A 72089-nucleotide genomic window follows, 5' to 3' on the forward strand; every position below is an offset into this window, starting at 1 on the left:
GGCTACCTTATACATGGACTATGGAAGTGCATTATAAAACATGGAGGACTATGTGGTGCAGTATAATATATGGAGAACTATGGGGTGAATTTTAATACATGGAGAACTATGGGAAATGCATTATAATTGAAGGGCTACTTTATACATGGAGGATTATGGGGGTGCATTATAATATATGGAGGGCTATGTATCTGCATTCTAATATATGAAGGGTTATGTGAGACCCTTTATACAATTATTTGGAAGGCTATGTGGGGGCTGTTATAGTATTTTGAGAACTTTATACAGGGGGGACAAAGATACAAGTATGGGATGGAAATGTTTTGTGCTGAGGGAAAAAGGCTCTTTCCCTCAGCAGCCAACTTTCCCATGCTCTGCTATACATCTCTCAGCACCCAGCTTTCCCATGTTCTGATATACATCTCTCAGCACCCAGCTTTCCCATGTTCTGATATACATCTCTCAGCACCCAGCTTTCTCATGCTCTGATATGGGAAAGCTGGGTGCTGAGGACAAGATAAATATCAGAACATAGGAAAGCTGGGTGCTGATAGAGGGATTTCAGGGTGCTGTGGGTGAGAGCCAAGTGTCAGCGTCATTATCCTGTACCCCGAGTGTCAGTGTCATTATCCCTTACCCCATACCTCCCAACCGTCCCGGATACAGCGGGACTTTCACGCTTTACATTGTTTGTCCCGTTGCCACGATCGGGACGGCCGGCTCCCGGGCTCCGCCCACCCACTCTCTCTCCGCCTCCCTGCTTTTCCCTCCTACCATCCCAGTAGACGTGGCATAACAGAGAGGAGCGCTGCCTGTGCTGCTGCTGGTACAGTAAAATCTCCCCAGCGCTGATTTCCCTCCCTCCCCCCCCCCTCACCCCCGGCCGGAGCCTCTCTGTGCGGTCGGCCGGCCGCCTGTCTGTGCGGTCGGCCGGCCGCCTCTCTGTGCGGGCGCCCCCCGGCTGCCTGTCTGTGCGGGCGCCCCCCGGCCGCCTGTCTGTGCGAGCGCCCCCCGGCCGCCTGTCTGTGCGGGCGCCCCCCTGCCGCCTGTCTGTGCGGGCGCCCCCCTGCCGCCTGTCTGTGCGGGCGCCCCCCTGCCACCTGTCTGTGAAGGCGACCGGCCACCTCACTGTGTGGGCGACCGGCCGCCTCACTGTGGCTCCCTGCGTTTCCATGCTGGAGGCCCGCCGGCTGCCTGCGTGTCCATGCTGGAGGCCCGCCGGCTGCCTGCGTGTCCATGCTGGAGGCCCGCCGGCTGCCTGCGTGTCCATGCTGGAGGCCCGCCGGCTGCCTGCGTGTCCATGCTGGAGGCCCGCCGGCTGCCTGCGTGTCCATGCTGGAGGCCCGCCGGCTGCCTGCGTGTCCATGCTGGAGGCCCGCCAGCTGCCTGCGTGTCCATGCTGGAGGCCCGCCGGCTGCCTGCATGTCCATGCTGAATGGGTGTGGATGGGGAGTGGATATGGGCGTGACTGTGAAATGGGTGTGGTTAGGGGGCGTGGCCTAAAACTTTGTCCTTCTTTTCCTTCTTTAAAAGTTGGGAGGTATGCCTTACCCCAAGTGTCTGTGTATGTGGAGGGGGGGCCCAGGTCTAAACTTTGCACCGGGGCCCATCCAACTCTAGTTACGCCACTGGTTGTGAATGTACTCAGTAGTGACCCTGTGAAAACAGGTGATGTAGTGTCTTGTGGATTGGCAGAACAATGTCAGGATAAGCTTAAGGGTAGGGAAGCTACTGATGTTGTGAATGTACTCAGTGGTGCCCCTGTGAAAGCAGGTGATGTAGTATCTTGTGGATTGGCAGAACAATGGCAGGATAAGCTTAAGGGTATGTGCGCACGTTGCTTTTTACCTGCTTTTTACCTGCTTTTTTGCTGCTTTTTCTTCTGCGCTGTTTAATGCCAAAATGGATGTGTTCTTCTATTCAAGCAAAGTCTATGGGAATTTGGGTTTCTTGTTCACACTATGTTGTTCAAAATGCTGCCTTTTTGTGGCAGAACTTTGGTCAAAAACTCAGCTTTGCAGTGCAAAACCCAAATGGCAAAAACAATTGACATGTTGCTTCTTTGAAAAGCTGAGTTTTTGACCAAAGTTCTGCCACAAAAAGGCAGCATTTTGAACAACATAGTGTGAACAAGAAACCCAAATTCCCATAGACTTTGCTTGAATAGAAGAACACATCCATTTTGGCATTAAACAGCGCAGAAGAAAAAGCAGCAAAAAAGCAGGTAAAAAGCAACGTGCGCACATACCCTTAGGGTAGTGAAGCTACTGATGTTGTGAATGTACTCAGTGGTGCCCCTGTGAAAGCAGGTGGTGTAGTGTCTTTAGGACGGCGCATCTGGATTTTGGCAAGTGCATATAGTGTAATGCATGAGCGTAATCTAAAGATACAGAAGAAAAGTTCCCAGATGGAACAAAAGATGATAGAATTAGGTGGCCTGAAAACAGTTCTGGAATGTAATACCAGACTGTTGAAGGATAAATTGGAACATTATCAGAATGTGGCAGAAAAAGCTGCCATAAAAATTGCTCAAAATAAGTATAAGAAAAGAAGAGGAAAGGTAAATAAAACCAAAGTACATAAAAGTATCGTCCCAGCTTCTATAAACTGGGATCCCGATACTTTGAATGGGGATGTGTGGGATTCATCATCTGATGAGGAGGATTACCATAAAGGGAAGATTCAGGCTAATCCAGTAATGAGGCGCCTAGAGAGGGCAGAGAATGAGATCATCCGGGAACATGTCCGGGATGGTCAGGGGAATCTGCAATATGACGAAGATAGTAATGCCATCATAAATGAGAGAACGATTCCTCATGTAAAAAATCGAGTAACCATTGAAGATTACTCTCAGGGAGAAGTTGATAGCATTTTAACACAGTTTAGACCAGGGGTCTCAAACTCGGCTGGGTGTATGGGCCGCACACAGGAAAAAAATAATTTGAGGGGCCGCATTCCTTTCAGGACAAAGTGACATTGGTAGTGGTACCATTTTTTCTTTCTATACACCCTTGAATCACTGTTTTTGAACATTTTTCATTTGTCCATTATAACAAATGTGTAGTGTGTAATATATATATATATATATATATATATATATATATATATATATATACACACATATATATATATATATATATACACATATATATATATATATATATATATATATATATATATATATATATACATACACACTTTTTTTTACATTTTTTCCCCTTTTTATAAGTAATACAGTTTTACAATAACCACCGCATAGTAATTTTGGCCAACATCTTGTAGTAATGTGCCCCATCTTGTTTCCCATTCTGTAAAAATGTGTGCATCCTTGTCCCCTTGTAGTAATGTGCCTCAGCTCACACACACACACACACACACACACACACACACACACACACACCCCCACCCTGTGCAGCCTCATCAGCTCACACACACACACCCCCCCCCCACCCTGTGCAGCCTCATCAGCTCACACACACCCCCCCCCCCCACCCTGTGCAGCTTCATCAGCTCACACACACACCCCCCCCACCCTGTGCAGCCTCATCAGCTCACACACACACCCCCCCCACCCTGTGCAGCCTCATCAGCTCACACACACCCCCCCCCCACCCTGTGCAGCCTCATCAGCTCACACCCCCCCCCCCCTGTGCAGCCTCATCAGCTCACACACACACCCCCCCCCCACCCTGTGCAGCCTCATCAGCTCACACCCCCCCCCCCCACCCTGTGCAGCCTCATCAGCTCACACACACACCCCCCCCACCCTGTGCAGCCTCATCAGCTCACACCACCACCCCCACCCTGTGCAGCCTCATCAGCTCACACCACCACCCCCACCCTGTGCAGCCTCATCAGCTCACACCACCACCCCCACCCTGTGCAGCCTCATCAGCTCACACCACCACCCCCACCCTGTGCAGCCTCAGCTAACACACACACACACACACACTCTGTGCAGCCTCAGCCAGCAACAGAATCACACACACACACACTGCAGCCTCAGCCAGCAACACAGAACCCCACACACACACTGCAGCCTCAGCCAGCAACACAGAACCCCACACACACACTGCAGCCTCAGCCAGCAACACAGAACCCCACACACACAAAAACATTCTTCTCACCTGCTGTCGGCAGCACGCAGGCACGTGGACCCGGTAATGATAACAGCTGCTGTCATCGCTGAACTTTCGGCCGGCGCCTGCAAAGCAGTTCTCACTGCACAACAGCCACTGGCCAATCACAGGCAAGCATCTGAGGTCATATGCAGCAGGTGCTTTCCTCTGATTGGCAGGCGGCTGTTATTGCGTTCTGCAGTGAGAACTTCACTGTGCGCGGCAAAGAAAAAACTGTAGGCTGAAATAAATAACTGGCAGCTGCGGCCCCTGCACCGGTCGCCATCTTTACCAGGTCCACGGGCCTGCGGGCCGCAAGAAGCCACCTGAAGGGCCGCATGCGGCCCGCGGGCCGCGTGTTTGAGACCCCTGGTTTAGACAAAAACCAGGAGAAGGAGAAATTCCCTGGTTGGTCAGAGTGCACGATCTCGGAGGAGGTGGAGTGCACTTTGACGCTGGAGACGTGGCAAAATTTGTCACCATGTCTCGGGACCCAGTAATTCAGAGATCAATAAAAAATTATTTTGTTGATCATAATGAGCATGGTACTCAAAACTTAATCATGATCCTAGCCCATGCTTTTCTGGACAAATACCCATCAGAAGCAGACTTTCCTATCAATGATAAACCTTGGTATACCCTAAAAGATGGTATGGAAAGGCTGAAGGAAGAAGCAATGAGGAATGCTCTTCCTCTTTTGGGAATGGATGATGATTATCTCCAGTACCCATTGACAGCCAGCATAAGAAATAGGCTGGTTAAACATGCTCCTCCAGCATATAAAACAGTTATTTTAACCTTAACTGTAGCGCTGACTGGAGAATCAATTGGTGTAGTTCTAGGGAGGATGAGGGACTTACAGGATATGGGACAGTGGGATAAACCGTCCCCTGGAGGCCATGTTGGTAACAGTAAGCCAAACAATCCTGATTGTAAAGAGAAATCAGTAGGGGAGGCCCCACGGGTGTCTCGCAAAGACATGTTCCAGGCTTTGCTTAAAGCCGGGATCAATAAGGAAAGGATTGATGGAAAGGAGACAGGAGAATTTTGGAAGCTGTACAAACAGAAAGTTCTATCCGCAAAGAAAGTGACCACTACAAATGTGGAAGGGGGTTCAAAAACCCCCAAGGTAAAGAAATCAGAGGGAAAAGGGGAAAAAACCCCAAAGAAAGTGTCTTGGGAAGATTTTCAGTCAGTTTATCCATGGGAAGAACTGGCTGCAGCCGTGGCCACAAAGGTCACGGAAGGAAGGGCTAATACACAGACTGAAGTCTATGTAAATGAAAGTTCAGAAGGAAGTGATTTACCATAGGTAGCCAGCCAAGCCCCCCTATTGATAAAAAGGGACGAACGTCCCTACGTCAATCTTAGCATACATTGGAAAGGGGGAAATGTTCAGAGAGTCCCAGCTTTGATTGACACGGGGGCGGAGGCTACTTTAATTCATGGAAACCCAGAAAAAATAAAAGGACCTCGAGTAAAAATTGCTGGACTAGGTGGTCAAGTGATCACCGGGGTTCAGACACAGGTAGCTTTGAAGATAGGTAATTTACCTATCAAGGAGTATATGGTACTGGTAGTACCTATACCAGAATATATTTTGGGAATTGATATCCTAAAATGGATGACTCTTAATCTAACCGAAGGAAAATTCTCCTTTGGGGTTATGTCTTGTCATAAGCAAATGCAGATTTCACATTATATCAATGATATAATGATACAAGGACAAGATGAGCAAAGTGTGAAAGATCAATTGACAAAACTGGTTGCTCATATGAGGAGTAAAGGATGGGAAATCAATGATGCCAAGGTTCAAGGACCGTCTCAGGTGGTAACATTTCTAGGGAGTCAGTGGAACAAGGGGCACAGAGAGATCTTGCCCAATGCCAGACAGAAAATTATTAATTTTCCGGTCCCTAAATCCAAACAGGAGACTCAGTCTTATATTGGATTGTTTGATTTTTGGAGACAACGTATCCCTCATTTGGGACAAATGTTGGCTCCTTTGTACAAAGTAACGAGGAAAAAATATGAGTTCCACTGGGGAGAGGAACATCAAAATGCGTTTGAGATGGTCAGGGAAGTGTGGCAAGACATTGAAGGGATTATTCAATCTACCAAGACCACTGTATTTCATGTCGATGCTCATGTCCCTACTAACTCACTTGAACGTTTGTTTAATTCAGAAGCAGATAAAGCAGCAGCCATCAGACAAATCAGTCCAACAGTTGACAAGGCAAGGTACAGCTGTTTGGGCACACCAGAAAGAGCGACACCTTATTCAGCAGGTTTAGACCTCAGTACATTGGAAACTGTCGTGGTACCCCCAGGTAAGGTAAAACCAATTTCAACAGGATTGGGTTGCCAGATACCAAAGGATCATTATGGTCAAATAGCCACTCCTAGTTTAGTGTTAAAAGGAGCCATAGTGGTGGGAGGGGTAATAGATGCAGATTATCAGGGAGAAATCAAGGTACTGATGCTACATTTGGGAAATGAACCTTTGATATTGATGAAACACCAGAAGGTGGCTCAGATGTTAATAATTCCAATAAACTTGTCTGAAATAAGAGAAGGAACTGCCCCGGCAGAATTAACAATACGGGGTACTAAAGGTTTTGGATACTCTAATATTAGCAAAAATATGGATTCAAAACCTCCAAGGACCGCCCTCAGAGACAGAGGTAATAGCAGTCGGAAAAGATCTTACTCTCCTGATAACGAGACCAGGAGTGGAGAAGTGGGAATATGTCCCACAAGAAAAATGTTATTTACGAGAATAATAGTGTATCTTTATTTGCAGATGGTGTTGTAAATAAGCGGAATCCATGGTATCGGTTACTGGGAAGAGCTCGATAGTGATGAGATGGAGAAATTCCTGTGTTTGATGTTTGCCTCTTTGGTCGTTGGATGGACAAGTCTACATCAGGAGGAACCTATGGCGAATAAATTTCTGATGCACCATCACATTTTCAACACACAGATTGCTGGATCTGTACACATTCTTCGCTTACAGCCACCAGTATCCCTTATCTGGATGTCCCGGTATCGATGGAGGAAATCTTAAAGTAGAAAAGTTGTTCTGATCATCTTGCTGATAAAGACACTCGAAGTGTTCGTCTATAGAATACTACAGTACCCATTTCCGTAGTGGGATGGATCAATCTTCCATGGTGGCAAGGCAATTTGAATGCAATAGTCACCAATTTGCAATATCTGGCTTTTAAGGGAGGAATTTGGGTACCAAGAAATAAGACTGGACTGACCAACCTGGGATTCATCTCTATGGGGAATATAAAAATAAGTTTTGGGACAGCTATAAATACTGTAGATGCTTTTAAACCCAGCTTAGTGGAAAGGACAATTCATGATATGTTATGGCCTTATGCCAATATGTTCATAAATGGGTCTAGTGAAACTTGTAGTAACATATCGGGAAATGTAATGTGTAATGATTCCTTTGAATATCGAGCAAATGCCAAAACACATGATATTCAAGAGAGCTTTTCAGATAATATTGCTTTTAGTTTTAATATACTGTACAAAAGTAGTGAAAGTGCAACGTTTATCTAAACAAACCAAGAAAACAAAATTTGTGGCAAACAATATTTCTTGGTCATGGTATGGTATATTCCGAGTGATCTTCTTCTAGTGGAATACTGATGATGGAAAATAATCCCTGGGATCAAGGACCGATTGTGATACCAATGTGATATGACTGAAGAATGTATGATTAGATAGGGATCATAATCAAAAGATAGGAGTGATCCCAGATATTATTTGACCTATCAATAATTCAGTATCAAAGAGATGTCCTTTGGATAACCAATTTCACTATGACCAAAGAATAAGATAATGAGGAAGTCACATTTACAGTTCCACTTACCGGAAACTTGTGGTTGGCTTAAAGACAGGTTTAAGGAAGCTTGCATATGAAATTTACGGCTCATTGCAATATTTCACTAACACTATGGTCAACTGTGGTCGGTCAGTTGTCAACTGGCAGGATGTGCAGGAAATGTGCAGGAAGCTGCTGGTGCCCACAGCAGTTTGTGGTCAAGTTACATGAACATGACTCAGCTGTCACATGCTGGTGACCATTTAAACACAACCTACAAAGTTTTCCTATAAAAATACACCGGACTCGCTTAATGTTAGGGGAAACCTTCCAGGACATTGAAGTGTACGCACTGCTCCTGTGATGCAAGATGCCATGTTGTTTCCTTTATCATTAAATTGAGTTCCCTCCGATGTGAAAGGATTGCTACAACAAACGGTAATGTTGATGCATATTTCTGTTATTGTATAAGATTCTATGACTATAGTTCTAAATGCCTATGTACCATTAACTATTCATGTGCTATTAAAATAAATAGTATCTTGCTATAAAGAATATTAGTATCCGTGCCTGATTAGGATATCAGTGAGCACTTCGTAAGTACGGGCTTTCAGCCCCCTTTTTAGTAGAATTTAGAAAGACAGTCTCTTTCACCGTTTTGTCTCTCTCTCTCTGTCTCCCCACCGTCATCTTATTAACTCACATATAAGCTTCTTATACTATGAATGTCTTTTGTTCCTATAGCAACCAATCACAGCTCCTACTAATAACCTGTAGTTCCAGGCTCCATTTACTTTAATGAAGGCATGTTTTTTGGAGAGTAACTGTAAAGCGCAGGGTTAAATTTTCCTGTCAAAGCATAGTCTACGACGTTCCCTGGGTCTCATGAGGCGTCTGTGCAAACTTTTGTGATTGTAAATGCGACGGTGCGGATACACTTTTCGTTTCACTTTTTCCCCCATTATGTAGATAGGGGCAAAATTGATTCGTAAATTGGAACGCGCGGGGTTAAAATTTCACCTCACAACATAGCATATGACGATCTCGGGGTCCAGACGTGTGAGTGTGCAAAATGTTGTCGCTGTAGCTGCGACGGTGCAGATGCCAATCCCGGACATATACACATACATACACACATTCAGCTTTATATATTAGATATGTATATGTAATTATACATACATACACACAGGTTAATGTAAGACATAAACAAATTATACAGACCCACACACACATATACATATATAAAATCTGTACACAAAGTATATAATTTTTTTTTTCTTACTGTTCTTGAGGCTGTGATTGTTTGATCACTTGTACGATACAATAATACAATATTGCAATATGTATGAAATTTTACACTTTCCTATGAATTCCGGACACAGGCAGGACTTTATGGAAATACAAACATGGCAGTAATGTGGGGCATTCAGTAAGCTCCTGCCTGCCATGGTAAACACCCACTCACACAGCGGCACCTGCTATGTATGGATTCATCTCCTCAGCCGGCTCCATATATTGCTTTCTGACAGAACATTCATACTTTGTCACAAAAGAGTACAGCTATATAAGAAATGCTGCTTAAACCGTGGTGCAGTAATAAATATTCACACTTTTCTGCAGCCAAAAATCTGCTCCATTATTGTGAATGCGCTGAGAACAATTCAGTGGGTCTTTTTTGTTTGTTTCAGCTCTAATATAGACAAAATGTTTTTTTTATCTTTGCCTCAATTCCAAAATTATCACTGCTTTGCCCAATTCTAACCGTTGAGCAGACTCTATTGCATGCACTCTCCATTTTGCCCTTTTTTTTTTTAACCATGGGTGCACTTTAGGAATTACGGTAAATGATTAACAAACCTGTAATTTTCTAATATTTTTATTGTTTCAGCTCGCAGGACATCTCCAGATATTTGCAAAATCAGACTGTGGCCAGCAGTAATGCTTTAGGCCACAAACTTCACAAACTAATATATGGAAGCTCCTGTTTCTGAATGTAAACCTGTGGCATGTGATACATCCGGGATGTATAGTTTATAGGCATCAGATCAGGTACTGTACATGTAGAACCATTCACGGGCAGTCTGCGATCACAGGACGGGATGTTGTTGTTCGGCTGGGAATAGAGTACACGTAACACCCAAACTATTTTGTTTTCTCGAGCACAGAACGCACCTCCTCCGGTTTGTAGCCCCAGGGGCCCATGTTGCCCTGTAATTAAATTATATAAATTACTATATGTAAACAGTTACACAATCAGATTCACACATTACATAAGATTGGGTAATACGAATGATTTATCATTTTCCATTATTCTTGTTTTCTCACTTTTAACCAAATGATTACCTGGGTATTTTCTATTTTAGAGGGGATTGTGCTATCAGAATTTATAGGATAGGTCATCAATACCTGACTGATGGGGGTCCAACATCCGCCCCCCCCACGATCAGCTGTTACAAGCACTGCCGGATGGAAACACATCGCTCACAAACGCCATTAAATGTGTAGTTTCTACTTGGTAATGCAGAATAGCTCCTTTTAAAAAGAATAGGCTCTGATCTGCAGTACTATGCAGCCAATGCTACACGTTGCACAGCCATATTCATTGAGAACTAGAAACAGCTGACCAGTTAGGGTGTCACACCACCACCAATTTGATATTATATTCTGATAAAACAACCCCTTTAAGCTCTTATATACATGACCATATAGAAGCTGTATTTTCTATTCTGCATTACAGCTGCAAGTCCTGGCATTGCCATGGTGTCGTAACTGTAATACTATTGTATGAACTGAGGATTTCGATTGCGTTAGGGCAATGACAACTATAGACGGGTTCTTGGTGCAAAGACGTTTATAATATACAACCAACAATATTTACACAGAACAGAAACACAGTAGAACATAAACACAGTAAATACCTGCCAGGTTCGGAGCAAAGGGGAATTCCCGGGGCCACGCACCGGACTCCCCCAGGGAGACCACCAAGAGCGAACCCCTATACAGGGACTGTCTGGCGATCACCCCAGAAGGCCTAAATGTGCAGCAGCCGGGACACAAAAGGGCAACAGGTATAGTCCAAAAAATGTCCGTACGTGATGTGAGTCCTAGGGTGGATATGCAACGGAAGGAACCGGGCAGAAGTGCCGACCAGAGACGGCAGACGGAGTCCAGGCACAGCTTGATGAGACCAGGTGAAGTCCAGAGCCGGTGTCGGGTGTTTCAGCAGGATCCAAATAGCAATCAGGAACCAAGAGCAGCAGGGCAGGAGTAGACAGGAAGCAGTATACTCTGGCAACTAGACTAAGCTTAGGGGCGGGCTTTTAAACAGATGAACAGGAAGTAGGGCAACAGAACAGAAAACTCCATGTTAACAAAGGGCAAGATCCTTCAGAAGAAAACTGGAAATCCCGGAACTCTGACAGTACTCCCTCCCCCAGAAACTGCCTCAGGACGAACCAGGGCCAGGCTTGTCCGGGTACCTCCGATGAAACTGAGCAACCTTCTGGGGCGCTCGGATGTTACCCACAGGTTCCCAGGAATCATCCTCGGGGGAGTACCCCTGCCAACGAACCAGATACTGAAGCCGATGGAGCCGGGAGTCAATAATGTCCTCAACCACATACTGCTCCTGGCCATCAACTATCACCGGTGGAGGAGGAGGCATGATATGACCCTGAAACGAATTAGGGGAAAACCGGTTTCAGCAGGGAAACGTGAATGACCGGGTGTACCTTCAAATTCCGTGGTAGCTTCAGCCGACAGGCCACAGAGCTCACTATCCCGGTGATCTTGAACGGACCAATTAATTTCTGCCCCAGGTTCTGCGAAGGAACACCCAGTTTTAGATTCTTGGTGGATAACCACACCGAGTCCCCTACCGTATACATGGGTGCCTGTTTCCGGTGAGTGTCTGCCGACTTCTTGTAACGCTCCTGAGCCGAAGCCAAAGAGTTCTTCAAAACCTCCAGATTTTGCTGTAGCTCCGTCAATCTGTCCTCCACTGCGGGCACCGAAACTGCTACCGGTGACCTAGGCAAGATACTCGGCTGATAACCCAAGTTAGCGAAAAAGGGCGTTACCTTAGTGGAGCTGCTCTGAGTATTGTTATACGAGAACTCCGCCAAAGGAAGCAGCTTCAACCAATCGTCCTGAAGATGGCTGACATAACATCGCAGGTACTGCTCCACGGTTTGATTAGTCCGTTCTGTTTGCCCATTCGTCTGGGGATGGTATGCAGAAGACAAACAGACATCAATATGGAGTGCCGAACAAAACCCTTTCCAGAACCTAGAAGTGAACTGCACGCCCCGGTCAGAGATGATCTCATCCGGTACCCCATGCAACCGAAATATATTCTGGATAACCAAATCCACTGTCTCTGCAACTGAGGGAAGACCGGTACATGGAATAAAGTGAGCAGCCTTTGTCAACCGATCCACTATCACCAAAATGGTATTGTAACCGCCCGAGATGGGCAACTCCACAATAAAATCCATTGAGATGGATCCCCAAGGGCGAGATGGCACGGGTAATGGTTGAAGGAGTCCCGTAGGAGCCACACGAGGGACCTTGCACCGGGCACAAACCACACATGAGTGAACATAGTCTTTCACATCCTTTAAACAGGTAGGCCACCAGAAAAAAACGACTCAGAAATTCCTGCGTCTTCTGTACCCCCTATGACCTGCCAACACGGAGTCATGGACCAACTTGAGAACCTGAAGTCTTACAGCCTCCGGGACATAAATACGTCGCTCTCTCAACCACACACCATTCCGAAGGACAAGAGTCACATCATTCGGGTGGGCAGCAAGAAATACGTCACCATCATAGCCCAGCTTGATGTCCTTCCACAAGTCCTGGTCCCGGATGACTCCAACAAAATTGGCATCTGATAAAACGGTCTGAGACGGGGTTCCAGGCACGGAGTCCATGGCGTGGATTCGGGATAAGGCATCGGCTTTCCCATTACGTGACCCTGGACGGTATGTGACGATAAAATTGAACTGGTTAAGGAACAGGCTCCAACGGGCTTGCCGTGGAGACAGGCACCTGGCAGATTTAAGGAATTCCAGGTTACGATGGTCTGTGAGAACTACTACTTGTTGCTCTGCTCCCTGTAAGTGGTGTCTCCATTCCTTAAAAGCAGAAATAATCGCCAACAATTCCTTGTCCGCAATGTCATAGTTCTTTTCTGCAGGGGACAACCGGCGAGAAAAGAAGGCACACGGGTGCAAGAGACACTTGTCCCCAGTCCTCTGTGAAAGGATAGCCCCTAATGCATAATCGGAAGCATCGACTTCCACAATAAAAGGGAGTGCAGGATTCGGGTGTATCAGTATTGGCGCTGAGGTAAAACAAACCTTGAGACGATTGAAAGCTTCCTGGGCCTGGGCGGACCACACGAACTTCTGCCCCTTTTTGGTTAACAGGGTGATAGGACGGACGATCTCTGAAAAGTTGCGGATAAAGCGTCTGTAAAAATTAGCAAAACCGACAAAGCGTTGTACCTCCTTGATGTTTCCCGGTTCCGGCCAGTCTAGAATTGCCCGGATCTTGCCAGACTCCATGTTGAGTCCCTGAGGAGAGATGACATATCCTAAAAATTCTATCTTTGAGCAATGGAATTCGCACTTCTCCAGTTTAATATACAGGTGGTTATCCCTCAGACGGGTAAGTACGGTCTTGACGTGCTCCTGGTGTTCCTGTAGGGAATCAGAAAAGATCAAGATATTATCCAGGTAAATCACCATGAACTGGTCCATTATATCCCTAAAAATATCGTTGACTAGGTGTTGGAAAGCCGCAGGAGCGTTACAGAGTCCGAAGGGCATCACTAGATACTCATAATGTCCATACCGACATCTGAACGCTGTTTTCCACTCGTCCCCGGGACGTATGCGGAGTAGATTATATGCCCCACGGAGATCCAATTTAGTAAATATTTTGGCCTGTTGTACTCTCTCCAATAGTTCGGGAATCAACGGCAACGGATACCGGTTCCGGATGGTTATTTTATTTAGTTCCCGGTAGTCGATACAAGGTCTCAGAGTCCCCTCTTTCTTCTTCACGAAAAAGATGGGTGCCCCCGCTGGTGAGGTAGAAGGTCGAATAAATCCCTTGGCTAGGTTTTCATCGATATAATCTTTTAGTGCTTGTAGCTCTGGTGCTGCCAACGGGTAGACATGACCAAACGGGATCTCTGCCCCTGGGAGTAATTCTATGGGACAATCATACGGTCTATGCGGGGGAAGCTGATCTGCTTTTTTTTTGTCGCATATATCTGAGAATTCATTCTAAACCGGGGGTAGAACAGGTACCTGTACAGTGCCCTCCACGTTCTGTTACCGGAACTGGTACAGTTGGACTAATGATCGGACCACTCTGGGGTGGGAAGGATATTTCTTTAGTCTCCCAATTGATGACTGGATTTGTAGACCGCAGCCAAGGAATTCCTAAAATGATCGGAAAATGGGGAGAAGAAAGCAACATGAAAACAAGGGTCTCCTGCTGACCTGGTTTCATCACACATTCAAGGGGTACTGTCTCCCGATCAACTGGTCCAGAAACTAATGGAGAACCGTCTACCGTCTCCATGGTAACCGGTGAGGATCTTTGTTGAGTCTGGCTACCGTGTTTCCTGGCAAAAGAAGAGTCCATGAAATTTCCCCCTGCCCCAGAGTCTATCATAGCAGATGTAGGAATTAACTGTCCCTCCCACCGAATCTGAATGGGAAGCGAGCAATGGGTGTATTTCCCTTCCGGGTGCTTAGGTGAAGTTGACATCACTGTCGAGGGAACTACCGCATCCAGGTGTATACTGGTTTCAGAGACGTCGGACTCTGCGTCAGTGTTGTCACACTCTGCCACTGCTGCTAGTACCTTATTCGGGCGATTGGGACGTTTTGGGCAATCAGAAAATGGTCCGATTGACCACAATAGAAACACAAACGCTCACGGAGCCGATGTTCACGACGTTCGTTGGTCTCTCGCCTTTGCAGAGAGTCCACTTGCATAGGAACATCCTCGGCCTCCCGTGGAGTCTTGTGAGCGGGTTCCCTAGAAGGGAAAGCAAAGTCGGTTACCCGGTTTACAGCTGCCCATTTTTCCTGTCTACGTTCTGTCAAGCGGGTATCGATACGCACACAGTGATGGAGAAACTTCAAAATCCCATGGAGATTCAGCACGAGCTAACTCGTCCTTGATGGTACCGGACAGACCCTTTCTGAAAACTGACAATAGCGCATTGTTTCCCCAGTCGGTGTCTACCACTAACCTCTTGAACTCGGTGGCGTATTCGATGACAGACCGCTTTCCCTGACATAAGGAAAGCAGAGCCGATTCAGCAGTAGCATGGCGATTAGGATCATCAAACATTTGTGCCATGGCTATTAAAAAATCATCCAGGTTATTTAAACGGATATCACGATTCTCAATCATAGGATTAGCCCAAGCCAGTGCTCGTGAGGTTAACAACATGATTATGCATAATACCTTTGACCGGTCAGACCGGTAATAATCAGCATGTACATCAAAAAACAGTATACACTGATTAACAAACCCCCGGAACTGACTTCGATCACCACTGAAACGAAATGGGGGTAACCTAGGCATACCGGCAGCGGATACGGACGTAGTGGGGGCGGCTTCCTGAGCCTCCACTCTGGTTTGCAAATCCTGAATAGCCGGACCAAGTACCTGGTGATCATGGCCCAGCTGTACCTCCACATCTCTAAGTTTTGTTTGCACCGCCTCCATCTCCTGCTGCAAGGAGTTAATCATGGAGAAAAGTTGATCTACTCGTGTCTCAGTCATTGCCCCAGGAAATCCTCTTAGTGGCCAGAGTATAATGTAATACTATTGTATGAACTGAGGATTTCGATTGCGTTAGGGCAATGACAACTAGAGACGGGTTCTTGGTGCAAAGACGTTTATAATATGCAACCAACAATATTTACACAGAACAGAAACACAGTAGAACATAAACACAGTAAATACCTGCCGGGTTCGGAGCAAAGGGGAATTCCCGGGGCCGCGCATCGGACTCCCCCAGGGAGACCACCAAGAGCGAACCCCTATACAGGGACTGTCTGGCGATCACCCCAGAAGGCCTAAATGTGCAGCAGCCGGGACACAAAAGGGCAACAGGTATAGTCCAAAAATGTCCGTATGTGATGTGAGTCCTAGGGTGGATATGTAACGGAAGGAACCGGGCAGAAGTGCCGACCAGAGACAGCAGATGGAGTCCGGGCACAGCTTGATGAGACCAGGTGAAGTCCAGAGCCGGTGTCGGGTGTTTCAGCAGGATCCAAATAGCAATCAGGAACCAAGAGCAGCAGGGCAGGAGTAGACAGGAAGCAGTATACTCTGGCAACTAGACTAAGCTTAGGGGCGGGCTTTTAAACAGATGAACAGGAAGTAGGGCAACAGAACAGAAAACTCCATGTTAACAAAGGGCAAGATCCTTCAGAAGAAAACTGGAAATCCCGGAACTCTGACAGTAACCCAAACTAAAGGGTACTTTACACGCTGCAACATCACTAGCGATTGCTAGTGATGTTGAGCGCGATAGCACCCGCCCCCGTCGTTCGTGCGACATTTGGTGCTCTCTGCCGTAGCGAACATTATCGCTACGGCAGTGTTACACGCACATACCTTGTCAGCGACGTCGCTGTGACCGCCGAACAATCCCTCCTTCAAGGGGGAGGTGCGTTCGGCGTCATAGCGGAGGGGCGGAGATGAGCTGGACGTAACATCCCGCCCACATCCTTCCTTCCGCATTGCCGGTGGAGGCAGGTAAGGAGATGTTCGTCGTTCCTGCGGTGTCACACATAGCGATGTGTGCTGCTACAGGAACGACGAACATCGCACCTGTGGCAGCAGCAGCGATATTAAGGAAAGGAGCGACGTGTCAACGATCACCGGTTTTTAATAACGATTTTGCAATCGTTGTTCCTTGGTGTCACACGCTGCAATGTCGCTACCGGCGCCGGATGTGCGTCACTAACGACGTGACCCCGACGATATATCGGTAGCGATGTCGCAGCGTGTAAAGCACCCTTAAGTCCTCCTTCACACATCCATCTCTCCGGTACGTGTTTGGTCCGTTTCCTCACGTGCCGGAGACACGGGCACACGTAGACCCATTAAAATCAACGGGTTTGCGCACACGTGCGTGTTTTGCCATGGATCGTGTGTCCGTGTGGAGCATACGTGTGCCCCACACATAGACATGTCTGTCTCTCTCCAGCATCACGGGTGTCACACGGACCACATGGATGTGATCCGTGTGACACGCACCGGAGAAAACATACGTGTCTGTGAATTAAAAGGAATTTCTATACTCACCTTCTCCAGCGCTCCTGTCTCTGCCGCTGCTGTCACTTGTTTCCGATCCCCATTCATTATGCTCATTGCATATTCACTCCACTGCGGGCCACAAACAGCAGCAGCAGCGGGGAGTCGGCAGGACCGGAGACCGTAGATCAGCACCATGGACAGCAACGCCAGGGACAGGTAAGCAGAAAGTTCCTCTTTTCTGTGTGTTATCACAGATAACACACGGAGAACACACGTGTGCCATAAACACGGCACAAAAAGGGCAATACTCACCTTTGACACATCAGTGAAAACCGTGCGTGATTTTCACGGACATGTGAAAGAGGCCTAAAAGCATCATACATGTTTATCATGCTGTTAATTCAGGTCATTGGACTCGCTGTCAGCCCAGAACCTGAATTTGTAAATCAGATTGTTAGGGCTCACCTGGTGAAGTGGATTCACAAAGCCATAGGTCAGGGGAAACAGACTGAGGGTAATGACCCTGCGGGTTGGGTTCGCTGGATGGCGCGTGGCAGCAAAAAGATCTGTTAAATGGGCTATGCTGGAAGCCAGGCAAACAAATGGACCAGAAAACCACAGAAGCCACAAGGCCAGGAGAGTAGATGCAGGTAGTATGAGCCTTGAATTTGCAAAGATGATTGCAACGTAATGTTAACAATCTGTAAAAATCTGTCCATAATGCTTACAGCAAATGATGGGTTAAACATCAGGTAGAAATTGGTGGATTATTCAGCTGATTTGTGGAACAGTAGATGCAGGTAGCATAGCAGAAACCACAGGAATTTGCAAAGATGATTGCAATGTAATGCAATTTAAATCTTTAAAAAGCCATTCATAATGCTTACAGCAAATGATGGGATAAACATCCGGTAGAAATTAGTGGATTAATCAGTTGATTTGTGGATTAATAAAAGCAGGTAGGGTAGTAGAAACCACAGGAATTTGCAAAGATGATTGCAAGGTAATGTAATTTAAATCTTTAAAAAGCCATTCATAATGCTTACAGCAAATGATGGGTTAAACATCAGGTTGTAATTAGTGGATTAATCCGCTGATCTGTGGTGCAGTAGATACATCTGCTATCGTGTAAATTGGCTCAAACTCAGTTGATTTTATTTTTTTTTTTGTTCACACTGATTTGACAAATACAATTTATTTTTTGAGCCATGGTCCAAATATTTTTTGCTTTTTTCCCCCTATTTTTTCCATCATATCATTTTATAAATATGTTGGTGTAGTCTGGTGATAATAAAAAAAAAGTATTTTTCTACAACAGAATTACAAGTTTAACAGTATTGTTAATGGTTGCATTTGGATCTTCAGGGGTGAGGTTTCCACTGTGGGAGATGGGATACAATGCAAATGACATGTCTTGCTTCACTTATTGGTGACATCACTTTTCCATAATTACCTTATAAATGACTTTACCCTCTTGCAGGATATAAAGTCTCTCGGGCAGGGCCGCATACTTGGCGCTACACAGATTCTGCATGGTATCTAACACCACAGGGCAAGATGGCAGCTCCTCCAGCAGGCGTTTAGCTGCAGCCAGCCGGTCCTGGATGGTCTTATGCTTCTTTATTGATACATTGTTCTTTAAAGCCCAGCCATCTATAAGTGGAATAAAATGAAGAAGTTCATTTATGCAGTTGTACTGAAGCCAATACACTGCTGGATTTGCGATCAAACTAGTCCATGCATCAGTGTGATGATTGCAATTAAAGAGGTTGTCCCCTACTTTTATATTGATGGCCTATCCTTAAGGGTGCTTTACACGCTGCGACATCGCTAACGATATATCGTCGGGGTCACATCGTTAGTGACGCACATCCAGCGCCATTAGCGACATCGCAGCGTGTGACACCAAGGAGAGACGATCAACGATCGCAAAAGCGTCAAAAATCGTTGATCGTTGACACGTCGCTCCTTTTCATAATGTCGTTGCTGCTGCAGGTACGATGTTGTTCATCGTTCCTGCGGCAGCACACATCGCTGTGTGTGACACCCCGGGAATGACGAACATCTCCTTACCTGCGTCCACTGGCAATGAGGAAGGAAGGAGGTGGGCGGCATGTTCCAGCCGCTCATCTTTGCCCCACCTCTGCTATTTGGCGGCTGCTTAGTGATGCCGCAGTGACGTCGTTATGACACCGAACGCACCTCCCCCTTGAAGGAGGGATTGTTCGGCAGTCACAGCGACGTCAGTGAGAAGGTATGTGCGTGTGACGCTGCCGTAGCGATAATGTTTGCTACGTCAGTGATCACCAAATGTCGCACGAACGACGGGGGCAGGTGCTATCGCGCACGACATCGCTAGTTATCGCTAGCAATGTTGTAGCGTGTAAAGCACCCTTTAGGATAGCTCATCAATGTCTGATCAGCTGAGGTCCCCCCACCAATCAGCTGACATAGATCCCGGCAGCAGGCGGCCAGAAATGCTCAGTTCCGGAGCTGCTCTGTCATCTGATACACACCGCGGCAGGGGACTGAACATCCGCCTAATATTAATTTGAAAGGGAGGTGGATGTGCAGTACCTGGCTGCAACTGATACCAGAAGACGGGGCAGCCCTGGAACTGAGCATTTCCATCCGCTTGCTGCTGGCACCAAGAACAGCTGACCTGCAGGAGTGCAGGGCGTCATACCACGGCCGATCAGACATTGATGACTTAAGGCCCTGTCACACACAGAGATAAATCTGTGGCAGATCTGAGGTTGTAGTGAAATTGTGGACAATCAGTGCCAGGTTTGTGGCTGTGTACAAATGGAACAATATGTTCATGATTTCACTGCAACCACAGATCTGCCAAAGATTTATCTCTGTGTGTGACAGGGCCTTTATCCTAAGGATGGGCCATCAGTGTAAAAGTAGTGGATACATTCTTTAAGTGGCAGCTCTGTTAGTTCCCATAAAGCTACTCCATGGACAGATGTAAGGTCTATTTGGTTGTCAATCATAGTGTGTCGCCCGTGGACCAGGGGTACTCAGATCCGGGCCACGGGGTCACTCCTGTGGGTATCACGGTGGCGTGACCCGGTCTGTGATCCCAGGCTCCACAGTAAAAAGGGGATTGGGTAAGGGAGATTGTCCGTGACGCCACCCACGGTTGTGGTGATTGTGTGGACACCACTGCTGCTCTTTATGGGGATCCCGGGAGCGGTGACAGGGAGCAGCTGAGTTGGTGATTCTCCCCTCCGTGGGTAGGGGGTTGGTTGTCCCGGGGCCCGGTGATGGGGTAAGCAGGGAGCAGGGCGCAGTGCTGCGGTGCGGTGCCCGAGGGCACGGGCGTACTCACAAGTATTTCACACAGAGTCACTGGTAAACTAGGAATTGCCGGTGTCCGCAGCCTTCGGTACGGGGGGGTGTTAGTGTCCCACACACGGTGCAGCAGCTCCTGCAGCCAGGTGCCTTTCTCTCCACTCTCTTCCTCTTTCTCCTCAGCCAGGAACGGGGAATCCACTCCCCTACAGTGATCCGGGTCACCCTAGGTACCGACGGGCCACTACCCTGCTCCGGCTACCTCTGGCCCCTTCCTCACTACAGCCTGTCCCGGCCCTTTCGGAGCACACTTCACTATCAGCCTGGGAGCTACAACTCCAGACTCCTCTTCTGTCTGTCTCTCCAAACACTCTGCTCCAGCCCCTCCCCTCTGCTCTGCTTTTCTCTTACCCTGGGGGATGTGGTTTGTCCTGCTGCACCGGTGTGGGATCAGATTACCAAGGAGGATTAACTCTTTCTGTGACAACCTGGCTTTGCCAGGGCGTCACACACCCCCTTGGTAAAACACGGCCCTTCCTCGGGCCGTCTGGGCACCAACATTTATTAAAACTGGAAAAAGGGAAAATAAACACATTACAATCATACATCTTCCCACATCGGGAGGTACGTTTTCTAAAACTTTAAACTGTTCTGCCACCCCACACCTGCGGAGCAGATGGCCTCCTCCTGAACTTGAGGGCGTTCAACAGGGGTGACAGTCCATAAAACAGTCAACTTTTTAACTTGTGGGTAGCCGTCCATGCTCCACTACCACTGCCGCTGCCGCCACTCCCAGTACGGGGCACGGGTTCCGTGCTCTGCCTCCTGCTCAGAAGCCAGGCCCACTTGGATGCCCTCGGCGCCGGCTACAACCGGCCTCGCTAACTGCCGAGGGCTCCATCTCTCACTGGCCTGCTCCTCCTCCCTGCAGGTGCACTCCGGCTGCTCCACAGCCGTGACGGGGTACCTGGGAGCGGCTGGCGCCACATCTGGGGCAGACTTCCAATCGGGTGCCACCTCCGTTGCGGCCGGGCGGACTGCCGGAGCCGACGTCATCACCGTGGCGGCTGGGCGGACTGCCGGAGCCGGGTAAGATGTCATCGGGGTTGCGGCTACTGCTTGTCCAGGAACGGAATTAGGCAAAGTCCTGGCGTCCCTGCCTTTACAGTCCTGGTCACATAAACTGCGGTTCCTTCCTCCTGCTCCCCCTTGGTACTCGGGAGCAGTCCTTCTAGCAACTTTTAAAGTTTTCCTTTCGCATCCGGTCCTCCGGAGCTTCACTTCCGCCCGCGTTCTCAGGGGGCGGAGCCTCTCTTTCGCGCCCACTGCTTGGGGAAGAAGGCGCTGGGCGGGAGATTTTCGCGCCCAAAATGGCGGCAAAGATGGCGACTTTCAAAATTTTTGCAGCGGAGCACCGCTGACAGTCCAGAACAAGGCGCACTTCCTGCAGGTAACTGGATGGGTTTGCTCCTGTTCGTGACGCCAAATGTGTCGCCCGTGGATCAGGGGTACTCAGATCCGGGCCACGGGGTCACTCCTGTGGGTATCACGGTGGCGTGACCCGGTCTGTGATCCCAGGCTCCACAGTAAAAAGGGGATTGGGTAAGGGAGATTGTCCGTGACGCCACCCACGGTTGTGGTGATTGTGTGGACACCACTGCTGCTCTTTATGGGGATCCCGGGAGCGGTGACAGGGAGCAGCTGAGTTGGTGATTCTCCCCTCCGTGGGTAGGGGGTTGGTTGTCCCGGGGCCCGGTGATGGGGTAAGCAGGGAGCAGGGCGCAGTGCTGCGGTGCGGTGCCAGAGGGCACGGGCGTACTCACAAGTATTTCACACAGAGTCACTGGTAAACTAGGAATTGCCGGTGTCCGCAGCCTTCGGTACGGGGGGGGTGTTAGTGTCCCACACACGGTGCAGCAGCTCCTGTTCTTTCCCTGCAGCCAGGTGCCTTTCTCTCCACTCTCTTCCTCTTTCTCCTCAGCCAGGAACGGGGAATCCACTCCCCTACAGTGATCCGGGTCACCCTAGGTACCGACGAGCCACTATCCTGCTCCGGCTACCTCTGGCCCCTTCCTCACTACAGCCTGTCCCGGCCCTTTCGGAGCACGCTTCACTATCAGCCTGGGAGCTACAACTCCAGACTCCTCTTCTGTCTGTCTCTCCAAACACTCTGCTCCAGCCCCTCCCCTCTGCTCTGCTTTTCTCTTACCTTGGGGTATGTGGTTTGTCCTGCTGCACCGGTGTGGGATCAGATTACCAAGGAGGATTAACTCTTTCTGTGACAACCTGGCTTTGCCAGGGCGTCACAATAGTAAGGGCTTGTGCACACGACCGATTATCTCGGACAAGTGCTATCTGTGGTGAAAAAAATCAGATACAGTGGGACCTTGGATTAAGAGTAACTTGGTTTGAGAGCGTTTTGCAAGACAAGCAAAGCTTTTTACAAATTTGTAACTTGGTTTAAGAGCATTGATTTGCAATAAGAGCAAATCCTCACCGTGTACACTTCCGGTTCCTTCCTATCACCACGCTTTGGAGATAACTTTCTATACATATTTATTGTATACAATATACCATTGTACAGTATACACTATATAGCATGTCTATCAGTTTGCATTTGTGGATACAGTATTGTACTTTCTTTCTGCTAATCACTATAGCACATTACTTATACTGTAATCTGCCTGTGCAGTATTCCTACCCCACATTTGCCTTAGTTCTGCCCTTACTTTGGGGGAAATAGATTGGGGGGGGTGTTTTTTGTGTACTGTACTAGAATAAAGATTGTCCTATTTATACATCATTTTTTTCTCTCTATAGCAACTCCCGCACACCAATGATTTTATTGTAAGCTAACGAGCAGTTTAATTTGTTTTATATGCTTTTACTGTACAGTATTGTGTATTACTGTACTGTAATAATTTTATATGAATACAGGACATTATTTTATATTACTGTAATAAGTTTGTATAAATACAGTAAATATTTCTAGGTTGTGGAACGAATTGTCTGCGTTTTAATTATTTCCTATGGGAAAATTTGCTTTGATATAAGAGTAACTTGGTTTAAGAGCACAGTCCCGGAGCGAATTAAGCTCATAATCCAAGGTTCCACTGTATATACAATTTTGATCTGAGTTTCGGATCAAAATCAGCAATGCAAGTCTATGGGTCCGTTAACAAAGCCATTGGCCTGCACTCGGATGACATCCAAGTGCAGTCTGATTTTCACGGACTCACATAATGGAGAAAGTAGAGAAACTTTTTTTTGCTGTCAACGTCCGAGAAAATCAGATCCCACTCTAATCAAACTATCAGAATAATCAGACCATTTTTCTCAAATGGAGAGAGAACGGTTTTGTGACCCTAAACTAAGTTCACACAGTGCAAATTTCATCCTGGGGATTTTCATCAACATTTACACCCTAATTAGCTAATTATTATCTTGCGGGGGGTTTTTTGCTTTTTTTTTATTACATGCGCTTTATTAAACTTATCAGCTGCGTTTTTGTTGCATTTGTAGATCACGTCTTAAATAAATTACTTTGCATTGGAAATTTGAGGTGTTTTGCACCTTATTGTACATTTTTTTTTGAGGGGTTGGGGGGGGGTTTGTCTGTTTGTTTTGGGTTTTTTTCTCATTTACTTCTTATTATTTTAATTTCAGGCTTTTCTTGAAGTCTATTTTATGTGTGTTTGCTGATATAATATATATTTTTCCTGTTCACCATTGTGAGTGTGGTATGGGTTTTCCAAATGTTTTCAGCTGATTAATCATTTAGGGTACGCTCACATGAACATATGAAAAAACGGTCCCATTCTCATTCAGGACAGTAGGATAATTTTTTCTAACTTTTCATCCATGTGCTCCCAATGTGCTGTCAGTGTGCCCCCAATGTGCTGTCAGTGTGCCTCCAATGTGCTCCCAGTGTGCTCCCAATGCGCTGTCAGTGTGCCCCCAGTGTGCCGTCAGTGTGCCCCCAGTGTGTTGTCAATGTGCTCCCTGTGTGCCCCCAGTGTGCCGTCAGTGTGCCCCCAGTGTGCTGTCAATGTGCTCCCAGTGTGCCCCCAGTGTGCCGTCAGTGTGCCCCCAGTGTGCCCCCAGTGTGCCCCCAGTGTGCCCCCAGTGTGCCGTCAGTGTGCTGTCAATGTGCAATCTGTTTTTTTCTCATCAGCTATTAGTCATTTACAGTCATTTACACAACCATTTACAGTGTTCTGTGCTACATGATAGTAATATAGACACAAGAACATTGAACCAAGGCACATCTCGCATCAAAAATCAACGCCACTCCATATGGCACATAATATTAAGAAGAAGAAAAAATGGAGCTTACAAGGCTATTGTTGCAAAAATATCCAAATTTTTATTATACAAAATTCATATTATATTAAAATCGTTACGATCAGTATAGAAAAGGTACATCTACGGTGCTTACATAGAGAAAAAGGTGAATTACCACACATAAATGGGAGAGCAAAGGTGATAACACCCCAAATAAGCATGAAGGGACAAAGGGTCATAAGTGAATATAGATGGCTGGCTAGTGACTATGGCGTCTCTGTCTTGATAATAACCATAATTCTATGTAGCCCAATCAGCATAGATCTATAAGGCAGGACAGAGATTTGCCAAATATCAAGCTAAACATGACAAAAAGTCACAGAATGACCAACAAGTATGGCGCCTTCACCCTGGCTGGACACATAAAGTAGTGTAGCCAAATCGGCATATGTCCGTTTTATGCCGGATAGGGATCGCCGGAAAAAAGCCAGTCACATGAAAAAGACCCTAAGAACCCATAACTTACACATGGTTAAGAAGAGGGGCAAGCACCAGAGCGTCCCAGGACAGTGCCACGAGCCTTCCTACGCGCGTTTCGCACGGATTACATCTGCTGGCTTCATCCCTGATGCTCTGGTGCTTGCCCCTCTTCTTAACCATGTGTAAGTTATGGGTTCTTAGGGTCTTTTTCATGTGACTGGCTTTTTTCCGGCGATCCCTATCCGGCATAAAACGGACATATGCCGATTTGGCTACACTACTTTATGTGTCCAGCCAGGGTGAAGGCGCCATACTTGTTGGTCATTCTGTGACTTTTTGTCATGTTTAGCTTGATATTTGGCAAATCTCTGTCCTGCCTTATAGATCTATGCTGATTGGGCTACATAGAATTATGGTTATTATCAAGACAGAGACGCCATAGTCACTAGCCAGCCATCTATATTCACTTATGACCCTTTGTCCCTTCATGCTTATTTGGGGTGTTATCACCTTTGCTCTCCCATTTATGTGTGGTAATTCACCTTTTTCTCTATGTAAGCACCGTAGATGTACCTTTTCTATACTGATCGTAACGATTTTAATATAATATGAATTTTGTATAATAAAAATTTGGATATTTTTGCAACAATAGCCTTGTAAGCTCCATTTTTTCTTCTTCTTAATATGATAGTAATATATCCATAAAAATGAACGTCACTAGGATGGTCCGTGTCAGGGCCGGCTCCAGGTTTTTGTGGGCCCTGGGCGAAAGAGTCTCAGTGGGCCCCATCCACACATAGACATGCACAGATACATACACATACAGGCATACGTACGCATACTTATTTAAAGAGAAATTCACAAAAACACATAAATCTAGACACAGTCATATACACTGACATACATAGATACACATCATACATACACACACACACACACACACACACACACACACACATTATTTTTATATATTTATCCTGTATATATATTTCTAATATTGGGAAGCCAGCAACAGCCTCACTCACCTCCCGGCTTGTCTAACAGACATGGCCGAACATAGAGCACACTAACACTGCTGTATATACATCACAAGAGAGGCTGGGGACAAACACATTACTGGGGGAATATATATTACTGAGGAAAGGGGTATACAGCAATGGGGGGCATACAGCTCTAGAAGAGGGCAGTGACTGAGGTGGGGGGGGACAAACAGCTGTGAGGTGGGGGGTGACATGCAGCTCTGGGGGTATACAGCTCTGGGGTGGGGAGGGGACATACAGCTCTGAGGGGGTATAAAGCACCTGGGTGGAGGGGACATACAACTCTGGGGGTATAGTAGTTTGCAGCCCCCATATTGTGTTATGAAGCCCCCATTGTCCTCCATATAGTATTATGTAGCCCCCATATGCACTATGCAGCACCCATATAACATTAAGCAGCCCCCATATAGCACAATGCAGACCTAGATAGCATTAGGCACCTTCATGTAGTATACAGCCCACATATAGCACAATGCAGACACATATAGCATTAGGCACCTTCATGTAGTATATAGCCCACTTATAGCACGATGCAGACACATATAGCAATAGGCACCCTCATGTAGTATACAGCCCACATATAGCACAATGCAGAGCCAGATAGCATTAGGCACCCTCATGTAGTATACAGCCCCTAAATACCACAGTGCAGAGCCAGATAGCATTAGTCACCCTCATGTAGTATATAGCCCCTATATACCACAGTGCAGAGCCAGATAGCATTAAGCACCCTCATGTAGTACATTGCAGAGTCAGATAGCATTAGGCACCCTCATGTAGTATACAGCCCCTATATACCACAGTGCAGAGCCAGATAGCATTAGGCACCCTCATATAGTACACAGCACCTATATAGCACAGTGCAGAGCCAGATAGCATTAGGTATCCTCATGTAGTACACAGACCTATATAGTACAGTGCAGACCCAGACAGCACAGTGCAGAGCCAGATAGCATTAGGCACCCTCATGTAGCATACAGCTTGTATATAGCACAGCCTGTATATAGCACAGTGCAGAGCCAGATAGCAATAGGCACCCTCATGTAGCATACAGCTTGTATATAGGCTATATACAAGCTGTATGCTACATGAGGGTGCCTATTGCTATCTGGCTCTGCACTGTGCTATATACAGGCTGTGCTATATAACATAGCACAGCCTGTATACAGCACAGTGCATAGCCAGATAGCAGTAGGCACCCTCATGTAGAATACAGTGATTAATACTCAGTGGCGTAACTAGAGTTTGATGGGCCCTGGTGCAAAATTTGGACCGGGGCCCCCCTCCACGTACACCGAGATTTAGGGTACGGAATAATGACACTGACACTTGGGGTACAGGATAATGACGCTGACACTTGGCTCTTACCCTCAGCACCCAGGTTTCCCATGATCTCAAATCCCTCTATCAGTACCCTGCTTTCCCATGTTCTGATATCCATCTGGTCATCAGCACCTAGCTATCCCATGCTCTGCTATACATCTTTCCCTCAGCACCCAGCTTTCCCATATCAGAGCATGGGAAAGCTGGGTTCTGAGAGATGTACAGCAGAGCATGGGAAAGCTGGGTGCTGAGGGAAAGAGCCTTTTTCCCTCAGGACAAAACATTTCCATCCCATACTTGTATCTTTATCCCCCCTTGTATATAGATCTCCAAATACTATAATGGCCCCCACATAGCCTTACGTATAATATAAAGGGTCCCACATAACCCTTGATATATTAGAATGCACCCCCATAGTTCTCCATGTATTACAATGCATTTCCCCAAAGTTCTCCATGTATTATAATTCACCCCATAGTTCTCCATATATTATACTGCACCACAGTCCTCCATGTTTTATAACGCACATCCATAGTCCATGTATAAGGTAGCCTCCATATTCCTCCATATATTATAATGTAGCCCCCATAGTCCTATATGTATTATAATGTAGCGCCATAAATCATCATATTGTATTATGCAGCCCCATACTCCTCCATGTATAATGCACCCCTATATTCCATGTATAAGGTGTCCTTCATTTTGTATTATGCAGCCCCATACTCCTCCATGTATAATGCACCCCTAGTCCATGTATAAGGTGTCCTTCATGTTTATTATGTAGTCCCATAGACCTCCATGTATCATGCAGACAGCACCCCGAGGCCTCCATGTGTCATGCAGCCAGCAAAATAAAAAAACAAGTACCTCTCTTCTCCTTCCGACCCCTGCGACCGCGGTAGTTACTCCCCTGCCCCCATATCTCACACACCCTGCTCCCCATACAGCCTGCACCCCCATATCACACACACTACACCCCCATATCTCACACACCCTTCTCCCCATACAGCCTGCACCCCCCAGATCACACACACTACACCCCCATATGTCACACACCCTGCTCTCCATACAGCCTGCACCCCCATATCACACACACTACACCCCCATATGTCACACACCCTGCTCCCCATACAGCCTGCACCCCCCAGATCACACACACTACACCCCCATATGTCACACACTCTGCTCTCCATACAGCCTGCACCCCCATATCACACACTACACCCCCATATCTCACACACCCTGCTCCCCATACAGCCTTCACCCCCCAGATCACACACACTACACCCCCATATGTCACACACCCTGCTCCCCATACAGCCTGCACCCCCATATCACACACACTACACCCCCATATCTCACACACCCTGCTCCCCATACAGCCTGCACCCCCCAGATCACACACACTACACCCCCATATGTCACACACCCTGCTCTCCATACAGCCTGCACCCCCATATCACACACACTACACCCCCATATGTCACACACCCTGCTCCCCATACAGCCTGCACCCCCCAGATCACACACACTACACCCCCACATCTCACACAGCCTGCACCCCCCAGATCACACACACTACACCCCCATATCTCACACACCCTGCCCACAAATCTCACCCTGTCTGTACCCCAACTTACCCCTCTCAAACACTCTGCACCCCTTCACATCCTTCTGTCACAGTCTGCACCCCTCACATGCCACTCACCCTGCAGCCCCCTTTTCCCTCATGTCCCTTCTTTTCTTATTACCAGTCATGTGTCCAAATCTCCTTCAAATCTTCTGCAAATCTCCTCTTGCTTTCTGCCCGGCATCCTGTGTCTCCTCCCACACAGTCACATGGGCGTGACATCATCGCAGGTCCTGCAGGATGGCTTATTCCGTCTTCTGTGCAGGTCAGGAGCACTCCTGCAGCTCAGAAACGGCTGGTGGCCTCTTCAGGGGCCCCTCTACTGACACTGGGCTCCCCTGACTCACAGGCCGGCCCCCTCACGGTCGCATTGTCGGCCACTACACAGCGGCACTACACATAGGGGCCCGGCAGCCGGCTCTGCAGAGCGGCTGCCGGGCCCCTATGTGTACTAGTGCCGCTGTGTAGTGGCCGGCCTGTGAGTCAGGGGAGCCCAGTGTCAGTAGAGGGGCGGCTCACTTCTCGTCGTTCCCCCGCTGATCCGGTCTCCTCGGCGCGTCGTCCATTGCTGTCGCTCGCTCTGACCTCTCAGCAGGCGCGCAGTGGTGACGTCACCGCGGTCCTCTGCAGAGCTATCAGAAGAACGCCGACAGTCACAGCGGGGGGCCGATGCAATTGAAAGCGCGATCCTCGGCGGGGGGCGGTGACAGCACGGCCACCGGCCCCCCCTGAGTAGCGGTGCGCCACTCCTGCCACCGCGAGTGGACCCCCCGGCAGCTCAGGGCCACGGCATTTGACCGGGTTTGCCGGGTGCTGGCGCCGGCCCTGGTCCGTGTGACGTCCATTTTTTTTTTCCTCGCACCCATTAACTTGTATTGGCGAGACTCGGACGTTTTCGGCAGCAAATCGCAGCATGTTGCGACTTTTCTCGCATCTAGAATCTGGATGAGAAAAAAGCTGACCAACTGCTCATCGCTGGTCAATTGCCGCAACATAAAAAAAAAAACCCAGCAAACTGGGCATACGATTTAAATAATTGACTTTAATGTAATTGAGATTTCATGTCAGAACTGGAATATGCTGCTTTTCTTGTGAAACAGAAAGGTAGAATCAGCTCACCCAGATCACATGGAGACTCCAATGAAGGACAGGTGCACGGGAAGGCCGGCCCGGCCAAGAAACTCCAGGAAAAAGAAAAAAATCCAGCACTCGTGTCCAGGAAATGTAATAAAATTTGCTTCTTTTATTTATTCAATTTTCATAGTAAAATTGGATCATATCCACAAAGTATAAAAAATCCCCATAAAGACAGGATGGGATGACAGAGGAGTACGCGTTTCGAGCTACATGCTCTTAATCTCAATCCACATTGAATGAACAACCACATGGGGATTTAAAGGGAAAAAAAGAAAAAAAAAAAAGGAGGAGGAAAAATTTGAATTTAAGACGGATATGACACCATAGAAAAAAAGTCAGAACCAAACAAAATAGCAGCAGATAAAAACAGAGCAGAATAACTAAGTACATTGTATGAATAGCAACCCCATATATACATATATAGAGAGGGGACGATCTGCAGTAAAAGTATGCAAAGTGACAAAACACATGTATCAAATATATTCTAGACGTACAAGTGCATCCTTATATATTTTATATTATAAATTTTTATCGACATTGTACATATAAGGAAAAAAAACAAAAAACAAAAAAAAACAAAAAAAACCTCATCATTTCATTTTATCAAAGCCGTGTACCAATTTCAAATGCATTAATATATATTTCTTAATTCATCTCTTAAATTCATGCCTTGAGGGGCTCTAGTCTCCATCAAGAAAATCCATTTTGCCTCCTTCTTGCGCATGATTTTTGTGATATCACCCCCTCTATGTGGTAACACAATTTTCTCAATAGCATTCACACGGCAGCTGTTTGTGCAGCCACCGTGAACAGAGATAAAGTGTTGTGAAGCACCTGAAGGGCTTCTGCTACTTCTGTTACAAGCATCATATAGGTGTTCTGAAATCGTTTTCCTAAGGCTACGGCCAGTGCTTCCAATATACTGAATATTACATGTATCGCATGTAATGAGATACACGACATGAGTTGTACTACAGTTTATAAAAGAATTGATATTATATTCTTTTTTCGTTACACTAGATACAATTTTTTTCGTGTTAGGCATATATTTGCACAAGCCGCATACCTTCTGTCCACACCTATATGAGCCCGTAACAGATAGCCAATTATACACCCCACCTCTATTACGATTTGTATGGTCACTGGGAGAGATCATAGAGGCAATAGTGTTGTTACGTTTAGAGACAAATTTTATTCCCTCCTCAAGAATATTTTTAACGGTATCATCCGTACTGAGTATAGGGAGATATTTCTTAATGATGTTGACAATAGAATAAAAATCCGTACTATATTTAGTGGAAAATACAATTGATGGCTGTTTATGTGTGAGGTCCATTTGTTTGTTCAATAGATACTGATCTCTGGTTTTAGAATCTGCACGTGCTTTAGCTTTGGAAATAATCGCATCAGAGAAACCCCGACAGAGAAACCTTTCCCTAATGATCCTACATTCTTTCACATATGCTTCCTCTGATGAGCAACACCTCCTTGCCCGTATGAACTCTCCTGTGGGAATGTTATCCACTACATGTTTTGGATGACAGCTATTAGCGTGGAGCAGGGAATTCCCTGCTGTCGGCTTTCTAAATAAACTGCAAGTTACACCCTCATTCCCAGGTTTAGATGAAAAAATAACATCCAAAAATGTAATTTGTTCTTTATGATGTTCATATGTAAACCCAAGATTGTAGGGGTTGTAATTTAGATATGTCATGAAATCTACAATCTCCTCATCCTCCCCTTTCCACACAATGATCACGTCATCAATATAACGGAGGAATATTGCAATATTATGTGAAAATGGGTTGTCCACAGAAAAAATGTTTCCCTCCTCCCACCAAGACAAATAAATATTTGCTAGGGAGGGGGAAAATTTCGCACCCATAGCACAGCCTTGAGTCTGGACATAGTAACTACCCATGAAGGTGAAAAAATTGTTTTTTAATAAAAACCAAGTCACATCCAAAATAAAATTTTGAAGATCAGATGAGTAGCCACTATGTCCAGACATATGATGTTTCAAGGCCATGAGGGCTAATTCATGGGGTATGGAAGTGTACAAGCTGGTAATGTCACAGGTTAGCCAGCTGTATCCTTTTTTCCATGAAGGATTAGAAAAAATACTCAGAATGTGTTTGGTATCTCTTACATAGCTTGGTGAGATTTGTGCCAATGATTGTAAACGTAAATCCAACCATTCTGATAGATGCTCAGTCATAGAACCAATCCCTGATATAATAGGTCTGAACTCTGGAGGAAAGCGATTTTTATGCGTTTTCGGTAAAGCGTGAAACAATGGAATAATAGATGTTGATGGATTTAAATATTCACTTTGCTTTGTCGAAATTACCCCAAGTTGCACACCCTCCTCCAGAATTCTAGATAAACATTTTTTTACCTCTTTAATGGGATTATTAGAAATTTTTTTATAAATGGAATTTTCTCTAAGCATTTTGTTTAGTTCCATTTCATAGAGTCCAATATCCAAAACTACAACAGAACCGCCTTTATCAGATCTTTTAATAACGATACTGTTGTTATCCTGTAACTGGGATAAGGCGGTCTGTTCATGTATGCTCAAATTATGATTAATATTTTTTTTACTTTTTTTCAATTTAATTAATTCAGATTCTACAACATTTTGGAAATCTTCCATACTCGTGGTTTTAGATTGAGTAGGATAGTAGTTTGGATTAGGAACTCTATTTGAAAACCGTGTATCACAATGATTTTGGGATTCTGAGCCTACATCAGAAAGGTCACATAATACAATCAAAGACATTTGTTCAGAAAAGGTGGTAGGAAAAAATTCACAAGCTGTATTAGTTTCATCGGGGCATACAGGTTCAATATCATTACAGAAAAAATGTTTCTTAATGGTTAAACGTCTGATGAATTTATTAACATCTAAAAGGGTTTCAAAGACGTTGAACCTCGTAGTTGGGACGAAATTCAAACCTCTTTGCAAAACACTTATCTGATCTTCATTTAAGACATTGGCTGACATATTTAATACCGTAAGGTCATTATGGCCCCCTAATAATTCCCTCTCCGGGTTCAGTGAAAGAAAATGTCCTTTTCTATTGTGGTGTTTCCGTCCGGCCCGTCTGTAATGTTGTTTTTCTTTTTTGTTTTTTTTGGGAATTTTTCCTGGGTGTTTTTTGACAGATTCATCTGGGCAGTCCGTGTATTCAATACAGAAGATCCCTCAGAATCTGTAGTATCAATGTTGTTATCAGAGGAATCCATTTCCGTAGAGGAAAAACTTACTCTTTTTCTGATAATTGATCTGGGTGTCTGTCTGTATTGTCTCCGATTCTGGGGCCAATCATATACTTGGTTGTTTTCGTAGTCAAAAACATCTCTTTTGAACTTTTTTTCCTTCATAAGAGTAATAGAATCTTCCAATTTAGTTAAATTATTGCTGATTTTTTCTTTGAGGATAGAAAATTGTGAATTACTGGAATAGGTTTTTAATTCAACCTCAATCTCTTTGACTTTTGATTCCGTCTCATTTAATTTCAACAGTTCTCTCTCTGTAATCAGCTTAATAAGTTTGAGGGAGCATTTCAGAACACCTATATGATGCTTGTAACAGAAGTAGCAGAAGCCCTTCAGGTGCTTCACAACACTTTATCTCTGTTCACGGTGGCTGCACAAACAGCTGCCGTGTGAATGCTATTGAGAAAATTGTGTTACCACATAGAGGGGGTGATATCACAAAAATCATGCGCAAGAAGGAGGCAAAATGGATTTTCTTGATGGAGACTAGAGCCCCTCAAGGCATGAATTTAAGAGATGAATTAAGAAATATATATTAATGCATTTGAAATTGGTACACGGCTTTGATAAAATGAAATGATGGTTTGGTTTTTTTTGGGTTTTTTTTTTGTTTTTTTTTTTCCTTATATGTACAATGTCGATAAAAATTTATAATATAAAATATATAAGGATGCACTTGTACGTCTAGAATATATTTGATACATGTGTTTTGTCACTTTGCATACTTTTACTGCAGATCGTCCCCTCTCTATATATGTATATATGGGGTTGCTATTCATACAATGTACTTAGTTATTCTGCTCTGTTTTTATCTGCTGCTATTTTGTTTGGTTCTGACTTTTTTCTATGGTGTCATATCCGTCTTAAATTCAAATTTTTCCTCCTCCTTTTTTTTTTTTTTTCTTTTTTTCTTTTTTCCCTTTAAATCCCCATGTGGTTGTTCATTCAATGTGGATTGAGATTAAGAGCATGTAGCTCGAAACGCGTACTCCTCTGTCATCCCATCCTGTCTTTATGGGGATTTTTTATACTTTGTGGATATGATCCAATTTTACTATGAAAATTGAATAAATAAAAGAAGCAAATTTTATTACATTTCCTGGACACGAGTGCAGGATTTTTTTCTTTTTCCTGGAGTTTCTTGGCCGGGCCGGCCTTCCCGTGCACCTGTCCTTCATTGGAGTCTCCATGTGATCTGGGTGAGCTGATTCTACCTTTCTGTTTCTCTGTTGTTATGGCCTTCGTGCTCCCTTGATCTTATGAATTTCTCTGCAATACAAGTGTGTTTATTGGATCACACCAACGGATCTTTATGTATTTGAATATGGAGACCCCTAATCCTAATATTTCTACGAATACCGATGATTTTTTCAATGTTAATTGTCAGACAAGACTTAACAGAGCAGCAAATATTTTTCTACATAAAGCTGGGGATACAACCTCACAAGATCAGAATGATCTGAATACTTTAATGCATCAATTGGAGAAGCATATGACATCTCGGCTGAAAACATGGTGGGATTTTAAAACCTTATCCGCTTACTTGGATCAGAAAATGATCCCCAGAGGACTGAGGATAAAAAAACGACCTACCACTGAGTTTGATACTGATTTTCTGAAGGAATGGGACACTGTCCTCTCTGAATGCTCCCTCAAACTTATTAAGCTGATTACAGAGAGAGAACTGTTGAAATTAAATGAGACGGAATCAAAAGTCAAAGAGATTGAGGTTGAATTAAAAACCTATTCCAGTAATTCACAATTTTCTATCCTCAAAGAAAAAATCAGCAATAATTTAACTAAATTGGAAGATTCTATTACTCTTATGAAGGAAAAAAAGTTCAAAAGAGATGTTTTTGACTACGAAAACAACCAGGTATATGATTGGCCCCAGAATCGGAGACAATACAGACAGACACCCAGATCAATTATCAGAAAAAGAGTAAGTTTTTCCTCTACGGAAATGGATTCCTCTGATAACAACATTGATACTACAGATTCTGAGGGATCTTCTGTATTGAATACACGGACTGCCCAGATGAATCTGTCAAAAAACACCCAGGAAAAATTCCCAAAAAAAACAAAAAAGAAAAACAACATTACAGACGGGCCGGACGGAAACACCACAATAGAAAAGGACATTTTCTTTCACCGAACCCGGAGAGGGAATTATTAGGGGGCCATAATGACCTTACGGTATTAAATATGTCAGCCAATGTCTTAAATGAAGATCAGATAAGTGTTTTGCAAAGAGGTTTGAATTTCGTCCCAACTACGAGGTTCAACGTCTTTGAAACCCTTTTAGATGTTAATAAATTCATCAGACGTTTAACCATTAAGAAACATTTTTTCTGTAATGATATTGAACCTGTATGCCCCGATGAAACTAATACAGCTTGTGAATTTTTTCCTACCACCTTTTCTGAACAAATGTCTTTGATTGTATTATGTGACCTTTCTGATCTAGGCTCAGAATCCCAAAATCATTGTGATACACGGTTTTCAAATAGAGTTCCTAATCCAAACTACTATCCTACTCAATCTAAAACCACGAGTATGGAAGATTTCCAAAATGTTGTAGAATCTGAATTAATTAAATTGAAAAAAAGTAAAAAAAATATTAATCATAATTTGAGCATACATGAACAGACCGCCTTATCCCAGTTACAGGATAACAACAGTATCGTTATTAAAAGATCTGATAAAGGCGGTTCTGTTGTAGTTTTGGATATTGGACTCTATGAAATGGAACTAAACAAAATGCTTAGAGAAAATTCCATTTATAAAAAAATTTCTAATAATCCCATTAATGAGGTAAAAAAATGTTTATCTAGAATTCTGGAGGAGGGTGTGCAACTTGGGGTAATTTCGACAAAGCAAAGTGAATATTTAAATCCATCAACATCTATTATTCCATTGTTTCACGCTTTACCGAAAACGCATAAAAATCGCTTTCCTCCAGAGTTCAGACCTATTATATCAGGGATTGGTTCTATGACTGAGCATCTATCAGAATGGTTGGATTTACGTTTACAATCATTGGCACAAATCTCACCAAGCTATGTAAGAGATACCAAACACATTCTGAGTATTTTTTCTAATTTTTCATGGAAAGAAGGATACAGCTGGCTAACCTGTGACATTACCAGCTTGTACACTTCCATACCCCATGAATTAGCCCTCATGGCCTTGAAACATCATATGTCTGGACATAGTGGCTACTCATCTGATCTTCAAAATTTTATTTTGGATGTGACTTAGTTTTTATTAAAAAACAATTTTTTCACCTTCATGGGTAGTTACTATGTCCAGACTCAAGGCTGTGCTATGGGTGCGAAATTTTCCCCCTCCCTAGCAAATATTTATTTGTCTTGGTGGGAGGAGGGAAACATTTTTTCTGTGGACAACCCATTTTCACATAATATTGCAATATTCCTCCGTTATATTGATGACGTGATCATTGTGTGGAAAGGGGAGGATGAGGAGATTGTAGATTTCATGACATATCTAAATAACAACCCCTACAATCTTGGGTTTACATATGAACATCATAAAGAACAAATTACATTTTTGGATGTTATTTTTTCATCTAAACCTGGGAATGAGGGTGTAACTTGCAGTTTATTTAGAAAGCCGACAGCAGGGAATTCCCTGCTCCACGCTAATAGCTGTCATCCAAAACATGTAGTGGATAACATTCCCACAGGAGAGTTCATACGGGCAAGGAGGTGTTGCTCATCAGAGGAAGCATATGTGAAAGAATGTAGGATCATTAGGGAAAGGTTTCTCTGTCGGGGTTTCTCTGATGCGATTATTTCCAAAGCTAAAGCACGTGCAGATTCTAAAACCAGAGATCAGTATCTATTGAACAAACAAATGGACCTCACACATAAACAGCCATCAATTGTATTTTCCACTAAATATAGTATGGATTTTTATTCTATTGTCAACATCATTAAGAAATATCTCCCTATACTCAGTACGGATGATACCGTTAAAAATATTCTTGAGGAGGGAATAAAATTTGTCTCTAAACGTAACAACACTATTGCCTCTATGATCTCTCCCAGTGACCATACAAATCGTAATAGAGGTGGGGTGTATAATTGGCTATCTGTTACGGGCTCATATAGGTGTGGACAGAAGGTATGCGGCTTGTGCAAATATATGCCTAACACGAAAAAAATTGTATCTAGTGTAACGAAAAAAGAATATAATATCAATTCTTTTATAAACTGTAGTACAACTCATGTCGTGTATCTCATTACATGCGATACATGTAATATTCAGTATATTGGAAGCACTGGCCGTAGCCTTAGGAAAACGATTTCAGAACACCTATATGATGCTTGTAACAGAAGTAGCAGAAGCCCTTCAGGTGCTTCACAACACTTTATCTCTGTTCACGGTGGCTGCACAAACAGCTGCCGTGTGAATGCTATTGAGAAAATTGTGTTACCACATAGAGGGGGTGATATCACAAAAATCATGCGCAAGAAGGAGGCAAAATGGATTTTCTTGATGGAGACTAGAGCCCCTCAAGGCATGAATTTAAGAGATGAATTAAGAAATATATATTAATGCATTTGAAATTGGTACACGGCTTTGATAAAATGAAATGATGGTTTGTTTTGTTTTTTTTTTTCCTTTTTTCCCTTTAAATCCCCATGTGGTTGTTCATTCAATGTGGATTGAGATTAAGAGCATGCAGCTCGAAACACGTACTCCTCTGTCATCCCATCCTGTCATTATGGGGATTTTTTATACTTTGTGGATATGATCCAATTTTACTATGAAAATTGAATAAATAAAAGAAGCAAATTTTATTACATTTCCTGGACACGAGTGCTGGATTTTTTTCTTTTTCCTGCTGCTTTTCTTGTGTATGAAATACAGTATATCAAATACTCCTCGTGGGAACCTAGTCTGAAGGAACCGTCCAATCTCTGTATGCGCATGGTCACACTGAGTTTTATGTGGATTTTCGTTTTACATATATATATAAAATATATTATATATATAAAATATATATATAATCTTATTGATTTCAGTGGAGAAAAAAAAACTTCAATCTTTTTTTTCTACCATTGTTATAATAACTATGATGCTGCAAAAAAAGTGACAAGTCCATCTGCATTAAATTAACTATTTTATGTATATAGGTGCCCACTTTGGAAATTACTATTTCATTGGAAGGGTCTCCAGACATTCAGTACATCACAAGGTTTCCCGATGCTGAGACCCCCGCAATCAGGATTAGATCCCAGCATCAGGTGGCCAGTTGTTGCTGCGTAGTGTCATCATCAGGAAAATGAAAGGGGTTTGGGTTTTTATATTACATAATGTCATTTCTATAATTGCTTTTCATTCCAAATTTTGCACCGTTTTACAGATCTTGGGATGGTTCAACTTTGTATGACTTACATGCCCATATCTGCGGCTTAGGAGGGTTGTTCATACTGACGGATGCCCTTTAAATGTTTGCATTTTGTACACAAAAATATACATTCTTGCAATTGAGTTTTATTACAAATTTTCATCCGTTTGGTTTTTAGAGAGTCTTTGTTTCCCTTACATTTACACATCTTTGGGTACTGAGTTAACTGAGAATCCATCAGTGTGGTCATTCTGACATTCTCATATCTGAGCTTCTCTTAGCTGATTTATGAACGCATAAAAGATAAGGCAAACTTTGATCATAAATCTGCTAAGACGGGCTCAGAAAAAGACATATAAAATGATTCTAAACTCTACCATCAGAATAAGCTCACTGCCAGACTATCAGTTAACTCACTCTGGAGCCAGCAGTGAGCAGTAACTAACAGCCTGTAAAAGTCATATGGTGCAAACATCTAATATATAAAGCTGAATGTGTGTGTGTGTGCGTGTGTGTGTGTGTGTGTGTGTGTGTGTGTATGTATGTCCGGGATTGGCATCTGCACCGTCGCAGCTACAGCCACAAAATTTTGCACACTCACACTTCTGGACCCCGAGAGCGTCATAGGCTATGTTTTGAGGGGAAATATTAACCCCGCTCTTTACAGTTATTCACCAAAAAACCTGCCTCCATTAAAGCGAATGGAGCTAGGAGCCACAGTGCAGCCAGAACTTCAGAAGAATGCGCAGCCACGCCCTTATATGGAATGTTGGCGTGTCACAATACAGCCAGGGAAAGAGACAGACACAGACAGGGAAAGAGGCAGACACAGACAGGGTAAGAAACAGACAGACAGGGTAAGAGACAGACACAAAGAGACAGACTGACAGGGAAAGAGACAGACTGACAGGGAAAGAGACAGACTAACAGGGAAAGAGAGGGAAAGAGAGAGACAGGTTAAGAGAGGGAAAGAGACAGACAGGGAAAGTGACAGAAATAGATAGACAGGGAAAGAGATTGATTCAGACGGAGAAAGAGACAGAGACAGTCAGAGACAGACAGGGAAAGAGACAGACAGGGAAAGAGAGAGACAGATATATACAGAGGGGGAGACAGACAGAGAATGGGAGAGAAACAGAGAGACAGTTACTATCCCGGGCGTTAATACATTCTATTTGTACATTCTATCCCGGGAATGTTAATACATTCTATTTTGTTAACAGCAGTTATTAATCCGGGCGAAGCCGGGTAGTACAGCTAGTTTTTAATAAAATCCAATTGAAAAAATATATTTAGTCCAAAATGCATGCATTAAGAAAAAGATGAACCTGAAGGTGTGCATAGCTTTTAAGTAAAGCCAATCTCCCAAAAACTGGTCTGTAGTATGATTATTCACACAAACAATACCTTCTGCATGGGCTTCATCAATGTAGATAATCAAAAAATCTGCCACAGAGGAGAAATCCTGGACAAGCTTATTGTACTCGCTAAGCCTGAAAAGAAACGGAGGTCATGTGCAGCTGCCAAATGTGAGGACCAAAGGACGCTGACCTGAGAAAAAATGAATTTAAAAAATGACATAAGAAACACATTTTCACATATTATAGCTCATGAACATTCTCATTCTGTATTTTTAGTATTTTATATACTGTATATACTGTGTATATCTAATATACAGTATGTCCACCCATATCCTGTCTACCGCCATTAACTTGAGAACGGCGACAGCTATAGGCATAGAAGTGGTGTCTAGGGATAGTAAAGTAGCCATGCACTGCGCAATGAAACCACCTATAGCGCCACCTGGTGGAAAACAACGGAGTTCGCATTTTTATCTCGAAAACGAGATAGAGAAAAAAAGTGAATTAAAAAATTGTAGGGCATCATCAATTCAATACGAACGACACCTTGCATACAGAAATGCTATGATATGAAACCCATGACCCCCCCAAAACATTGAATGCTGGTCACGCATATGGCGCTCATCTAACTTTGATGCTCAAAGTGGCCACCGTCAGCTGCAATGCACATCTGGACTCTGCACAGCATACTGTATCTTGCTGCACGTTGTGCAATATGGTAGGTGACACATTTGCACAAGTATCTGTGATACGTCGTCGCATGTCCTCCAATGTTGGTGGAGGGGTCGCATACACCTGCTGTTTGATGTGACCTCACAGAAAGAAGTCCAATGGGGTCAGGTCAGGTCAGCGCGGAGGCCACTCCACACAGCCACCATACCCAATGACTTGTAGGAAGGTCTCTATGAGGTATCGCTTCACGTCCGCAGCCTTGTGAGTTTTACATGTTCTAATCATAGCATTTCTGTATGCAAGGTGACGATTCGTATTGAATTGATGATGCCCTGCAACTTTGTAATTCACTTTTTTTCTCCATCTCGTTCCGTTTTCGAGATAAAAATACTAACTCTGTTGTTTTCGACCAGGTGGCGCTATAGGTTGTTTCATTGCTTAGCGCATGGATACTTTACTATACCTAGACACCACTTCTATTCCTATAGCTGCCGCCGTTCTCAAGTTAATGGCGGTGGACACGATATGGGTGGACACACTGTATAAAGCTGAGTGTATGTATGTATGTGTGTGTGTGTGTGTGTGTGTATGTATGTCCACTAAAGGAATCCGCACCGTCGTATTTACAATCACGAACTTTTGTGACTCAGGGAACGTCATAGACTATGTTTTGTCCGGAAAATTTTAATTTTAATTTTATCTGTTTTTATATAACTTCGTATGTGAGGCTGAATATAAAAAATTATTATCTATATATATAATTGCCTTATTCTGTCTGTCTGTCTGTCTGTCTTGCTCCAAAATTGTGTCCTTACGGTGACACAAAGCTGATTGGCCGCTGGGCTCGCCATGGCCCCGCCCCCCGCACAGATTGGCCGCTCGCCCAGGCTGCGCCCCCACACGGATTGGCCGGCCGCTTGCCCAGGCTCCGCCCCCCCCCACAGATTGGCCTCTCGCCCCGGCACCCTGCAGGCATTGGCAACTCGGCCACGCCCCGCTCCCATCACGCAATGCACGCTAGCTCTGGCCCCGCCCCCCCACACATTCCCCGAACCGACACGGTCAGGGAGCCACGACTACCAGGTGAGTACTGTACCCCTGGGAGCCCACATCAGCGTACGCCGCCAAACCAGCCGACACATACCTTCGCACTGCTGGGGCTGGCCGGCGTATGCTGATGTGGGCTCCCGTGCTAGCGGGGGACGAGATACGCTGGTAACCATGGTAGCATAGTTACCAGCGCATCAAGGTCCTGCAGCGGCGGAAAATACACACACGCACACACATAACAGCACACACACACACACACAAATCAGATCACACTCACTCTCACACACACATCACACACACATCACATCGCATCCACACATCAAGGTCCTGCAGCGGCGGAAAATACACACACGCACACATCAGATCACACTCGCTCTCACACACACACACATACACACACACACACACACTTCAGATCACACACACCTCACACACACACACACTTCACACACACATCACATCGCATCCACATACTCACAACATCCTGGGATATCGCTTGCTTCTCGGCGGCGATACTGTGCTGTGAGCTTCCAGGACCTGCCGGAGGATCACATGGCCAGAAGCATGTGGTATCTCCGGATGTTGTGAGCATAAGCGCGTATGTGCGATATCGTCAATGTGTGTGTGCGTGAGTGTATGCGATCAGGGGTGTGTCAGTGTATGCGATCGGGTGTGTGTCAGTGTATGCGATCGGGTGTGTGTGAGTGTATGCGATCGGGTGTGTGTGAGTGTATGCGATCGGGTGTGTGTCAGTGTATGCGATCGGGTGTGTGTCAGTGTATGCGATCGGGTGTGTGTCAGTGTATGCGATCGGGTGTGTGAGTGTCGGCAGAGGAGCACGGTGTGCTGGAGGAGGCTGGGAGGAGAGAGGCTGATCCTGGGGAAGGCTGGGATGGGGAGGCTGAGAGAAGAGAGGCTGATGCTGGGGGAAGCTGAGGCTGGGGTAGGCTGGGAGGAGAGAGGCTGATGCTGGGGACCGAAAAGGCTGATGCTGGGAGGAGAGAGGCTGATGCTGGGGGAGGCTGAGGCTGGGGTAGGCTGGGAGGAGAGAGGCTGATGCTGGGAGGAGAGAGGCTGATGCTGGGGGAGGCTGAGGCTGGGGGAGGCTGAGGCTGGGGTAGGCTGGGAGGAGAGAGGCTGATGCTGGGAAGAGAGAGGCTGATGCTGGGAGGAGAGAGGCTGATGCTGGGGGAGGCTGAGGCTGGGGGAGGCTGAGGCTGGGGTAGGCTGGGAGGAGAGAGGCTGATGCTGGGGACAGAAAAGGCTGATGCTGGGAGGAGAGAGGCTGATGCTGGGAGGAGAGAGGCTGATGCTGGGACGAGAGAGGCTGGGGGAGGCTGAGGCTGGGGTAGGCTGGGAGGAGAGAGGCTGATGCTGGGAGGAGAGAGGCTGATGCTGGGGACAGAAAAGGCTGATGCTGGGAGGAGAGAGGCTGATGCTGGGATGAGAGAGGCTGATGCTGGGGACAGAGAGTGTGATGCTGCGGGTAGAGAGGCTGATGCTGCGGGTAGAGAGGCTGATGCTGGGATGAGAGAGGCTGATGCTGGGGACAGAGAGGCTGATGCTGGGGACAGAGAGGCTGATGCTGGGAGGAGAGAGGCTGATGCTTCGGGCAGAGAGGCTGATGCTGCGGGTAGAGAGTCTGATGCTGGTGCAGCATGGGGGATGGAGCACGATGGGGGGTGCGCAGCATGGGGAATGGAGCACGTTTGGGAGTGTGCAGCATGGTGAATGGAGCACGTTTGGGAGTGCGCAGCATGGCGGATGGAGCACGTTTGGGAGTGCGCAGCATGGCGGATGGACCACGTTTGGGAGTGCGCAGCATGGCGGATGGAGCACGTTTGGGAGTGCGCAGCATGGCGGATGGAGCACGTTTGGGAGTGCGCAGCATGGCGGATGGACCACGTTTGGGAGTGTGCAGCATGGCGGATGGAGCACGTTTGGGAGTGCGCAGCATGGTGGATGGAGCACGTTTGGGAGTGCGCAGCATGGCGGATGGAGCACGTTTGGGAGTGCGCAGCATGGGGGATGCAGCACGATGGGGAGTGCGGAGTATGGCGGATGGAGCACATTTGGGAGTGCGCAGCATGGCGGATGGACCACGTTTGGGAGTGCGCAGCATGGCGGATGGAGCACGTTTGGGAGTGCGCAGCATGGCGGATGGAGCACGTTTGGGAATGCGCAGCATGGGAGATGGAGCACGATGGGGGGTGCGCAGCATAGGGGATGGAGCACGATGGGGAGTGCGCTGCATGGGGGATGGAGCACGATGGGGAGTGCGGAGTATGGCAGATGGAGCACGTTTGGGAGTGCGCAGCATGGCGGATGGAGCACGTTTGGGAGTGCGCAGCATGGCGGATGGAGCACGTTTGGGAGTGCACAGCATGGGAGATGGAGCACGATGGGGAGTGCGCTGCATGGGGGATGGAGCACGATGGGGAGTGCGCTGCATGGGGGATGGAGCACGATGGGAAGTGCACACCTCCCCCCAACACACACACACACACACACGCGCGTGCACTGCACAACACACCACACACCACACACACACAGGGAACCACAAACAACTGCCCTACACAGACACCCACACACACAGACAACGCTGCACACACACAACACCCAACACACAAACACCGCGGAACACACAAATATACGCACATACCGCACAACACACACATTGCACAAAACATACCTCCCCCAAAACACACCACACACACACAAACCGCGCAACACACACAATGCTACAGACACACAGCGCTCCACAAACAACGCAACACACATACAACACCGCTCTCACCCCCCGTCACACCCAGGCATCACCCAGAACATGTACAGCGCCCTACACAAACACTTGGTAACTACACACAACAACATCTATATATATATAACAAAAATCATACATGAACTACACAATACGTAAATTCTAGAATACCCGATGCGTAGAATCGGGCCACCTTCTAGTACAGTATATAATGATCTACAGAGGTATTTGATACACTGCTGATTTTGCAAGTTTTCCCACTTGCAAAGAATGGAGAGGTCTGTAATTTGTATCAGAGGTACACATTGTATGATTTTTAAATACTTAATTGGCATTTTATTGCATGAAAGAAGTATTTGATCACCTACCAACCAGCAAGAATTCTGGCTCACACAGGCTTGTTATTTTTTTCTTTAAGAAGCCCTCCTACTCTGCACTCATTACCTGTATGAATTGCACCTTTTTGAACTTGTTACCTGTGTAAAAGACACCTGTCCGCGCACTTAATCACACTCCAACCTCTCCACCATGGCCATGACCAAAGAGCTGTCTAAAGAGACCAGGGACAAAATTGTAGACCTGCACAAGGCAGGGATGGACTACAGGACAGTAGGCAGGCAGCTTGGTGAGAAGGCAACAACTGTTGATGCAATTATTAGAAGATGGAAGAAACACAAAATGACTGTCAGTCTTACTCAGTCTGGGGTTCCATGCAAGATCTCACGTCAAGTGGTAAAGATGATTCTGAAAAAGCCCAAAATCAGCCCAGAACTGCTCGGGAGGCCATGGTCAATGACCTGAATAGAGCTGGGACCACAGTCTCAAAGGTTACCGTTAGTAACATACTACGCCTTCATGGATTAAAATCCTGCAGAGCACGCAAGGTCCCCCTGTTCATGTCAGCACATGTCTAGGCCCATTTGAAGTTCACCAATAACCATCTGTCTGTCCCTGTTGAAGTTACCTACAATAAAAATTACAGACCGCTCCATTCTTTGTAGGTGGGAAAACGTGCAAAATCAGCAGAGTATCAAATACTTATTTTCCCCAATCTATATGCACTTGCACCCCTATGTAAAAGCAAAGTCCTGTCATAATGTTGCGTAAAGTTCTTGAAAAGGGTATTCTCATTTAATAAGTGTATAGTATTTCACTAGGATATCTCCATTATACATAAAGGTCTTCTTTTTGGGAATGCTGCTGATCCCCAGAACGACAAGAACAAGGCTCCTTTGTCCTTGTGCTCAATGGTGTAAATACTATGATTGAGCAGAAGCGTATGTGTAGCGCCCCTGAATACATCTATATAGGTAAGGATGGTTGACCTTAGGGAGATCAACATCCAGCACCGTGGAGCACCATCACATGTTTTCTCAACGCAGTGATTCTAGAGCAATGCCCCCTGGGAAATATGCAAAACAAGGAAGCCACGGAGACACCATCACATGTTTCTCAACGCTGGCAGGTAACTAGCCAGGTCTTTCACCGGGAAGGAAAAACCACGGGAAGGGCAGTCTACAGTCAAGGAAACCACCTATGCCAAAACATGGTATCCATCCACAGACAGCTGTTTCGGGGTATTTGCCCCTCATCAGTGTGGAGTAGGAAACTGGCTAGTGGGAGCAATGCCTAGTAGAAAACTATATAGGTAAGGATGGTTGACCTTAGGGAGATAAACATCCAGCACCGCAGAGCACCATCACGTGTTTTCTCAACGCAGTGATTCTAGAGCAATGCCCCCTGGGAAATATGCAAAACAAGGAAGCCGCTGAGACACCATCACATGTTTCTCAACGCTGGCAGGTAACTAGCCAGGTCTTTCACCGGGAAGGAAAAACCACGGGAAGGGCAGTCTACAGTCAAGGAAACCACCTATGCCAAAACATGGTATGAATCCACAGACAGCTGTTTCGGGGTATTTGCCCCTCATCAGTGTGGAGTAGGAAACTGGCTAGTGGGAGCAATGCCTAGTAGAAAACTATATAGGTAAGGATGGTTGACCTTAGGGAGATCGACATCCAGCACCGCAGAGCACCATCACGTGTTTTCTCAACGCAGTGATTCTAGAGCAATGACCCCTGGGAAATATGCAAAACAAGGAAGCCACGGAGACACCATTACATGTTTCTCAACGCTGGCAGGTAACTAGCCTGAATACATCTAGTTACGAGTTACTAGTTACGAGTACAGAGCACCCGAGCAGGGTAGTGCTCGCTCATCACTAGTTATGTGTGCAGAGCACCCGAGCATGGTAGTGTAGTGCCCCTGAATACATCAGGGTGCTACAGGCAACTGCATCCTTACCCAGGGTGCAGGGCCTACCCCCCTATGGTTCCAGGTACCCAGAAAACAGGTGTGACTCCCATCTGCACCACAAAACCCAATCACCTCACATCAGTCACTGCCAGACACACCAGGGGGATTGGACTAGCTGGAAAATGGGCCGGCCACTTGGGGACTGGGCAGACTGAAAAAGAGAGAGAAGAAGTGAGCTCCAGAGAGTGAGGAGCTAGGAGAGTTAGCTTCTGGGAAGCTGAGAAAAACTGATTGGGTCGCAAGCAGTGATCCGGGTCCGGAGGAGTCGGGGAACGGTTGCAGGGACGTTGGACAGGGGTGTGACAGACGTAGTCTTGGAGGGACTGTCGGCACCAGAAGGGCCCAACAGAACTCACCGGTACCGAGCACGACTGGGTACAGGACCCTAGGTCAGGAGCCGATTCAACGTCCTGACAATTCACTGAAAGGGAGAGTATCTTCAAGGACTTCCCTAAACGCTCAGAGACTGAAGGTATCAGCACAACGAGGGGGACAGGGTTATTCCAGACACAGCAACCCACTGAGGTCCCAAGTGCCAGCTCTTAGGAGCAAGGCTACACTACATATAGTGAGAGAGGGGAGCCAGCACGATCTGAAAATGGCATGCATCATATAAAAAGTGCAAATTCACAGATTTATTCCAACTGTACTGTAATATAAATGAGATTTTTAGCAAATAATTGATCAATTCTTTGAGCCACCCCTGCCAACGTCACGGCAAATCTCAATAGGGGGGTCCTACTCTATATTCTGTATTTCATGTGCCATGCGGCCTCCTAGATAAAGTTAAAAGCAGAACCATAATGGAGCACACATACCTGTAACCTGTATATATAACCGCTTCTATGTTGCAAAAGAGGCAATTGTGGATAGAGGCCAGCCCAGGTCCCAGCATGTGGAGCAAGCTCTACACATACCAGGACTATATCAGAACTGACCCTCACAGTGCCAGACAGCAACCATTGATAAAGGCGGACCAGATCCAAGTATGGTCAGTTCTGATATAGTCCTGGTATGTGTAGAGCTTGCTCCACATGCTGGGACCTGGGCTGGTCTCTATCCACAATTGCCTTTTTTGCAACATGGAAGCGGCTATATACAGGTTACAGGTATGTGTGCTCCATTATGGTTCTGCTTTTAACTTTATCTAGGAGGCCGCATGGCACATGAAATACAGAATATAGAGTAGGACCCCCCTATTGAGATTTGCCGTGACGTTGGCAGGGGTGGCTCAAAAAATTGATCAATTATTTGCTAAAAAATCTCATTTTTTTTTTATTATAGTACAGTTGGAATAAATCTGTGAATTTTCACTTTTTATATGATGCATGCCATTTTCAGATCGTGCTGGCTCCTTTTTCTCTGTTATGACTGTAGTTATGCTACAATTTCTGGTGACTGACCATCACCATACCATGCACGCCTGATCTTGGTTTGCAATGTATTCCTCCTGTTGGTGGCTGTTCAGATTCAGTTTCCTCACCCCTTTCCACAGGCAATGCTAATTAAGCACCATTCTTGGATCTGGTCCGCCTTTATCAATGGTTGCTGTCTGGCACTGGGAGGGTCAGTTCTGATATAGTCCTGGTAGGTGTAGAGCTTGCTCCACATGCTGGGACATGGGCTGGTCTCTATCCACAATTGCCTTTTTTGCAACATGGAAGCGGCTATATACAGGTTACAGGTATGTGTGCTCCATTATGGTTCTGCTTTTAACTTTATCTAGGAGGCCGCATGGCACATGAAATACAGAATATAGAGTAGGACTCCCCTATTGAGATTTGCCGTGACGTTGGCAGGGGTGGCTCAAAAAATTGATCAATTTTTTGCTAAAAAATCTCTTTTTTTTTTTTTTTTTTCTTATTATAGTACAGTTGGAATAAATCTGTGAATTTTCACTTTTTATATGATGCATGCCAATTTCAGATCGTGCTGGCTCCTTTTTCACTACATATAGTGAGCAGGGCCCCCAACAGCTTCAAGCCACGGGGACCATCAACGGACAACAAATTGTGGACGAAGGCAGGCTCCGAATCACTAAGTGACAATGGTGGGACCGGGTACTTGGACGGGCTCGCGGCAGCTGTACTCAGAGACTTTGGTTTACCTACAGTGTGTGTGTGTCTCTTTTCTCCACCTCATCCAACACCACGACTACCCGCAGTGAGTACCCTTCTCCCTGCACCCTGTCCTCCCAAAGCTACCAATCCCCTAAGCCCAGGGCCTTCCCTACCTGCGGAGGGACTGACATCTTGCTGCTTCACACCATCTGCCCTGGTCCTCCCTCCAGCAGCGGCGATACTCCCATTACCGCAACCCGCAGGTGGCATATATGCAATGGATCTTCTTCATACTGAGAATCGATGAGGCTCGAGGGCAGTGTGACCACCATCGATCGATTGTAGCATTTTCTAGAATTGGAAAATCTCTGATCTACAGTGACAGAATCCTAATAACTGCCAGGAGAAAGTGACACTTAGTGAAGGGGATTTACAAATGGTGTAAGTTATTGTCTCAACGGGATCACATTTCTTTGAAGCTAAATTTTATTTGATCTGCTCGACCTAGTTTCTAGAAATGTCAGGGTGTCATGTTTTTGCTGCAGGTAATAACTACTTTCACTTGTAACATAACATTATATAACATATCTCTCAAATAGCGATGATAACGACATTCCTATAAAAAAACCTTCTCCAACATGGCTATGGGGTTTACATTTAATAGGGTTGTCCAAAGGTTACCTACTCATTGTAAACTTTTGTAAAAAGGTAGATACACTGTATAGTACATGGCAATGTCCACTATTTAACTGTTTTCGTGTTTGCCCTCTAATATTGGAATATTGGTTGGGTCCCATCACAATAATGTCCATGATTGACAACAGAGAAAAACCAAAGTCATATAAATAATGTTCCCTTTTGACTTTCCTTAGTGGTGTATACTTCATGTGATATCTCATGATTATTGCTTGAGCAGCTTTGCCACCTATGGAGAAATGATGACCATCCACCCAACCAACCTAATAAAATTCTCTAATTTCATCTTTTAAATATTTTTATAAACGTCATGTTAATTTTTTAATTTTACCTTGAAGGCATAGATAAAATGTGAACTAAAATATTTTTTGCAATGACACCACATGCCAAGATTAGAATGGCATCTATTTATCATCCAAATGAGAAAGAAGAAGCTATCATTGTTGCATTCTTACCTCGGAAATAATCCCAGATATGATGAAGTTCTCCATTCATATCCACCACTGGTGTATTGGGTGCTGTCTGCCCTAAAAAAGCTTCATCTTCCAAGCGAAGCCACATAATTTGGAGAAGCGACCACAAGAATTTAAAAGTGAAGACCGTCGGTCCCCAGTCCTCATACTGAAACTTTGGGACGTGGGCTCCAGTCATCTCAAAGCGAGACTTCAGGATAGTTTCCATAGTTCGTGGAGCTAGGAACATAAGCGTCTTACCCACAACAACATATAGAAAAAGAGAGCAGAAGATCAGAGCTTTTTGCGCACATCGTGCTGCACTTTTTACGAGCTGGGCAGACATCTCCATTATGAGTAGACCCAACGAGGAACTGTGAAATTTAAAGCTTGTACAATGTATTTATTAGTGGCCAAACCTGCTTCATGGAGATTGTCCCCTCGGGGAACTATTTGCTGGCAGCAAGTGAAATCTAGGTGTTTCCTTTTAACAAACACGCTATATGGTTATATGAATATGTATGAGTGTATAAGGAAAATAAGAGTATGATCGTAATGTAGAATATATCAGTAGACGTAAATATACCTGTCACCCATTGTGAGGCAAATCCCGGGATATGAAGATGAATTATGACTCCAGTCATAATCTCTCATCACTCCCTGGCAGTGCCCCCTCCCTTCTTGTTCTCAGTGTTCCACTCACACCTCCATGGCCATGTCCTGTGATATGGAGATGAGGTGGTGTGGGAACAATGGACACAGGATGACTCCCTGCCGTCACCCTGTAACAAGAGTTGTATCTCATTAGCAAGGCTATGGAACTAGCTAGACAGAACGACTCCAGTAAAAAATGGTTCATATCTCGCAAGCCATATTTCCGATAAATATGGCAACCATAAAAATGGTGTCTCCGCATGTGGACGATGCCGGCACCCCCTTTTTATGGGAGCAGGACATTGGGAAATGCCCCAGGCGTGATATCAGCCAATGGGGAACTGGCAGACAGGTCATGAGTCCCCTCGTTCTGTAGCTAAATTCATAACTGTCACAATGAGAGCATTGGCGTCCGCCTACGACGCTCCCAGGCAAAGTTATGGCCAATATCCCCTTTTGCTGGATAATTCTGATCCATGCAGGGGGAGTGGCAGTGCTTCCCTGTGAGGTCACTAAGGTAGGAGGGGACCTGGATCTGCCCAGGTTGATAACCCTACTTCGGCCATTTTCCAGCGTCTTTTCGCTGGGGGCACGTGTAGGAAACATCTGTGGGAAGGATCCTAGAAACCTGGGTACAGCGCCCCCCTGTGGCCAGACGCAACAAGGTAACTGCTGGAACTGTGTATGCCTGTTTGTAACCCATGCTTTGATTGTAACTGTACTCTGACATATGTATATTCTGTAGATTCCCTATTGTATATATTGTAGTTCTAGTGTGCTTTAGGCTGATTAAATTATATAATTAATCTTGGGCTGTTCTGTTATCTCGATCTTGAATCCCACGTCTGTGTGTTCGGCTAATAGTTACCGTGAAGCGGTTGGTGGCAGCGAGTTTGTGCCAAGGATTATTGTGGGGAGGCCAGTGAGATTCGGGGAGATTTTATATATTCCACCCGCGGAGGTCGGGGGGAATATATACCCTACTCTCACCGGGGACCCTTCAATAATCGGCATAAGTAGTATAGCGGCCTCCTTGCTTATTGTCGGGCAATTCCATAATTGGCCTGACTATAAGAGGGGCGCTAGAGAGCGCGTCACGTGCTCTGTCTGTCGGTCGGGAGGTATAAAGGAGGGGTGACCCCCACTTGTTACCCCCCGATTGTGACGTACTGGTAGCCAGCGCGGGGGATTTCTGAGTGACCCCCCCGGTGGTTTGTGACATATTGGTGGCATAGCGGTGGGATCGAGATAATAGTGTGTGTGAGTGTGAGACCCATACTCCCAGACACTAAAGACTGCCTGCAGCAGCTGTGGCTGCTGGGGTCTTCAGACTAGCTCAACACTAGAGTGTCAGAGTGCAGATACTGTAAGGTGTGTGGAGGCATCAGGTGTCAGTTCTGTGTCAGTGACCAAAAGTCTGCAAGAATGGCTGATGGCACCAGGAGCAGAGCTATGCAACTGGCCAATGCTAAGGCAGGAGCCGAAGAGAGGGAGGACGGTGCTGTGGACAGCAATGAGGAGGTTGCCCACGAGTCCTCCAGGAGCTCGACGCCAGAAAACCGTTCTGCCGAGGACATTGCGCAACCTGGCACTGCTGGACAAGATGAGGAGGAGCTCACCCAAGGTTCCTCAACGAGCCAGATGCCAGCCCTCCGCTCTGAAAGGGACAGTGAATCACCAGGCTCCGCAGCGTGCCGCAGATCACCACGTGCCATTCCACCGAGCCTGGGAGGCTCGGATAGCCTTCTTCAAATGGCTATGGCCCTTCTCCAGGCTGGAGACCAGAAGGGCTACAAGGAACTCCTGGCAGAGCGCAGGGCAGAGCGGCACGCAGAGCGTGAGGCTGCGGAGCGAGAGCGGCAGGCAGCGCGTGAAGAGCGAGAGCGAGAGCGACAGGCAGACCGTGACTACCAGCTGCAGCTAGCTCAGCTCCGGCCCTCATCAGCCACATGTGACCTTCAAAACACCAAACTTCCAAAGGTCCGTGTTGAGGACTTCCCAGTGCTGGAGAAGGATGGAGACTTGGACTCTTTCCTGACTGCTTTTGAACGGACTTGCTTGCAGCACCATCTGAACAAGGACCAGTGGGCCAAATACCTGACCCCCCGTTTAAGGGGTAAGGCCCTGGATGTCCTTGGGGACTTGCCTGCTGAGGCAGATCAGGGCTACGACACCATCAAGCGGGCCCTGATCCAACAGTACAACCTCACTCCAGAGTCCTACCGCAAGAAGTTCCGGAGCCTACAGAAGGGACCAAAGGACTCCTGGGCTGACCACCGGCGGGCACTTGCCCGAGCTGCCGACCACTGGACCCAAGGCCTGCAGCTTTCCACCGGACCGGAGATCCTGGACTTGTTCATCACGGAGCAACTCTTGTGGAACTGCCCTGAGGATCTCCGCCAGTTCATCCGAGACCAGAAGCCAAAGGGGTCCACGGCTACAGCTGCCCTTGCCGATGACTACACCAACAACCGGGCCCCTGAGGCCAGGAGAGCGGCCACCAGCAGCACCTGGAGAGGGGGTAAGATGAATTCTGCAACTGCCCCACCTGCCCCTAGACTGCAGGGGGTGTCCCCCTCAACTCCCCTCTCCAGGCCCGTGGCGGAACCAAGACGGTGCCACCAGTGCAACCTACCTGGACACTTCAAGGCCATGTGCCCTCAGCGTCCCAAGGCCCCGGCTCCGTCCCCGTCCCAAGGGCCGCCCAAGGTGTATTGTGTGGGTGGGGGTGGTGGTAGGTCCCTGGACAGCTTCCAACCTGTCACCGTCGGCCGGTCTGTGACCATAGGACTGCGAGACAGCGCCTCGGAGGTGACTCTGGTGCGGCCTGAGATGGTGTCCCCCCAAGACTTGATCCCTGGAAAAACCCTCGCTGTCTCCGGGATTGGAGGCACTGACCCGGCGCTGCCTGTTGCTGACATTTATGTGGACTGGGGCGCAGGGCGGGGGGTGAGGGAGGTGGGGGTAACTGATCGGATCCCTGCAAACGTGCTACTTGGGACAGATTTGGGGCAGATAACCTCCCAGTTTGGGCCCCCCCCAAGGGCTGAACCTTCAGCCCGTACTGACATGACTCCTAACAATGTTAATGTGTTATCTATGAATGATGTAAGGGAGGAGGGAGTGAACTCTGATATTTCTGCTTGCATAGACACCATAGACACACACTCAGCTGCAGCTGTGACAGGGGAGGGGGTCAGAGAAAGGTGTGACAATGCCTCTACAAGTAACCAGCCTGTGAGCTGGGATCTGTTGCCCTCTGCAGGGGTAAGCAGAGAGCAGGGTGCTGCAGGGGGAGGACCAGTGTGTGGGGTGGGGGCTACCACAGCAAATGTGGGGTCCCCAGAGATTTCACAGCGGGGTTCTGTTGCTGCAGGAGGGGAACAGGCAGGTGAGATTGGGGCCGGTCCAGGAGCGGAAGTGCTCCCAGGTAAGATCTCGGTGCATGGTTCCCCCACAACCGGGGTGTCAGGAAGCCAGGTAGGTCTGCCTGAACCGGTGACTTGGTCAGGAACGGAGGAGGAGCAGGCACGACCCACGGTCGCAGCGGCTGTGGCCGCTGTCACCCGCAGTGGGAGTGCTGGAAGCCAAGGGGCCTCCCGGAGGTCCGATAGCTCTTCCCCTTCTGACCAAGTGGCAGCCGAGTCAGGTGGAGGCCAGGACACAGGTCCCGGGGTACTGACTGAAGATGTGACAGTCTCGTCGATTCTGGCCACATCTAGTCAGGGGTTTCAGGCAGCGTTAGAAGCTGACGACAGCCTGAAAGCTCTTAAGGAGCAGGCGGCACAGCCTCCCTCGGACTCGGACCCGGAGCGAGTGGTCTGGGACCAAGGACGGCTGTACCGGGCCACGGTCCAGCAGGGTTCACCGGAGGCGTGGCCCAGGGACCGACAGTTGGTGGTACCCTATCCGTTCCGGACGGAGTTGTTGCGGATCGCACATGAGATTCCGATGGCCGGACACCTAGGGATCGCTAAGACCAAGGCCAGGTTAAACCAGCATTTCTACTGGCCAAAAATGGGGGCCGATGTGGCTGCCTACTGCCGTTCGTGTGAAACCTGTCAGAGAGTGGGGAAGGCGGGGCCACGCCCCAAAGCCCCACTAGTATCTCTGCCAATCATCGATGAGCCTTTCAGGAGGGTGGCTGTGGATCTGGTCGGCCCGCTGGCCATCCCCAGCAGCTCCGGGAAACGCTTCCTACTGACGGTAGTGGACTATGCCACCCGGTACCCAGAAGCAGTGGCCTTGTCGTCCATTCGGGCTGACAAGGTGGCCACCGCATTGCTGGAGATTTTCTCCCGAGTGGGTTTTCCCCAGGAAATGCTCACTGACCGGGGGACCCAATTCATGTCCCAGCTGATGGAGGCCCTCTGTAAGGAAGTCCAGGTGCGACATCTGGTGGCCAGCCCGTACCATCCACAGACTAATGGCCTGTGCGAGCGGTTCAATGGCACCTTAAAGCAGATGCTTAAGATGTTGGTCGACTCCCATGGGCGTGACTGGGAGCGGTATCTCCCACACCTGTTATTTGCTTACCGGGAGGTTCCACAGGCCTCAACGGGATTCTCACCGTTTGAGCTCCTGTACGGGCGACGTGTGCGGGGCCCCCTGGCTCTGGTGAAAGAGGCTTGGGAAGGGGATTTGGCCACCCCTGGAGTGTCGGTTATCGAGTATGTCATGCGCTTCCGGGACAAAATGCAGGCCTTGACGCAACTGGTACACGACAATATGGCTCAAGCCCAGGCCGATCAGAAGCGTTGGTACGACCAGAACGCTTGTGAGAGGACCTACCAAGTGGGTCAAAAGGTGTGGGTACTGGTCCCCGTACCACAGGACAAGCTTCAGGCAGCCTGGGAAGGCCCATACCTCGTGTACCAGCAGCTCAACCCTGTGACGTACCTGGTCACCCTGGACCCTGCCCGTGGAAGGCGGAAGCCCTTCCATGTGAACATGATGAAGGCACATCATGAGCGGGAGGCATGTGCGCTCCCCGTGTGCAACCTGCCCGAGGAGGGAGAAGCGGAAACCCTCTTGGATATGCTAGCCCAGGTTAGGGCAGGCGGATCCATTGAGGATGTGGAGGTTGGCCACCAGCTCTTGGAGGACCAACGGTCCCAGCTGTGGGCCACCCTACACCCCTTCCGGGGGTTGTTTACCAACCAGCCCGGAAGGACTGACTTGGCTGTCCATCACATGGACACTGGGGATCATCCCCCGATCCGGCGTTCAGCATATCGGGTCTCCCTGGAGGTGCAGCAACACATGCGCCAGGAGATTGACGAGATGCTGAAGCTGGGTGTGATCCAGGCATCCAACAGCGCTTGGGCCTCACCTGTAGTCCTCGTCCCTAAGAAGGACCGAACCACTCGGTTCTGCGTGGACTACAGGGGGCTCAATGCGGTCACGGTCGCCGATGCGTACCCAATGCCACGCATCGATGACCTGCTCGATCAGTTGGCCGGGGCTCAGTACCTGACCATCATGGATCTGAGCCGGGGATATTGGCAGATCCCCCTGACTCGCAAGGCCAGGGAACGCTCTGCCTTTATTACCCCATTTGGACTGTACGAGTCCACGGTGATGCCATTCGGGATGAGGAATGCCCCTGCCACTTTCCAGCGGATGGTCAACACCCTGCTCAAGGGACTTGAAGGGTACGCGGCCGCGTACCTGGATGACATTGCCGTCTTCAGTCCCACCTGGGAGGACCACCTAGAGCATCTAGCACAGGTGCTCAGGCGGATCCACCGGGCAGGTTTGACCATCAAGCCGGGAAAGTGTCAGCTGGCCATGAGCGAGGTCCAGTACCTCGGTCACCGGGTAGGTGGGAGAACACTGAAGCCCGAGCCTGAGAAAGTGGAAGCCATCGCATCCTGGCCCACCCCCAGGACCAAGAAGCAGGTGATGTCCTTCTTGGGGACCGCTGGGTACTATAGGAGGTTTGTTCCATGCTATAGTAGCCTGGCAAAGCCCTTGACGGACCTCACCAAGAAGAAGCTGCCCTCTGCAGTCGATTGGACAATGGACTGCGAGACAGCCTTCCGGGCCCTAAAGGACGCCCTGTCCAGCCCGCCCGTGCTACAGGCAGCCGACTTCACGCGGCCGTTTGTAGTACAGACCGACGCCAGTGACTTCGGCCTCGGTGCGGTGCTCAGCCAGGTGGACTCTGCGAGCCAAGAGCACCCAGTCTTGTACCTGAGCAGGAAGCTGTTACCAAGGGAAGTTGCCTATTCCACGATGGAGAAGGAGTGCCTGGCCATAGTGTGGGCCCTGCAGCGTCTGCAACCCTATCTATACGGGCGCCACTTCATCGTGGAGACGGACCACAATCCCCTCAGCTGGTTGCACACCGTCTCTGGGACGAATGGGCGATTGTTGCGATGGAGCCTTGCGCTCCAGCAATACAACTTCACCATTCGCCACAAAAGGGGCCGTGACCACGGTAACGCAGACGGGCTGTCCCGACAAGGAGAGGTCGCGGACGGGCGCACGGGGGAACACCGGAGTGTGCTGCCCCCTAGCGCCCTCAAAAGGGGGGAGGTGTGAGGCAAATCCCGGGATATGAAGATGAATTATGACTCCAGTCATAATCTCTCATCACTCCCTGGCAGTGCCCCCTCCCTTCTTGTTCTCAGTGTTCCACTCACACCTCCATGGCCATGTCCTGTGATATGGAGATGAGGTGGTGTGGGAACAATGGACACAGGATGACTCCCTGCCGTCACCCTGTAACAAGAGTTGTATCTCATTAGCAAGGCTATGGAACTAGCTAGACAGAACGACTCCAGTAAAAAATGGTTCATATCTCGCAAGCCATATTTCCGATAAATATGGCAACCATAAAAATGGTGTCTCCGCATGTGGACGATGCCGGCACCCCCTTTTTATGGGAGCAGGACATTGGGAAATGCCCCAGGCGTGATATCAGCCAATGGGGAACTGGCAGACAGGTCATGAGTCCCCTCGTTCTGTAGCTAAATTCATAACTGTCACAATGAGAGCATTGGCGTCCGCCTACGACGCTCCCAGGCAAAGTTATGGCCAATATCCCCTTTTGCTGGATAATTCTGATCCATGCAGGGGGAGTGGCAGTGCTTCCCTGTGAGGTCACTAAGGTAGGAGGGGACCTGGATCTGCCCAGGTTGATAACCCTACTTCGGCCATTTTCCAGCGTCTTTTCGCTGGGGGCACGTGTAGGAAACATCTGTGGGAAGGATCCTAGAAACCTGGGTACAGCGCCCCCCTGTGGCCAGACGCAACAAGGTAACTGCTGGAACTGTGTATGCCTGTTTGTAACCCATGCTTTGATTGTAACTGTACTCTGACATATGTATATTCTGTAGATTCCCTATTGTATATATTGTAGTTCTAGTGTGCTTTAGGCTGATTAAATTATATAATTAATCTTGGGCTGTTCTGTTATCTCGATCTTGAATCCCACGTCTGTGTGTTCGGCTAATAGTTACCGTGAAGCGGTTGGTGGCAGCGAGTTTGTGCCAAGGATTATTGTGGGGAGGCCAGTGAGATTCGGGGAGATTTTATATATTCCGCCCGCGGAGGTCGGGGGGAATATATACCCTACTCTCACCGGGGACCCTTCAATAATCGGCATAAGTAGTATAGCGGCCTCCTTGCTTATTGTCGGGCAATTCCATAATTGGCCTGACTATAAGAGGGGCGCTAGAGAGCGCGTCACGTGCTCTGTCTGTCGGTCGGGAGGTATAAAGGAGGGGTGACCCCCACTTGTTACCCCCCGATTGTGACGTACTGGTAGCCAGCGCGGGGGATTTCTGAGTGACCCCCCCGGTGGTTTGTGACACCCATATTATGTGCAACCTTCACCCAAGCCAAGGCATCAACGTAGTGTCTCAATGATATAATGGATTTTTTATGAATGGACAGGACACATTCCTATTAAATTACTGGGAAAGACAATTATGCCTATTATGTAATAAAGATGGGGCCATGTTGGATCAACTTGATAGTGCAGGACACATATTTGGGGACATTTGCCCTTACCGTCAGGAACCACAATTTCAAGATGACACCACACATTGAGTTGTTTGGGTGAACACTTTGAAATGTTCACTAGTTGCCTGCTCCTGACCTAATTGGTATGGATCAAGTGCATGCACAAAAGAATTGACACCAGACACACAGTCGGATGTGAATCTCTCTTTGATCAGAGTATGGCGCAGCTCCAAGAGAGAAGTTTATTTCAACAGAACATTGACTTATATAAACTAGGAAAAAGAGGCGTGGTCAGCTCTACAGTGGGCATTCCCGGGTGTGTCCATTGGTGGTCAGTGGATTAGTCATCAGTGGGTTGGTCCATGAGGTCATTAATGGGTTGGTCCATGAGGTCATCAGTGGGTTGGTCCATGAGGTCATTAATGGGTTGGTCCATGAGGTCATCAATGGGTTGGTCCATGAGGTCATAAGTGGGTTCGTCCATGAGGTCATCAGTGGGTTGGTCCTCTAGGTTGGCTAGTGGGTCTTCTCCTTATATGGTGATCTTATTACATCTGGACATTCCCTGCATACCAGGGCAGGGTGTTGAGGACAGGAAGCGTCAGCCATCTTTGATTTGTGTCATGTGTATGTATCTAAACAAACTATGTAAGGTGAAATAATATGTTTCATCGTGGATTTCCCACAATCCCCTACGTCTCAAGGTTAATTAAGTATTTGATCTAATGGCCCTCCTCTACAGAGTCAAGTTGGGTGCAGATTCCAGATGCTTATAAGGTTGGATTGACAATAAAATAAAACAATCCCGCCATTATGGACCCTAAAAGGGTAATTGTACATTGAAGCATTAGTGCTGTGTCCATTTGTACAACTGTCACATGTAAGGTGCCTATTCCTTAGAGAGTGAGAGAAGGCTCACACAATGTCTTGGGCCCTTTTATCAGGGGCTTCTATCTGAATACCCGAAAAACCAAATGGCTGGAGTAATTCATTTCTATAAAGAGTTCAAAATGTTGAACGTCATTTTACCTCTTTGCTGGCAGTCTTTTTAGCCAGATCATAAAAGTTTAGACTATGCTATTGTCTTTGTCTATAAAGACGGACTCCGTTGGACATACTAAAATCAGTGGTCCCATTGGGGGCACACCTTGTATTGAGACACAACCCCCTACGGAGGCATGAACAGCAACCAGGGCGTGGTGTAAATTCAGCTTGTGACTCTGATCATATATACTTTATGTGTTCTAGGAACAAAGAGACAAAATTCATGTGGAAAATACATCAATTCCAAACTGTATGCAAGATGACATGGAATCGCCCCGATGACTGTTCAGTTTATGTTCCATTCAGAATATAGATGAATCCCGTTATAGTCAATGGATTCCATCTGCTTCAGCTGAACACCATCTCTGCTTAAAAGGGGATATCCAGAACTTTTGTATTTTTTTTTCTTCTGAGGCTAAGAATTTACAAGCAGAGAGATGCCAATTACTTGCTTGATCTGCCTGGCATCGATATCTATCAGCTCAGAGTGCTCACAGATTGCTCCTATGGGAAAGTCTGTGGCTTCTATTCATGTTACGTTGACTGCTGTGTTCGGTACCGGTCCGGTTACTGGACTTTCCGGTGCCGACCGTTCTCCAAAACTAAATCTGGCTAAATCTGGGCACCCTTCTCCAATACTCTGTGACCGGGTCTCCGACTCCTCCGATCCCAGACCACCATCTGCGACCCAACCAAAGTCCCACAGGGAGCTCCAACTCCCTCAGCTCCTCACTCTCTGAGGGATACTACTCAACTGACTCTAAACTGACTTCCTCCTTCCCACCAGTCTGCCTGACCCCTAGGCGGGTGGCCCTGTTCCAGCTAGACCACCCACTGGTGTGCCTGACAGGGTGTGGTGTGAGGTGTAGCTAGGATTTGAGTGCTGATGGAAGCAATACCAGTGTTAGGATCCCAGGACCATGGAGGATGAGTTCTGCACCAAAAGGAAAGGACTGCAGTTCCCTGTGACACCCTGATAGTCAGGGGCGTCACATATACACCTTCATTACATGAATGGCTGTCCAAATAATGCATGGAACATTAGCCTTTATGCCATTTACTGTTAGGAATGAGCTGGATATTGAATAATTCTGATTTTTTATAGTTGCAGAATTCCATTAGGCAAAGTATTGCGTCAGAGCTTTATTTTATGCACTCTTATTTATGTTCAAGTCAGTACTCATCCAAACACAGATAAGATCAATGAGACGGGAAGAATGAATGTAGGTTCTTATTTGTATTGTAAGCAGCTTATTTCCATTTTACAATCTCTTCATTTTAATTAAAGATCCTGTGTGCACTGGTTTCTTCAGGAGTAGGTTTCAGTAAGTCACAAGAAATCTTCACGTTAAGGCCACGTCTCACTTAGCGACATCGCTAGCGACATCGCTGTTGAGTCACGGTTTTTGTGATGCAACAGTGATCTTGCTAGCGATGTCGCTGTGTGTGACATCCAGCAACGACCTGGACCCTGCTGTGAGGTCGCCGGTCGTTGCTGAATGTCCTGGACCATTTTTTGGTCGTTGCTCTCCCGCTGTGAAGCACACATCGCTGTCTTTGACAGCGAGAGAGCAACGATCTGAATGTGCAGGGAGCAGGGAGTCGGCTTCTGCGGACGCTGGTAACCAAGATACACATCGGGTAACCAAGCAAAGGCTTTGCTTGGTTACCCGATATTTACCTTCGTTACCAGCGTCAGCAGATTCTAGAAGCCGGTTCCCTGCTCCCTGCACATGTGATGCCCTGGACTAGCCGGGTAGTCACAGGTAGGCCCTTGCACAAACACTTTCCCCTAATAAGGTACCAGCAGCCAACCTACAAACCCTAGTCAACTCCCTCAGGGTTTGATGTCCACACCAGGGGGGCGGAACCAGGCGGTTGGCCACGCCCACCGAGGAGTTCACAGACCCTGAGGCAGGAAAAACGGTAGATTAGTTTTGACAGTGAAGTGGAGTGGAGTTCAAGTGCAGACCTGTGCCCAGGTCTGCCACAGTCTAACACCAGGTGTCTGGGTTGGAGCCCAGTCACCTCTGGCTAGGAGGCAGATGTTGGTGGCCGCCTGCAGGAGCTGGGATTACAGCCGGTGGAACCGTAAGGGACCGGGACCGGGTAGTGGCCCGCCGGTACCGAACCGGGAAACCGATTGGAAACCGGAGCACCAGGAGGGGTACTTAGACCCAGTATGAGGCCCAGAAGCCACTGGACTGAGTCAAATTCACTGATTGGGGTCCGGACTTTAGGTCCTTTCCCACCCAAGACCCGATTGAAGACAACAGCCCAACCATAGGGATAGAAAGCCACCGTCCAGGCATCGAGATCCCACGGGCCAGCGTCTGCGGGCAAAAGGGCTCTACTAGCACACACAAAGCTGGGGAGCGGACTACCGTTGCTCAGGCATAGGAGTCACCATTCTACTAAAAGCGAGGTGGAGGAGAAAGGCGGAAACCACCAATCTGAAAAAGGGGAAAAGCGCAGCCGGCTGCGGGCACCGTCCACCATCTTGTTTGGTTTACCAGAGACTCCGGTGTGTCTGTAAGGCTTCTGCCACACTCACGTGAAAATCACGCACGTGCCGAGAGACACGTATTTTCCCTGCGTGTTGCGTGCAGGTAAGTACGTGTCTCTGGTACGTGCGTGACACGTGTGTTCTACGTGTGCTATCCGCGATAGCACACGTAGAACCGGTAATTATCATACTCACCTGGTCCTTCCTGATGTCCGCGCTGCTGTCCGTGGTGCTGATCCTCGGTCTCCAGCCCTCCCGTCTCCCCGCTGCTGCTGCTGCCAGGCAGTGAAGTGAATATTCAATGAGAATAATGAGCGGCGGTCGGCAGCAAGAGGCAGCAGCGGCAGAGACAGGAGGGCTGGAGAAGGTGAGTTAATGTTTTTTGTTTTTTTCACTGACATGTGTGTTTTCTCCGGCGCGTGTCACACGGGACCGCATCCACACTACACCCGTGTGGTACGGGTGCGGGCCGTGTGACACCCGTGCTGCGGGAGAAAACACTGACATGTCAGCGCTTTGAAAAACGCACAGACGTACAAACGCACACGGACACATGTTCCGTGTGGTTTTACGTGTGTGTGCCTGCTACAATAGGATAGCATTGGTTAACGTGTCTCCGTACCGCCGGTACGTGTAAAAAATGACAAACACGTGCCGGCAGCACGGATGTGTGGCGTTAGCCTAATAGTGAGTACAACAGTGCCCTCGGGCCGCTCACCGTATCGACACGCCAGCACGCATCCATCACCCCGCCTCAGCACCTCCCTCGGGACCCCCAGGACCATCACCCCCTACCCACGGAGGGGTCAACACCAAGCTGCGCAACACCGTCCCCGGGAGCCTAGTCAACGGCAGCGGTGGTGTCCATCCATTCACCACAACCTGTGGGTGTCGTCACGAACTTAACCCCCAACAAACAATCGCGGCCTCGGCTGTGGACCTCCCCACCGAACACCACCCCTCACGTAGCGCCAGCATCCCTTCAGAGCGACTTGACCCCCCTGGGTCCGCGAGGAGCTCGAGCCACCCACCGATGAGCCCGGATCCGAGCGGCTTGGCAGCCGGCCGAGCCCCGGGCGGTACACATCGACCTCTTCTGGCGTCACAAACAGGATTGAACCCATCCACTTACTAGTGGAAGTGCGCCTTGATGTTACAGTCAGCGGTGTCCCGTTGAAAAATTGCAGAATCCACCATCTTTGGGAGCGAAGTTTCCCGCCACAGCCGTCTTCTCCAAGAAAAGTGCGGGAGAGCGAAGCCCCGCCCCCAGAGAACACAGCAGTGCAGAAAGAAAGCAGAGTGCCCCGAAAAGACCAAGGGGGCCGTGTGAAGACCCTGTCCCATGCGACCGATTGGATAAAGGGCAGGGATTCCAGGACTCTGCCACTCGTCTGGTTCCTGGACCCCGACAGTGCACCATGTCCGCCCTGTCCGACAAGCCAGAATTCCCGGAGCCCGCGCCTGGAACAGCAGCGTGGGTGGAAGCCTGGACGACCCTGATGTGCTGCCGTCTCCAAGCACAGGTGTGCTTCCTCATGGAGCAATGGTCGGCCGAGATGGAGGGGATAGCCGCCGCCGTGCGGGCACGTGAAGTGGCGGCAGTTTTGGAGGAAAGGGTATGCGACCCACGCCCCAATGTCCTGGAGGGACCGGCCGCTGCGGCTGAGGGACCCGGTCTGCTCCTGCCCTCCATACTGCCTCCCCCACCGCCCGTAGCGGTTGCCGCTACCTCTCCGCCCGGTTCCCCACCCTCGTTACCGGTGGCGGAGCCAGTCCCAGACGCCCGTGAGGATCCACCTGTGGAGGCAGCACGCGGACGGCAGTACGTTTGGCCTCCACCACTCCCGCTTCCGTGGAAGGACAGTTCCCGGAAGATGCCCGCTTTCGATGTGGTCCCGACGGTCCCGGAGGTGACCGCGTTACAGAAGGTCCAGGTCCTGGCAGTCCGCCCGGCCAAAAAGGAGATGGGCGCTACCCTGAAGAAGGCCCAGCAGATGATGGTGGTCGTTCCTGGGTCTCAGGCCTCGGCTGAGGTCCCGCGGGGTTGCCGCTGCCAAGCCAACACCGGGGAGCTCCGGCTGGGCCAGACCCTCGCACCGAGAGACCCCGGGCAAGCAGGCGCCCCGTATTGGGAGTGGCTGCCAAACAAGCTGGGCCGGGAAATCGAGGCCCGGGAGAAGCGGAGAGTGGAGATCCTAGCCCGTACCATCCAGGAAAAAGAGAACTTGAGGAGCGCCACCTACCGGGTGCGGGGCCCGAGGTATGAAGGCCAAGTCCAGCAGTTTGACCCCGACAGAGAATGGCGATTTGTGTATGAGCCCGGCCTGGAGGCCGAAGTCTTTGTATCCCATCAGGATGTGTACTTGCACTTGCACTTGCCCATGGGTCACCCGGACCGTGACCTGGTACCCGGCGAGCTGGTCACCTATACCCGGCATTGCGGGGAGAGGGACTGGTTTGCCCTCAGCATCCAGAGGAGGGCAAGCAAAGAAGGCCTGGGGCGCTCCCAGTGCCCTCCCCCACCGTACAGCTCTTAAGTCACGGTGGAGGAAGAATATGAAGATGATGAGTAAAGGGTAGCGGATCCCGGCTACCAAGTTGAAAAGTCCCCGTTGGGACCATACTGCCCGTCCCCGTTGGGACTTTGTTGATTTGCCCCGTTTTAGAATGAACATGGCTGAGAACTTTTAGGCCACCCAAAAACTTTTGGGCTTGTAAATAATTCTGGACCGGCCTGCCCCGTTTCACAGTCTCCGGAGAGGCAGGTTAGAGGATGGGCCTGTGGGGAAATGATGGCCGAGGCCCCGCCACCACTGCAACCGGTGGCGATCCTCCGGGTCCAGGGGTCCCCTGACGTGGGGGCCCTGAGAGACAGCCGGGTGTGGAACTCCGTACCAGTCACGTAAAGCAAAACCTGGGCACGTTCCTGGACTGGGGAAGAGGGGTGCTGCCCGTTTCTTAGGGGCAGCATCAAGGTTCAGGTTGCTTGGGTGGGCAAGCGGAAGGACCCGGTCCCATTACCGTTATTAATAAAAATGTTTTTATGTTTGCAACGGTTAAAGAATGTGCCTCCCGTAAGGGAAGATCCAAAAATATGCTTAAATGGACAAAAGTTAATATAAATGTAAATATGTTTTATCTTTTTCAGTTTAAAGCAACAAAATAAACCGGTGGTGGACGGGCAGCCCGCGGACGGTCTGCATTAAACCAAGGGGGAATGTGACGCCCTGGACTAGCCAGGTAGTCACAGGTAGGCCCTTGCACAAACACTTTCCCCTAATAAGGTACCAGCAGCCAACCTACAAACCCTAGTCACCTCCCTCAGGGTTTGATGTCCACACCAGGGGGCGGAGCCAGGTGGTTGGCCACACCCACCGAGGAGTTCACAGACCCTGAGGCAGGAAAAATGGTAGATTAGGCTAGTTTCACACTTGCGTTGAACGGTATCCATTGCATTGCGTTGTGTGACGGATGCAACGGATGTGTTGCATATAGTGGCACAACGGATGCAACGGATGCTGCAAAACAACGCAATTCGTTTTGTTTTGTTTTTTTACAGTTTTACTGTCGGCAGACTACTGTGAACGATCAGCTGATCGCTAACAGTAGTCGGCCGCCGGGTGATCAGCCGATCACTCACAGTAGCCAGCCGCCGAGTGATCAGCCGATCACTCACAGTAGCCGGCCGCCGGATGATCAGCCGATCACTCACAGTAGCCGGCCGCCGGATGATCAGCTGATCACTCACAGTAGCCGGCCGCCGGGTGATCAGCTGATCGTTCGGTCGCCAACAATGTGTGCGGGCGGCGGGGGCGGAGCGCGAAGTGGGTGGAGCCAAGCGGGGCCATGACTGAGGATGTCAGTGCCGCGGGGACTGCATCGCTGGGGGACAGGTGAGAGTGTGTGTGTGCGTGTGTGTGTGTGTGTTTTGTGTGTGTTGTGTGTGAGGGAGGGAGCGGAGCCGAGCGGGGAAGTGTCGGGCTCCCGGCACACGTAACCAGGGTTCCTTGGTTACCCGATGTGTACCCTGGTTACGGGTGGAGGGAGCCAGAGAGAGCATGTGCAGTGAAATCCAAAGGATTCCGCTGCTCAAAAAAGTTACATGCTGCGTTCCTTGCGCCCGACGCAGCGTCAAAATAACGACGCTGCGACGTTCGGCGGATGCAACGCTGACACTTGCGTTACAGTGCGTCATCCATACAAGTCTATGGAGAATAGCGCAGTGCGTTAACGGACTGCGCTATTCTCCATAGTGACGGACTCCGCTGAACGCAAGTGTGAAACTAGCCTTAGTTTTGACAGTGAAGTGGAGTGGAGTTCAAGTGCAGACCTGTGCCCAGGTCTGCCACAGTCTAACACCAGGTGTCTGGGTTGGAGCCCAGTCACCTCTGGCTAGAAGGCAGTGGTGGCCGCCTGCAGGAGCTGGGATTACAGCCGGTGGAATTGTAAGGGACCGGGACCAGGTAGTGGCCCGCAGGTACCGAACCAGGAAACCGATTGGAAACCGGAGCACCAGGATGGGTACTCAGACTCAGTGCGAGGCCCAGAAGCCACTGAACCGAGTCAAATTCACTGACTGGGGTCTGGACTTTAGGTCCTTCCCCACCCAAGACCCGATTGAAGACAACAGCCCAACCATAGGGATAGAAAGCCACCGCCCAGGCATCGAGATTCCACGGGCCAGCGTCTGCGAGAAAAAGGGCTCTACCAGCACACACAAAGCTGGGGAGCGGACTACCGTTGCTCAGGCATAGGAGTCACCATTCTACTAAAAGCGAGGTGGAGGAGAAAGGTGGAAACCACCAACCTGAAAAAGGGGAAAAGCGCACCATCCACCATCTTGTTTGGTTTACCAGAGACTCCGGTATGTCTGTAATAGTGAGTACAATAGTGCCCTCTGGCCGCGCACCGCGCCGCACCGCACCGACACACCAGCACGCATCCATCCACCCGCCTCAACACCTCCCTCGGGCCCATCACCCCCTACCCACGGAGGGGTCAACACCAAGCTGCGCAACACCGTCCCCGGGAGCCTAGTCAACGGCAGCGATGGTGTCCATCCATGCACCACAACTCGTGGGTGGCGTCACGAACTTAACCCCGAATAAACAACCGCGTTCTCGGCCGTGGACCTCCCCACCGAACACCACCCCTCACGTAGCGCCAGCATCCCTTCAGAGCGACGTGACCCCCCCTTGGTCCGGGAGGAGCTCGAGCCACCCACCGACGAGCCCAGATCCAAGTGGCTCGGCAGCCGGCCGAGCCCCAGGGCGGTACACACACGTAGCCAAGGTACACATCGGGTAACTATAAGCAAAGCGCTTTGCTTAGTAACCCGATGTGTACTATGGTTACCAAGCACAGCGTCGTTACACGGGTCGCTGGTGGCTGATCTCTGATCGCTGTGGAGATCTGCCTGTGTGACAGCTCATCAGCGACCATGTAGCGACGCTCCAGCGATCCCTGCCAGGTCAGATCGCTGGTGGGATCGCTGGAGCGTCACTAAGTGTGACGGTACCTTTAGAGTTCCCTCTTATGTTTTTGAAAAGGCCTGTCACTTTCCACAAATATGTATGCATTTTTATTCATAGGGCAAATACTTCTGTGCTCCTGAATTTAGCTTAATTTTTCTTGTATTCCTGCTCCTTTCCGTTTTTAAGATATGGATACGTCTTCCCAGTGTCATGCTACAAGATGGAGGGGAGAGAGGGAAGTAGACCCACTGCTCCCAGAACCAGGTTTTCCCCAGAGGGTCATGACTAAGTGCCTACCCAGTCTTCACGAGAGCCTCTGATGGTGAGGTTGAACTTAGCTAATGATAGGCACCAGGTATCACTGCGGGGTAGCTCCTGATTAATGTGCTTCACGATGGAGCTGGTCGGTGCAAGACGTGACAGGTGGACAGGGTGAACTGCCACTAGGGAAGAAAGGGATGAACTGCTACTAGGGAAGAATATGGAGGAACAACCCCTGAGACTTTCCCTGAGCTCCCTGACATCCCTAGATGTTTTTTTTCACCCCGTGCGTTAATCACATTCCTCTCCCTGTCTTTACCTGAGAAAAAATCCTGACTAGTGCGCTGGGCAGCAGGAACACCAGTCCTGCTCTAGCATAAGGATACAAAAGGGAAAAGACAGACTTTGTGATTACCATTGCTAGGTCAAGATGTCAACGGCAAAGAAGTCCAGTATGCTGTCTCCTCTGACACCTCACTGTCAATGAACAATCTCTATTGGGAGCAGGGCAGCTCTCTCAGCTCTGCTACATGACTAAAGCTAAAAATGCAGATTGTGTCAGAATGGCTGCAGCCAGTAATCTAAGTGATATATTATTGGATTCAGGATCTCTTTGCCTACATCATGCTCCTCTCGGATGAGGAAGCAAAAACATGCTAACAGATTCCCTTTAATACACAAAGACATCTGCAACCAGAGTAGATATAGCTGTACTATGCTTGTCATGGCGCCCACTGCTGTTCTTATAATTCTCACTGCGGATGTCCACCTGTAAAAGCAATAGCTACATCCATGAGCATTATTTTGGAAAGAAAATATTGCAAATGAGAACATATATTTCATGTGAGCTAACACGGTAAATTAATATAGTATTGTGGAACAACCCCTTTAACGCCATAGTGGTCCATACTGACTATGGCACCTAAGTGGTTACCAACCATGGCCTTCAAGAAATTTATAGATCATCAATTACTGATAGATAATAATGCTTCTGATCACTGGTAATTAGAAATGAGTGAACCCGAGGATTGATGTTTGTACCAAACACAGACTTTACAAAAAAATCAGAGTTCGGGTGCTTTACGTATGACCACCACTCGCGTGAGCATCCCTGTGCTCGGGTATGCTCGGTGCTCAGTGTTTCATCCGCTAACACTGGGGGTAACAACAGCATTATCAGATGTAGTGTGCACCAAAAAGAACAAAAAATGGAAAAACTCCATCCACCCGCCCCCAGAAGTGATATGTTTATGGCTGGCTGCATGTGGGCAGAGACTAAAACTACCCAATTAGTGACTTCCATTGGGGTTCAGGTCAAGTCTGGTCCAGAATAGAACTTTATCAAAAGTCCAGTTGATCCTGCCGAACCGAACGTCCACGGTTCTGCTCATCTCTATTAGTAATAACCCGTCCATGTATCGTAATATTGCAGCTGTTTGGCGGTATAGATCCTGAGCCACAAATCTGCAGGGATTTACAGCACCAAACCTATAGATTGGAGCTTTCTAAAACCCTCCACACACAGTGAAAAAAAAACATGGAAGAAATCAGTGCATGAAGATTTTTACAGCAGATTGCAACCTCTGTATTGGAAATTCCACATGTAACCCTAATATATTCAGTGTATGGGACTGAGCATGAACAGAAATTAAATAAATAATGGAGACTTACATTTTTTATTCAATTTTAAATAAATGTTTGTATTTGGCGCTAAAAATGATTTTTTTCAATTGGGTTTCATCATACAGTTTGCACCGTTTGGCTTTTTCAGGCTCTTTTTTTCACTCACATTCAGTTTTGATGTGGCCTGTGGTCATGAATCTGCTGAGAGAAGCTCAAAAAAGACAGAAAAGTTACTAATTCTCCCTTCATTCAATCTGAACTCACTGATGGATCCTCAGTCAACTCATCCTGCAGACAGCAACAGAAGGCAAACAGTGATGCTAATTTTTCTAACAAAACCCAATAACATTTGTGACGACATGGACACCCAATGCCTAGCATGGGTTAAAGTTTCTTAAAATTCAGCCAGACGTATTGTTCTTCTGTGTGTTAACTCATGTCTGCTAAACTATTGTTTGGGACCAGACCCTCTGAGCATTCATTGTAATGTAGTTGTGTATTCCTAATCTAATGTAAATTACCTTAGTAGCCATTGTCTAGTCTGTGCATTCCAGACTACATGTAGATATTGTCAGTCTTTCTATCCACACCATTTAAATGAACATCATCCATGCAGCTTGAAATTCATCCAATAAGAGAAGCAACCTTGTACAACCAATCCGATAAGGGCACAGTTTATCCTAAGGGAAGGTTATGGCTATAAAAAGGATTTCTTTAAATCACCAATTGTTGATGGATGTGCATGATCCAGTCTAAGCTCTTAGGAGCTGGCTAGCGGATCAGAACCGGGATGCCTTGTGGACTCGGTCTAGGGACTTTGGCTCCGACTAGAGGATCACTTGGCTACAGGGCTTCAATCTAGGGACTTCGATTCCGATTGGAGACCATATCCACAGTCTAAGGATTTCGACTCCGGCTGCCAGGATTATATCATCATACCAGAGACTACTTAAGGAGGAAATCCAGTTTGGGACAATCCAGTCACCTGGCTACAGACTTTAAGGACCTCAGCCAGCTTCCTAAATCTGGCATTATTCCATTCTCGGTGGGTGCCCGCCAAAAGTGGGGTGCTGCTGGATTGGAGTAAGTAGCCCTGGAATCTCTGAGGCACGGACATTCTAAATCCCTGGTGAGCCAGCGGAAGGGTGAGACTCTGTTGCCTGTTACATTTGTGTGTTTTGCTGGTTATGTGTTATGTGCCGTTAATATTTTGGGGATCCAATAAAGTCTTAATATTGTGGTTCCCTCACCCTGTGTTGTCTGAGTAGTGTTCCGCCCACGGGTAAGGAGGTCGTGTGTTCAGTTGGGATGAGCCCTGGGCCATGCTGTCTTTCTAAAGGCGGCCGGGCCAGTGGACAAGAGCACCCACTGAGCCCCGTGTCTCCACAATTGGTGGCAGCAGTGGGATTTGAACCCACGCCTATTTTTTTTTTTATAGCTCAAATGCCTGCATATAAGAAAAAAGGGCCTAAAAGTAGACAGCCCCTATAAATAAATGGGAAACAAAAATAAATTACTGTTTAGTGGGTAAGAGATGCTTGGATTTTTTTTTCCCATACAAGAAATAAAACTGGCGTAACGCACTCAAGGATAAAAAAAATGTATAAATATTGGATCCAGAGCACTGATGAAAAACCATCCTTTATTCCCTTATATATAATGAAAAATAAAAAAAATGAGATCTAAGTGAAAAGGCAGCAAAAAAGCCATTGGGAAAAAAATGCTTTAAAAAAAAAAAGGTTAAAATTAAAAAATAAAAAATAAGCCTGCATGGACTCAATGGAAAGTAATTTTATGCTGCGAATTTTATATTCAAATATGAAAGGGTGAAATACCCATCAATGTGTGCGCTGATTCACAGCAGGCAGATCTATGGCGGAAACTTGAGTCCCCTCTAAGGACTAATTCTGCACCTTTAGTCCCTAAGAGCCTCATATAATAATGCTCCTGTGCGCAGTGATTGCTGGGACTTGTAGTTCACCTCCTGCTGGAAGTGCCCATAGTGACGTCACCGAATCCGGCTTCCTCGCAGAGCATCTATCACGTCCGGGAGGCGGGGCATCCCAACCTCCCATCTCA

General features: G+C 47.6%; 2 protein-coding genes across 2 annotated transcripts in view; one reads left to right on the forward strand and one right to left on the reverse strand.

Annotated features, from left to right (window-relative positions):
- Window positions 1–9816: 9816 nt before the first annotated feature.
- On the reverse strand, window positions 9817–50837 carry DIO1 (iodothyronine deiodinase 1). The gene is made up of 4 exons (XM_075321075.1): window positions 50481–50837; window positions 40517–40660; window positions 18710–18909; window positions 9817–10164 (listed from the first exon to the last, which is right to left on the reverse strand). Exons 1-4 carry the CDS (start codon window positions 50827–50829, stop codon window positions 10099–10101), a joined length of 759 nt encoding a protein of 252 aa, XP_075177190.1. The 5' UTR covers window positions 50830–50837; the 3' UTR covers window positions 9817–10098.
- Window positions 50838–72084: 21247 nt separating this feature from the next.
- YIPF1 (Yip1 domain family member 1) overlaps window positions 72085–72089 on the forward strand; it is an 11634-nt gene continuing 11629 nt past the window's right edge. The window contains exon 1 of the mRNA XM_075320127.1: window positions 72085–72089. This exon is cut by the window's right edge and continues 76 nt beyond it. The gene's annotated coding sequence lies outside the window, so the exon portion shown is untranslated.

The sequence above is a fragment of the Anomaloglossus baeobatrachus genome, chromosome 8 (genome assembly GCF_048569485.1).
Source record: "Anomaloglossus baeobatrachus isolate aAnoBae1 chromosome 8, aAnoBae1.hap1, whole genome shotgun sequence".
In the NCBI taxonomy this organism is placed as follows: domain Eukaryota; kingdom Metazoa; phylum Chordata; class Amphibia; order Anura; family Aromobatidae; genus Anomaloglossus; species Anomaloglossus baeobatrachus.